The sequence below is a fragment of the Cupressus sempervirens genome, chromosome 3 (genome assembly GCF_028749045.1).
Source record: "Cupressus sempervirens isolate cs-2001-9-10 chromosome 3, ASM2874904v1, whole genome shotgun sequence".
Classification (NCBI taxonomy): domain Eukaryota; kingdom Viridiplantae; phylum Streptophyta; class Pinopsida; order Cupressales; family Cupressaceae; genus Cupressus; species Cupressus sempervirens.
This window is the reverse complement of record NC_143120.1, coordinates 901,842,370-901,914,458: the sequence shown is the minus strand read 5'-3', so window position 1 is coordinate 901,914,458 and position 72,089 is coordinate 901,842,370.

Here is a 72,089-nt window from a genome sequence, read left to right as displayed (position 1 = left end):
TCATATTGATAACATCTAGCAACACCAAAGTCCATTCACCCATATATCCATGTTCTTGATTAATGCAACCATCATAGTTTTCATCAATGCAATTAGGACAAAAACATGAGTATTCTCTTATGTAAAATGACCACACATTACTATCTATACTCATAACTAAATGCAACAAGCACATCTTCTCTATCCTCTTGCATGCATACATTGATCTTTTATCAACACCTGAATGTAAGGTCCATACATACATATAGAAAATGAGTTTTAAACATATATTTATGTACCATAATTTAGTTTTTACATAATGTATTAAATTTATATAATTTATTCAATTAAATAATATTTGAAAATTAATTTATACCTAATACCTACCAAACACTCTAAATGGTATGACTCGCTCTAGTTGTGATGATGTGTTATCTATATTTGTTGGCACCGTAAAATGTGTTTTGCACCACTCAACCACATCATGAGCATTATTAATGTGATATCATATATAGTCCATTTGATACTTTCTTAAAGAACATTTGATACAGGCTCTTGTACCATCATGCTCACTCTTTCCATTTGATACTTTCGATGATATTTAAACAATGCATAAAATGGTCTAGCTGATTTGAATTGTGTTGCACATCCATCTAACCACACAAAATGTTTTTCCATTTTTATGCCTTTATTTTTCAAATAATAAAAAATTGTCTTAAAAAAATGTTCCACAAAATGTGTGTCATGTTCTTTGTCATCACTAATGTCAAAGTGATACTCTTTTTTTATGATTCGTGCTTGTTATGTACTTTCCACACCATCCAAATCAATTTGTGCATGTCAATAAGACACTTGAACCATAATAGCAACCTACACTATATATTAGTATTCCACTTGAAGTTGTTTTTGAGAAATAAATTAGTAATTCTCTGCAAAGTCAACAAAAGATAAAATTGTCCTGAGTGAGAAAGTTTCTCTTTGTGTTCGAAACTTTTTTTCTTGCCACATAGCAAAAAAAGCATGATGTATATATGTTTGAATCAATTTACAAAAAATTGACATAAATTCTCCAGTATGTCATCCTTTACATATTCTAACCTTGTTGATTCATTTCCAACTTTTGTTTTTTATTTTATGTACTATTATCTCTTACATTTTACTATCCTCATCATATCAGTATCATCATCTCTCAAAGGAAATTAAGATAGGTTACCACATTTTTCACAAGTTCCTCTTATGCAATCTATTTCACATATTCCATGATCATTTGGATTGTCACATAAGATTGATGTTACGAATTAACTTAATCATTTATGAAAAAGATTTTGAGCACCACCACTTTCTTCTATCATCTTTCCGAACCCCTGATAGTACAAATCAAATTCAACATGATATCGACAACAACATGTTTTGAAAGATCTATTTATCTTCACAAAATAGGGTTTCAATCTTTCAAACATTGTTTGTCCAATCTTCACATTGAGATTTAAATTCAAAAATGAGAGATACAATTCATGTTGTGTCAAATCCAACCAATGTTTTGTGTGTTGAAGATATTCCTTAGGCCCAATCCTCTGCTTGATGATATCTCTTCTATTTGGTAAAGGATGAGTATTACCAATCCAAAATTGAATGACTAAGTTCTTAATTGTGTCCACAATCCTATCAGATTGAAGAACTCTACACATTAGCACCCAGTTTCCTTCTAATGTACTATCATCCAAATTGTTTCTCCTTTTCAAATAATGTAATATTTTATTTCAACTATACCTAGTATGAGATTAAAATGAAGAGAGTTGTCTTTTTTTCCATAATTTCTTATTTAAAACAATGTTAGTATCACTCTTCGTGCAACGGATTTATCTATAGATCTAATTTTTTTCCCAATGGAGTGTAACCCTTCCTTTAAAACACTTTCAACAATATCTTTTTGTACTTTTGAAGTCTTCCTCTTTTTTACATTTTTATTTATACCCAATAGTTTCAATTACTCTTTTAATGCATATTTAAGAAGTGAAATTGATAATAGTTGAGTTTTCTCCACTATATCAAGATTCTCAAACTATGCACTATTTCTTTAGACTTTTTATTCAATTTCCTCTTCATAGTATGTGTAGGTTAACTAGCATATTCTCTCAATTTTTCCACATCCATTTCAATTAAATGATCTATGTTTCTATGATTAATTTTTTTCTTCAAACTTTGAGCTATATTAACATTCTCATTTTTTGTTTAATCTCGAGCTGCAAGAAAAATTAAAATAAAGACTTAAGATACAACATTTCTTTAGTGTCCACATATGTGTATATAGAAAATAACAAATGAACTATTAAATAAAATTTTATCTAACCTTTAGATGGTCCTTCTTCAATATCCATTGCTTCATCCTCAATTTCCTCATGTCCAACATTTTCATCATCTACTACAGCATGTGCATGATAGAACAAATAAAATCAAGCAAGTCTATACTTGGGGATTTGTCTCCAATATTAAAAATCAAAGGTGTAAAGGTTTCCTCTACACCTAGGTAGAAATCTAGAATTTCTAGAGAATATAAGTTTGTGAGAGATTTGTGCATACATACATGTTTGAATTTGGGATGAAACTTCTCCAATCTTAGTAGGTTTTCCTATTTCACTACATCCTAAATAAATTCATAATTTAAAACACCATAATTAAAATGTAACCAAATTCTAAATATATATTTATAATTTAAAAGCCATATTGCAATAAACCCTAATTCTAAATATTCATAATTTAAAAACAATAATCTAATAAACCCTAATTGTAAAAAATATAGTTTAAAAACCTTAATATAATAAACCCTAATTGTAAATATTCATAATTTAAAAACCATAATGTAGTAAACCCTAAAATTGTAAATATTCATGATTTAAAAACCGTAATCTAATAAACCCTAATAGAACTAAATATTCTTAATTTAGTAAAACCTAATGCTAAATATTCATAATTCAATAAACCCTTAGTATTAAGTAAATGGTGACCCTAAGTTTATATTTACCATATTCCTAATTTGATAAACCCTAGTTCTAATTGGATAAACCCTAATCCTAACTATATGCATAAAAGGAGTCTATAATACGATTGCACACTATATGAACTAAATATTCATTGCAAAAAAATATCGCACATGTACATACGTTGCCTGCTATAATATCCTACTAAAGTTTTTTGACAATTTTCTTCGTATTGTTCATCAATCTTTGTGAATATTTACTTGCCCTTTTACCTTTATTGCCCATGTTGCAAATTATTTTTCCAAAACTCACAAACCAAAGTTGCAAAATATTTCCCCCCTCCTAATTGAAGTGCAAATTATTTGAGTGGATTTGACTATCAAAATTGCAAAAAATAATAATTTATATGATAATTTTTATTTATTTTTAAATGCCCTTTGGGCTAACTCTAGTTTTGATACAAATAAGAGTCGGCCACCTTAACCCGCATGGTTAAGGTTTCTAGTTTTGATCGAAACTAAAAACTTTAATTTCTACTATAACTGATAATTTTTATTTTGATAGAAACTTAGTTTCTATCAAAACTAAGAAGATTATGGTTTTTTTAAAGTGGGAGAAATATTACTATGATTTCATGGCTTCTAGACTCTGTTACCATGTCCAAATGGAGCACTAAAGTAATGTCGTTTTGCATGACAAAAGTACTTTGAATGAACTTTCTAATGACTATGAATTTGCTACATTTCAAATTTTTTGGATATACATTTCTGTACGTGAATTGAATAGAGGTTTGTAATAAAAAATAAACCTACATATTGGACGCTCATGGAAGAATAGTAACTAAGAGATAAAAAATTTGAAAAATAACTAGGGTCTTCATATTCAAATCATCTTGCAATCAAAAGAAAATTGAAATCAAGTAAATATATAATAAATTACATGTGTCAAAAACCATGTATGGCCAAATTCATGTTAGGTCAACTTTAAGCTCTATTAAAATATGAAATAATAATGATAAAGATATTAGATCACCTCCATGGTTTTGGTATGTATGTTAACAAACTAAATTCTAAAGAATCGCATTGATATCTATTGTAGAAAAAAAGTTGTGTAAAAAACAATGTCACATTTTAAAAATTAGGTTTTTAATAACATATCAATTTTCGTGTGAGAAAAAATAATTCAATCAAATGAATTAAAAATATATTTGGATTCTACACAGAAAATCTTAAGAGACTCTAATTTACTTCATCTTCAAATTCCTAACCGTTGAATGGCAATTTGCATCCGAAAGTGAAAGTTTTCTTGAAAATTCATAATTCAGTGTCAGTTTAGGCAAAAAAGTATAACCCATTATTATGGGTTCACCCTACCATTCCTACCAAGGTTTTCCCTTGGCTAGGGTTTCCCTAGTTAAAAAAATATGGTGTTATGAGTTCTTCTTGTGTATGGTTGTATTTACTATTCAACATTATTGGTTTACTTTCATATGCATGTTATTAAGTAATTACCAATAGTGAATTGTGGGAAAAAGTTTATAAAATGCTGACTCACCCCCTCCCCCTCTCAATATTATCTATTATTAACATTTGGTATCAAAGCTTAGTTATTCAAAAGAGGCTTAAAAGTTTGAGTAAGATCCCTATGGATATTGAATAGTTATAGAAGAATCTTGAAGAAGCGCTTGAGCAATTGATCTTTTGACTGAAGAAAGAGACAACTTGAAAGAAAGGTATGAAGATGCAAAAGATTACATTGCGAACCTAAAAGATAACATTGATCATCTAAAATATAGAACAAAACCTAGAAAGAAAAAAAATTATAGTAATGAGGTAGCTCCTTAAAGAATGGAAATGAGACTTTGAAACATGAGTTGATGATTGTTGAACTAAAACTTAGTCTTAAAAAGGATGATAGCAAGAATTGATTAGATCTAAAATCTGTGAATGCATTTCTAAGATCCCATCTCACTAAAGTGACATCTAAACTAGATTCTATCAAAATAGAGCATGCATGACTCAACAAGTACAATATTATTGTGAAATGAGAACTAACCCTAGCTAAGAAATAGTGAACAAGAAGCTATATTCCAATAGTGAGAAAAATTATGAACAACTACTCTATTAGAGATCTTTTTATGATAAGATGCATCTAGGATATTTCATTAGAAAAAAATAGAAAAGAAATTTGAAGCTAGAAAAGGATCATATCAAGTTGTTGAAACCCCATAACCTAAGAAAAATTATCAGAATAAAATTGAACCAATCAAATCTAATGAAGTACCTCAAGAAGTTGAGCAACAAGGTCAATCTCAGAAATATGATGAGGCCAAAGAAATAGAGAAAGTTGTACAACCTAAATAGGTAAGATATGAATTCTAAGGCAGATTCTTTAAATGTAATGAAGTTAGTCATACGAAGAGAGATTGTAGAGGTAAGTTTTTTAAACCTATTACTAATTTCTATTGTTATAATTGTCATAGTTTTGGACATAAATTGGTTCATTGTAGGAAACCTAAGTTTTATAGTAATAATAGAAATAGTAGAATGTTTAGGGATACTAATACTGCAGGTAATTAAAGAAGGAGACCCTCAAGATGATATAATAAAGGAGAAAGAGCTAATGGAACAAGAAGAAACATTGTGTGTTACAAGTGTAATAACTTCAGACATATTGCAAGAAACTGCAGAGTACCAATCAATCAAAATGGACCAAATTAGAGAAGAAGTACACCTATATGTTGGTTATGCAATAACTCTAGTCACATTGAAAAAAAAAAAGCAAAATGCATATGAGGAATATCAATAGGAACCCAAACTTCAAAAGAAATAATAATAGAAATGACAAAATGAATGACAGTAGCAATAGGATTCAGAAAACATGCACTGAAAGAATATATTGAAGAATTCAAGGAGGTATTTGTGAAGGATAAAGATCAATCAAGTCCACATGTGGTATTAGAAGAATAGTATTTTGATGCACCTAATGAAAGACTATAGTCATCCATTTTGTGTGATTCATCTTATTTGAATTAAGCACTTTTCTATTGAAGATAGAATGCCAGAATGAAGTTAGACATTGTGAATCTTACACAAGTAAAAGAACATCATAAGGATGTTATGGTTAAGGGAGTAAGTCAATTGGAGATCATATGAAGATGTATGAATAAAAAAAAGTTTATTAATATTTAGGAATAACTTTTTGCAAAATGAGTAGTTGTGCAATCAAACTAAAGTTTAATTTGAAAATATTTAAAGGATGTGAACAAGATTATATGTACTATTTGATCATCTAAAGAATTAAGAACCAATTGAGATTAATTTGGTAGTGAGTCGAAGGAAAATTGAATTATTTTCAAGTGCAAAGTAAAGAAAGCCCTAGTTATGCGCAAGTTGTGTATTCTTCACGCTTATAGTTAAATGTTTCAAATTTTTTAAATAAATGTAATGAGTAACCCTACTTTGAGTGATGTTAATGAGAAGCTACAATACAAATTCAATAAAAAATCATTTTTATCCTTGGAAGATGATACTTTGGGAGAGTTTTCGCAAGTTCCATTGAACATATTGCAAGTGGAGGATGCAAGGGTATACATTCATAGAAATTTGATAATATTAGTAACAATGATATTCTCAAGAATTTGGATGTGGTATGTAACAATGATTTATGCTTGAAGAAAGGATTTCATCACTTAGAATAGTTGAACATTATTAGACACATGTTTTATACGAAGTTTGATAACTATGAGTGGACTAGAATCATCTTGAGTAGAATCCATGAGGGAATATTTTTGGTAGGTGACATTCTTGTTATGATTGGTGATGACATGATCCACAAACTTATTGAGTTAAGAAATGAAGAGAGAAATATAGTGGATGAAAAGAAGGTAAAGATGATGGTTGAATCAGTTTTAAAGACTAAGTCAGATGGGATAAATAACTGAATTGATCCGATAAAGGAGGATGATGTAAAAATCATTAGCAAAATTATAGGATACAAGATGAATTATAGTTCAATAATAAATTTTGTATCTACTAGATTTATCCATGTAGTATATTTGATGATAGTAAAGAAGGAGAAAATCAATATGTTTAAAATTGTGAAGCAACAATTGCTTGACAATATTGAGCCCTTTCTGAGAAACAAAAGAAGAGCCATTCTTTTAAAGTGAGGAAACTATAAAGAAGTGAATAAAGGGACAACAAAATCCATTGTTAGATACATGACTTTTGTACCTAGCAATATAGAAATGATTGTGAAGTTAGGGGGAGCAATCCCTATTACTAGTTAATAGAGTATACCTAAACCAACAACAATAGAATTCAAAGACACCAAGATGCTAGATTCATCTGCACAAATCTAAATTGGTACTAAAACCATGCAAATGGAAAATACTCAAATAATTGTTGATGTCAACGAAGATCTTGTCAAGGTCTATGGAACACACATTGTTGGAAATATAACTAGATACTTTAGCATTGATGAGGAAGAAAATTACGAGGAAGAGAGGAGAGAGAAAGAGAAGGATGAGAATAAAAGAAAAGAGATTAAGAATAAGAGGAAAGAGGAAGAAAGAAAAAGAGAGAATGAAGAAAAGGAAAATAATAGAATAGAAGATGAAAATAAGAACAAAGAAGAAGAAGAAGAAGAAGAAGAAGAGGATAAAAGAGAAGAAGAAGAGGAGGAAAGAAGAGTAAACTAAGTAGAAAATGAAACATGGTTGGAAAATTGCGATTCAAGAATCTTCATTCAAACCACATCTCAATCATGCAACTACAAAGGTGGATAAGGTAATATTTCAACATGAATTAGATATATTTCTAGCTACTCCTATGAAAGATAAATCACCCTTGATCCCTTTACTATCAGCAGCATTTGATGATGATGTTGACCATTAAGGTCTCATGTCTTCCTTAAGCAAGTTATTAGAAAGGAAAAAGATAATTAAAACTCTGGCAAAAACTTAGGAGAAGACTTCAAGAGAATGCAAAAAAAATCACTATAAAGGTGATAGAACCAGATTTGCAACAAAATGAAATGAAAATGGGGAAAATTTTTAATGTAGATTCTACCACCCTACCAGACATTGCATCAATTTAGACACAAACAAAACATGATGCATATAACTAGTTGATATAGTCTACACAAATGTACACAATAATCTGTAGACATTAGATGTTTGCATGAAGGAATTGAGGAGCTATGTGGAAGAAAGAAAGTTTGTATATGGAAAATGAGTTATGTCCTATAACTCTTTGATGGATATTAATGATGATTTATTAGTTTAGATGAATGAGCTCCAATAACTAACAAACAAATTGAAGCAGCATGATGTAAACATTGAGGATGTTTGGGCTAGGATATCCAAAGTTCATGATAGTATCAGGATCATTGAAATAAAAATGGAAAGGGTAACTAAAAGGTTCTCTATATCTAGAGAACATCTCTCATTGAAGACTAGTATGCTACAGAAGAAATTGGAAGGATGTCTTTTTGCAAGACAAGTCTTCTGAGAAATTTTCTTATATTGACCTAAATGTAGTTGAGGTAGTTTTTCATGCACTATGTGCACTTTTGTGCACCACTAAGGTTATGAGAGAGAATTGGAAGAAAAATATTTAGAGGCTAAAGACTAATTTTGTAAATTGAATATAAATAATCTTAGGTTAGGAAAGAGAAGGTAAATTTTTTCTTCGCTTGTCAAATGGGGAGATAAGTACAGGAAAATTGTATAGAGTATAATATAAGAGGGAGCAACAATAACATACTAAGGGGGAGTGGTATTATATTGTATTAGGAGTTGTAATGATAGATGAATATAAATTTAATAGTAATATATAGTATTAGAATTTATAAGGCTAGATTGTTATCAATGTAATGATGTACAAATTTTGAATTTTGAAGTTTTGTAATATATTAAAGGCCAAATTTTGAAGAAAACTTTTGTATAACATTTTGGGACTTAACCAATTTCCCCATATATTTCCATCAATACCAAAGGGTGAGGTTATTGGTAATATGGATAAGTAGGACATATTATTGTTTTCATTTATGGTAACTTATATATTAGAATGAGAAGGAATAATGAGCAGATATAGGCCTCACAATTAGATGTAGAAGATTGTCAAAGTATCAGATAGGTTCACTTTGTTGGGATGAAAGATTACATGCTTCATTTTTAGTCCCATTTCAAATTTTGAGTCAATACAAGCCCTATGAATGCCCTTTTGATGAGATTGTACCTGACTGTCAGAATGTCCCCTAAGGTGTTTAATGTTTCTGACACCCTCCATTTAGCCCGTTCACATGTTCCATGATGATAAATCAGCATTTTGAGTCATTTGGTGAAGTCCTGTTTTGATCCAGTTCCAAATTTGCATTTTCACTTTAGTGTCAAATAGTGACATGAGGCTATGTTTGCATTTGAATATCTTTAACACAGAATTGTGTCATGCACTATCACTTTGAGATTGTCTAGTGTCCATACCTGAGAATCTATGTTTCAGATTTTGAGTTGTTTTGAGTCCATTTGAATAGGTTTTGAACCCCTCAAATTTGGTCAGTTACCATTGTTGTAAATTTGCATATTGTTCATATTTTCGGGTAGCACTGTTTGACATACTATAACTTTTGACCAGTTGACCCAAGTGAGAAGATTCTTTTTGTGTTGTATTGTAAATCTTAGAGAGTTGTTATGTTTCAAGTTTCAGCTTATGTTGAATCCATTTGATTATTTTTCAAACATGATTCCAAACACAATTTCTAAAAGTTTTACTGGTGTTAGCAAGTGCATATTGTTTGGTACCCTTGTTCATGATGTCATAACTTGAGATCCATGATTGCCTAGCTCAGATGGATTGCACCACTGTGTTGTCCTTTGAAAATTCGAAAAGTGTACCAATCTTTAGGTCTTGATGAATCCATTTGCATACTTTCCCTGGTCAATTCCATTTGCAAAAAATGTTTTCTGTCAGTGTTTCCTGTCTACCAAATTTAAGTAGCCTACTTTGACTGATCGTCAAATGCGTCCTGTTATTCGTCATGAGCCCAAATCATAGATTCATAATGTCCTCATGATAGAGTACCAATGCCTCGAGTTTCATCTTACCAAGTGTTAGTTCGCTTAGTTTTCAAAGCCAAATCCAAACCTAGTTTGTTATTTTCTAACATGTTTGTTTACAGGTAATTCTGAGAAGGCGACTTTAATAGTGAATATCTTTTGACCCTGATGTCATCATGCAACAAGATCTGACAAGCCTATTGAACATGTCAGAGAGAACATAGATCCTATGTTTCGGAGCTTGGTCAAGTGTTTATGTCAATTTTTAAAGTCGGGCAACAAGCCTCCTGACACAGTTTTCATAGTGGTGCGAAAATGTTTTAAAATGCTTTTTAATGATCAATCAGCAGTCAAAATTTAAGTTTAGTTAGTTCAAGAGGGTTGATGGACCAATTCACCATATCGGTTGTTCGAAAATGAAATTTTTTTTAGCCGGACCTACTTTGGGCTCTGCAGATTCTATCAGATGAGTTTGAGTGTTATGGTATTCTAGGGATGCCTTGGGGTTTTAAAATTGTTTTGATTGGCAAGGGAATGATATGGTTTTCAAGTATGAACAGATAAATATCATCATGATGAAGCCAAACTTTGTCCACATTTTCAATCCAAACAACGTAGGAGGTTGAGCTTGTCGAGGTATCCAAGTGCCCACATTATCTTCATCTCCAGCTCAACAGTATAATCAAATGGGCTTATAATCAAAAACCTTTTCATAAGGCAACTGACACATTAGCTCCTCTAAATTCCTCAAGCTTCCTATCCACATGTGCATGTCATCAATTGTAATGGCAAAAAAGATAAGCAGTAATCTACGTTTTGAAACAGGAAATCACCCACAATGGGAAAGGATGCTTTATGATTTGGTGATTCATGCATGCATCAGGCAACCTCAGAATGGCTTGAGAGGAGGAGGCGTCAATGTTTCCTACAGGGGAAGGTGATTTGCAAAGTTTGGAGCAAGGATCACCCACATGAGGAAAGGTTGAATATCCACAGGAAGAAGCTAAGCAGCTGAGTAGGTCTCACGCAGAACAAACACAACACTTTAGTCAAAGACAATGAAAATGTGAATAGGAGATGTAACAAGAAGCCGCAACCAACAAAGACATAGAGAAGCACAGAAAGAAAGCGACATCTTGCATTTTCTAACAAGGAGCATTCCACATGCTAAAAAAAAAGAAGGTCGCTGCTGTTGAGAGAAACCCATGCAAGTAGATTTTAAGCCACTGGTCAAAGCATGTTTAAAAACAATAGTGAAATGGAGCAGCCGACTGAGGGTGTTCATGCCAATAGAAAAAAGAACATGAAGAATTAGTTCACATGTAGGAAGAGGATAGCGGATTCAAAGTGGAGATGGCTTGCAAGGAAGAATCAGACATTGCAATGGCAGCAAGAGCAACTAAGGGGCTTTTAGAATTTAAAATCCCACATTGCTCGTGTTAAGAGTTCAACAGTATTTAAATACCCCGAGGCAGAAAAAGTTTGTTTTCTTTAAGACAACGCTTTATGAAAGCCATGGATTGTGTGGAGGGGCCCAGCTAGTTGATTGGCATGCAAAATCAAAGTGTTTTGACTCACCATGTGATGACCAAGTCGGGTGAATGGAAAATAATCTCTAGAAGAGATGCTTCCCATAAGAGCATAAGGTGGGATGAAAAGCTCTACGTTGTTACATTGAAGGAGATTCTTCCTAAGGTGGGATAAAATTCATAGGAGCTTAAGGATAAAGTTTGTTCATTACGATGCTATGCAAGAAGCTAATCTCCAAAAGAGATGCTTCCCCTAAGAGTATAAGGTGGGATGAAAAGCTCTACGTTGTTACGTTGAAGGAGATTCTTCCTAAGGTGGGATGAAATTCATAGGAGTGTAAGGATAAAGTTTGTTCATTATGATGCTATGCAAGAAGCTTTGAGCGTATGATCGGAGGTTCAACTTTCAAGTGTCCCGACGTTATGAAATTCGTTCACGTGAGAGCGTAAATCAAATTTTGAGGTACTTCTCAGATACGCTCAAGTCGTGAGAGCATAAAGGAGATTCACCCTGCATGAGCATGAAGGTAAAATGAGAAGGTCCCAACGCTAGGAAAAATGATGAAAACGTATGCACGTAAAGAAAATTCTTAGGGTGCACAGTGATACGGGGAAGCTGATGATATGAATTTTAAAAGGATTTATTTAATATTTTAATATATTAGTTATAAATTTCAAGATGGGTCTGAGCAAATAGGAATCTGCCACATGGCATCACAGGAATGAAGGGATAAATGGAGATGAATATAAAATGAAATTCAGAAGTTTTCAATGCATGATTTGTTCAAGTGATGAATTTGAATAAATTTAAAAAGTTTATATAGTGCAAACTATATAATTTTAAAAAATTTCTTTTAAATGTTATGTTCTCAGTCCAGGGGCTTGTTTTTCAAATTTCTCTAACAGGGGCGTCTTTTATCAGAAATGGGTAGTGCAGTATACCACCGAAATCAAGAAGAGCTGAATTTTTTGATTCTGGAGTCAGATTTTGCATAGGTAGCAATGTGTTTGAGCTATATCGGGTTTTCTCCCAGGTTCCCAGATTGTAAATGTATTCAGGTAATCAAAGATCAGAACTAATTTCTAACATAGTAATGACCTGAATATGGTTAAAGGGTAGAAAAATATAGTCTGGGTTGAAATTTGAACACATTCATTCAGTAAAATTTGAATTTTACCAAGCATTTAAGTGAAAATCAGATATTTTGGTGACTCAAAGGATTTCATCATTCAGTAGGAGATATTTTGCAAGTTTGTTACAAATTAATGATGAAATCAAATCAAATCAGATGGGAGAAGGAAGGAAGAAGTTTTTAGTTTCCAGAAGATTGAATTTCAAGTGGATGCTTGTCAAGTAAAGATCAAATCCAGGAATTCTTTCTCTTCTATATCTTTCTATTTTTCATTCTTTGTAGAGGTTCTAGTTCTTTGGAGAAAATTGGCACATTACTGTGATACCAAGGTTTTGGATCCCGTTCTTGATGCATTCCCATGACTGTGACCACATTCTTTAGCAATATTCTCTTGTATGAAAAGTAGTAGGAAGGTTAATATAGCAAGTTCTGATAAGTTAGGTTTCTTTGTGTTTTCATTTCACGCATATGGTTGTATTGTTTCAAAGAAATTAATACAAAGAACAACAGGATTTCATCAGTTTCATCTTGAATCTTGTCTCCTTTCTTAGTAAGCTTCAATGTTTTACGATCTTTGAACAGAGAGCCTAGTTCGTAGTTGTAGTCCCTTAAGGGCTATACGATGTTTTCTTATTGCTTACAACTCAAAGGGTTATGCAAATGCTTCAGTAAATCAACAGGGTTGCAAGTTTATTAAGGGGGATATCAGGTAAGAATGAGGTTTAGATTGAGCATAAATGTTTATTTACAATGTAAATAGATAGATCATATATCTGAATATATACATAAGTATCAGATATCCATATGCATGCATTTGATTCATGGAATTGCCTAATGGTTAAGGCACTGATCAATTTACAAGGTCATTACTTTCTTACTGCTACATATCTGAGGGTTTGTTGGAATCAACATTATAAATCAAATGCTTTTCCCCTTTCATGTTGAAGAGTTATCATAGAATGCCCTCACTCAGCTTGTGAGGTTCATAGATCTACATCCAACTATCATAGGTCTATGTCATTTCATGAGTTACTAGGAGATAATAAGGGGTTTTCATCTGCTTAATAGATTCAGGGATATGTTTTGCACTGGTATGGTATCATTTGAATCTGAGGTCCACCTGCCTAGGTTTGGCAGAGCCTGGAGTAGAAGAAGGGTCATGCCTTATAGTTGGCCCTGTGTTAGAAATGATATGTTGATAATGGGAGTTAGCTGCCCCTAGATGTGTCATATTCTCATGGGGATAATTGAAAACCCTCCAGCGTTTTCAAACACCAACACACTTGCAACACGAGATCAATTTTGTTGAGTATAGATGAAAGAGTAATATTTGGCATGAAAGAAGTCAAAGAAAAGTAGTACAAAATGTCATGATGATGTGGCTAAGTGTGTAAGTATGTTTGGACTGTACAAAAGGTGTTATGTAGTAAACAATAGTAAAAGAAGTAAAAAAGAAGAAGATAGCATTACAACAAAAGGTGAATTACAGGTTAAGAAATTATTTTGGTTATGAAAAATCAATTACATAATTAGGGATGATATCCTATATTTTAACCCTATTTTAGAAAAAAAAATTATATTATCCCAAGCGTGTGAATTCTTGAAGGTCAACAAGGCAAGTTTTGTAAAAGGAAAAAAGGTATAAGTAAAAGATTGATCAAGATATGTGAAGTGGTGTGTAAATATGTGTAATATTAGAATCTGTTGAATATGATAATAGGAATTATGTGAAGGTTATGCGAGAAGTATATAATGCAAATTCAAACATATGATTAGATATCTATGAAGTACAATAGACAACAATAAAGAGGTTTTGTATCTATCTCTTTTGTATATAAGAACTGTGTTGCATTATTGAATGTTTGATTAGTAGGCTCACCTTGGATACATTTTGTAATTTCAACTCCTAACAGGGTTGAAGAAACTCGTAATAGGGTTGAGTCTTTTAATAGAATCTAGTCCTTTACCAAGGAGCAAGACACTAAATGTACTTCACAAGATTCTTTTGTTTAGTGTGTGAGGCCCCTCCTCGCATATACTTAGTAAATATGATTTTCTCTATTAAACTTGTGGTAGGAGATCTGATTGGATAAGAAGTAATGTGTTATGTTGTGAATGTCCTATTTAAATTTAGAGAGTAGTTGACACACGCATGTTTTAACACGCAGTGATTCGAGAACTACTACATTATCTCGATTGTTTTAAACATTAAAATTTTACCAACAATGATACAAGGTGTTTTCATTTGATGATGATGATATTGATTATTGTGAGACCTTGCCCCGGACCATCGTAGCATAGTGATACATTATTATTTTGATACTCATGACTCAATATGTCGAGACACTATTAGATACACTGAAAATATTATGTTATTTCATGTTGTGTGATGTTTACTTTCAGATATTTGATTTTTTTATTTAATGTTTTATGGACATGTATTTTGATGAAGTAGGTGAATGCAAAATTAACACTTTAATTATGCAATTTAAATGAATTGAGAATATGAGTAGAATGAGATGAACAATTGATTCTTTGAAAGATGAATCTTTTAATTTATGAGATTTCCTTGATACATTATATACATATGTGCATGTGATTTTCTTGAGCTACTGATGTGTGCAAGATATTTTAGCTGAGAAACCTAACAGAGGAACAAAATTGAACCCTATGTCCCATTTGTGGAAACCTCATCATTTTTATTTTATTTGTATCGTGAGATATATGAAGGTATCATTTTGTAATCAGTATATGTTAATATTTTATAACAGTGTTTTTATAGTGTCGCTTGACACTCGTGAATTGTTTATGCATTCTAGAATGCTAGTTAAGGTTAACCGAGTAACCTAAAGACATGTTGGACTAAGTTAGTGACCTTTTTGCTAATCATTTTATGATTGAGATTAATTACTCCTAATTCGGATTAGTGTTTAATTTTCATTTTGAAGGTTGTTAGATATTCCTAAAATTTTCCTAGCTTTTGATAGGTCCCTAATTTATCCTAAAGGCCTATAAACATGAAATCTAAGTACCCAAGGGGTATGGGTATGGTTTGGGGACATTTTCCACCCCCTTAGCACCTTTTTTTGACTTTTATGGTCATTCAAAAAGTCCAGTGCGAAAAATTGAATGATTTCATCGTGGGTTGGATAACTTTAACTCCACCTTGAGGTTAGCCTTAAGTTTAGTTGAGTTAGAAACCTCTAGATTTTTAGGCAAGTGGGGGAACTTATTGCCCTTTTCAGGTGGTTGGGTTTGGATCTTATTTAGAGGCTTTTTTTTTAGTAGTTTTGGTTGTTACCCAATCTCTAGTTTTAGAGTGAATTTTTGGAAGATTGAAGGAAAGGAAGGAAAAGCTCTTCTCAACTTGTTCATTTTACCGCAACCTTTTGTGAAGGTAGAAGTTCTTCATCTCCTTTGTTCATGTTGTTCATGTTGTTCATGTTGCTCATGTTGTTTCATGCTTGGTTCATGCTTATGTTCTTGTGTTGTTCATTGGTATGCTTGTATATATGTTGGGTATACTTGGGAAGAATTGAAAACATGTTTTCTTGAATGCTTTTTCTCAATGTTTTTCTTGAATTTTGAAGTTTTCTTGTATGGGTGTTTTGGCATTACTCACCCTTGGATAGGGCAGAAGTGGCCAATTTTGGGAAAGGTATTCAGTTGGACTCCAATAGTGTAGAGTCTCTTCTCAGGACGAGAAGAGGGAGAGAGGGTAGGGTATTATGGGCCCCTACCTATCAACACAAACCATGTATGAGTTTTGGCATGTAAGAATGGAAGAATGAAATTTCTTGAGTTATAGCCACGATTGGGCACCTATTTTGGTGTTGTGTTTGAAATCTCCTGTTGGAAAAATCTATTTTCTCCCTAGTTTTGTTTCAATGTCAATCGGTTGTGAAAACCTAGTATGGAAATGAATGTCATATTTTTGTCTCCTTGTTATGTTTGTTTGTCACCTGGTCAGTTTTTGTTCCCTCCATGACCTTAGCGATGTATTACAAAAAATGAAATGGGTTGCTTGTTAAGGGCCATGAAATAAATTTAATTTGATTGTTGAAATTTCAGGATTGAAATCCTATGTAAATTGTTTTTAAAACCTTTGTTGTAATGGCAACGACGCCGGATTTTATTCCTGGTTCTTTCCCAGCGGAGCCTTTGAATCAGGTAGTCAATTAAAAAAAGGGGGGGATTGAGTAATATCCTTGCTTATGATATTTCTAGTTCGTTTTAGTTTTTGCATATGTACTTATAAATTAGTTGTGATGATGTTTACCTTTCTTCAGAAATCTTATGTTTTTTTGAAATTCTACTCATCTGATTAAGGTTAAGTAAAAAAAATTTAAAAAAATAATGATGATATTAAGTTTTGCAATTTGAATTTAAAATATGTTAAGAAAATATGCATTTGATTTGTGCTTAAATTTCGTAATTATACTTGTGTATAAGGAAGTCAAGAAATTCTATTCGGATATGTATGTATTATATTTAATCTTATTATCACTTTAAAAAAAATTGTTGATGTGGTTTTGCCCTATATTTTGGGCATGAAATTTTGGTATCAGAGCCTGGTTTCGTAACACTTGGGTAACAATGGGTCCATATTAAGTGTGGACATTTAAAAATTTACTATACAAAGTAGGGATTTCCCCTTGCAGAAATTTAATAAACAAATGTATTCCTTCTAAATTGCAACACTAATAATTAAACTAAGCTAAGCAAAATTCAAGTTAAATAATGGCATTTTTATTTTACATGTTGGTAATTATTAGGAAGCATAACAATCCTATTCGAATATTTAAACAAACCATTAAACTCGATGTTATAATCAACTTTGGAAGAAAAAAAATGCCCCCTTTGATTAACTAAATAGATTGAATAACTCAATACTTAGAAAAATAAGGGACTAAAATATATATATATATATTCCCCCATGTTATGATAATATATTTTGCATTCAAAATTCTACACTTGAAAAATATAATGGACTTGAAAAAAAAAAAAAATTGCCTCTTAGAAAAAATATGCTCTTGGAGTTTGTATTGAAAAGAAGAAAAAGAAGTTAATTTCCCTTCTCAACATAGAATCTTAAAGATTCTTTCAATATCTTGTTGGAACATAATAAATATTATAAATTAAAATTAAAAGAAAAGAAAATACCTAAAGTAAAAATCTAAATATCCTAAGCTAACCACTAAACTTTATAACATAACTACCCTACCCTTCTAACCCCTTGGCGCAGACATAGATGACCCTTGGTACATTTATTTAATGGCAATTGATTGGTGAAGGCAGGGAGAATCACCATTGTTGAAGGATGGGCCACCCTTTTAGGCACTGACAAGGCCTTTTGAACTGAAATAAAATACTTCATGCGCCCCATGTCAGTCTGACATGATAGAAGCAATGACAAATGAAATTTTGGGGCAAGTTGAAAGGAGTAGGTTTATGTTTAAAGTTTATTCTCACCATACCTTTTCCCTTCCTTGCTTTTCTTCTCGGCATACCTTTTTTGGGCAGATCTTCTTGCAACGTGTGGTAGCTTTGGCCAATGTGTCTTGACCCTTGGGAAGTGCCTTGCTCAATTTCCTTGATTTTTTGTCAAAAATGTAAGCCAAAATAAGTGCCGACTACTTTATATGCATTTTTTTGGTATAGTACGACTTTGATGGAGGGCAATCTAGGCCTTGAATCTACCTTATAACGATATTACTATGTTCAATTAAAGTAGCAATAATTTTTAAATTTTGTAGAGCCCAATCAAATCTGGAGTGAATTTCAACCGATTTCCTTGGAAATTGATGAACATATTTATGAGGAACAGGTTTGATTTTATTTTTTACTACTTTTCTTTTCTTTTTGCATCCTTGACTCCTCTTAACCTAGTCATACTCCCTTGCTACTTTTTTTCTTCCAGCCTTGGCAAGCATGCAAGGAAAAGAAAAAGGGTCAAGGCAAATAAAGCTTTAAAACTCCCATCCCCTTCCTACAATGAAATCAACCTTTTTGGTTAGTATGTGATGTGGGGAGGAGACTGTCATAGGACAACATGCGGGGGGTTGGAAGAATTTAGTTAGCAAATGAATTAAATGTGGGTAGGTTTATAATGAAGTTTGAAAATAAATAAAAAATTCCTTTTCTCTTTCCTTGGCTAGGCATACATTTCCTTGGAAGATTCCTAGCTACGATTTCAAAGCCTTGGGCAGATTGGTGCCCACATGGGAAGTCTTGGGGTGAGGGAGTGGGGATAAGTTTTGAAGGAGCTAATCAACATATATTGAAGTTACCTTACTTCCAAAGTTTATAATCTCCTTCTAAAGCATCCACGTCCCTTCCAAGCATAGTCTCACGCCTTGTCTTGGGCCACGTGGGTGGCAGTTTTATGCGGCTAGCACATTGAAGCGCTAAGTTAAGAGAAGATAGGAGGGGGCGGTCTGGAATCTTGGACCACGTGCCCACATGGGGACCTTGCTTAAAATTAGCAATGTTGTCATCAAGAGTAATAATATGAATAGTGATTTTGACTATTTAGTGTGAGAATTAAATCGTAGTGTCCCATCAAATTCAAACATGCTTCTTTTCTATTATCACAAATTTAATACTTGAAGTGCAATCATAGCTATACGAAATTGAATGGAAACCTCCCATTAAATCCAATAAATACAACGGGTCCCTAAACATTTATGAGCAAGCATTTCTAATCGTGGCACAAAAATGGCGAAAGTAAACATGTCAGTTTCTACAATTTTAGCTTTGATTTTAGCGAGAGTCCATACATTTGCTGAAAATTGTGGGCGGCTTAGGATATGGTAGGAAAGTCTTTTAAATATCTCCCTCCAACATGTCACCTCCAACCTCCTTGAAGACAATCATCCATCGGCTAGCGTGCAAGTCGAGATTAGCATATTATGTGCTTGGGCAGTGAGCCAAAAGACCCTAAGGAAGTGCCCAATTTGGGCGGCCAAGTGGGCTTGTTGTAGGGAATTAATAGATGGGATAAGGGTGGTGGGAAGGTTAGTGATTTAGGGGGAAAGTTAGATGTTAGGTTAGCTTGTGGTTAGTAAGTTATGAAGTGAAGATATTTAATTAGTGAGTTGTTAGAAATATAGAGTTAGATTAGCTATAGTTAGTGTTTGAATTAGACGTTAGAATATATTTTTTAGATGTTAGAAGTTAGTAAAGGTAAGGTGAGTTTAATTTTTGTATTAAGTTATTTGTTTAGTATGTATTATTAAGGGTAACTAAAAAGTATGTGTTAGGATTTTTTTTTTATTATAATAAAATTTTTGTTTAAATGTAAATTGATAAGTAATAGGATAAGTTAGTTGTTAGAAAATGTTGGTACTTATTCTTTTAGGAATGTAGTAAAGTTTTAAATTATTAATATGTTAAATTAGGATTTAATTTGTTGAAAGTTAGGATATATTTTTCATTTAATATTAGCATTAGTATTAAATTATAAATTTAGTTTATTGTAATGTTATTTTGATTAATTATTTAAATTATATTAAATATTTAGGTATCTTTGTTTTCAGTTTAGAACTGTAGTTAAGGTGTTATTACCATGTTTTTAGTTATTCATTTTATTACATTAAATTATAAAGGGTAACTTTATCTAAAAAATTGATTGTTATTTTACAAATTATGTTAATGGATAATAATTATTATTAATTTTAAAATAATAATTAGTATATATTGTGGTATAAGATGTAAAAGTCATTTTAGGGATTAGAGTTTTTATGATGGTGTTGGTTATTGTTAGATAACATTCTTAGAAGTTAAATGAAAGGAAGGATTGGAAATGAATCAGTTAGAAATTTTATGATTACTAATCTTTTGTGGGGATTTAAATTTATGTGGCAATTATAATATTAGGATGTTCACATTCGATTTTTTTTACCTAGCAGGTGGTTAGTGCTTCGGGAAGTATTGTAACTCAAAGTCCCCACATGTTAAGATTCTTCAAAAGGAAACTAATGTAACAACAAGAGGATTGAAGGGGGCTTAGATTAGTATCCTCGCAATTGCATTTTTGGAGTAAGTTAAGATCAAGCCAAATCCTTTAGTACAATAAAATCCCAGTCGTAAAGCGATGTCGATAAAGTGAGTTACATCATTAGTGCGTGGATCAATCAGATTTTGAGTGACATGGACATGAGACCACCATCTTATTTCAATTCTAGATCCCTGAAATGTATTTTAAAAAAAAAGAACCTAAGATTGTTCATTTTCCTTAGTGACCCTGGTACGGCCGCATTATGTCAAAAATTTAAATTTTTTGAGTAACTAGATTTATTTCCTTATTTGTTGATTTTAGATATTGGTATTTTAATGTTCTTCCCTTTTTTGTCAAACAAGGTGATCTGGGGGTGTTTAGCCGACTTTATTTTTGATGATTCTATTTTGCCTCTTGGTTATGTCTCTACTCTTGATTAAAATTTTACTATTGTGGCCACTCTTTATTTCTTTGATTTTGAACTTTTGAATTGGATGTTTCATCCTTGATGTTGAATTTAAATTGTGAGGCACTTTCTTTTAAATTTTGTTGGCAAGTGACATATGATGGACCTACCAAAAGGGACTCCCGACAATTAAGGGGATGTTTAAACTTTAGGGTTTGGGGTTATTAGTGAGAGTATTCATGGCTCACCCTCTCCCACGACTTTGAGAATATGACTAGTGTTATCTGTTGACTATTATGAGTAACGAAATTGCACCCCAACATGAATTTGGTTAAGATTGTGAGTTAAACAAATGGACTTCTAGATGAAAAGGTGTAGGTGTAGCGATGGACCATTTGGTATCCTATCAAGTATCAGTATGTCAAGGAAAACTTTAATGAAAAGTGATTAACCCTTTACAAAGACCCAAGTTTCATTATAAGAAACTTTATTTGAGGGAGTCTCATGCAGTTGTTACCCGATGAGTGGGTATGTAGAAATTGAATCATCTTATGATATTATTATTTCTAGAGACTCTATAGGTATATTGATATTATATTAGAATGTTGCTTATATGACCAATATGTTTTAAGGAATAATTGATCTTGGAAAATGTAACCACGTCAAAGTTTTGGATTGAACTTCTCTTTTAACAATGGTAATTAGACTAATAGGTTATTATCCCTATGTATGTATGTGAATTATTAATCATTCTTTTAATAAGAGTAAATATTGGAATAATTCTAGACAAGGACTAGCATAGCATGAACATTTTAGTTGTGTGACTTCCGGGAGAAAGTCAAAGGCTAGTGGGGGAGGATGTGAGGTCCCTCCTCGCATTTACTTATTAAATATGATTTTCTTTGTTACACTTCTGGCAGGAGATCTGATCAGATAAGAAGTAATGTGTTATGTTGTGAATGTCCTATTTAAATTTAGAGAGTAGTTGACACACCCATGTTTTAACACACAATGATTTGAGAACTACTACATTATCTTGATTGTTTTAAACATTAAGATTTTACCACCAATGATATGAGGTGTTTTCATCTGATGATGATGATGTTGATTATTGTGAGACCTTGCCCCAACCCATTGTAGAATAGTGATAATTTATTATTTTGATACTCATGACTTGATATGTTGAGACACTATCAAATACACTGAACAATTTTTATAGTGTCGCTTGACACTTGCGAATTGTTTATGCATTCTAGAATGATAATTAAGGTTAACCGAGTAACCTAAAGACTTGTTGGACTAAGTTAGTGACCTTTTTGCTAATCAGTTTATAATCAAGATTAATTACCCCTAATCTAGATTAGTGTTTAATCTACATTTTGAATTTTGTTAGATATTCCTAAAATTTTCCTACCTTTTGATAGGTCCCTAATTTATCCTAAAGGCCTATAAACATGAAATCTAAGTACCCAAGGGGTATGGGTATGGGTTGGGGACATTTTCCACCCCCTTAGCCCCTTTTGTTAACTTTTATGGTCACTCAAAAAGTCCATTTTTGCTTTAGTGCGAAAATTGAATGATTTCATCATGGGTTGGAAAATGTTAACTCCACCTTGAGGTTAGCCATAAGTTTAGTTGAGTTAGAAACCTCTAGATTTTTAGGCAAGTGGGGGAAGTTATTGCCCTTTTTAGGTGGTTGAGTTTGGATCTTATTTAGAGGCTTTTTTTTGAGTAGTTTTGGTTGTTACCCAATCTCTAGTTTTAGAGTGAAGTTTTGGAAGATTGAAGGCAAGGAAGGAAAAGCTCTTCTCAACTTGTTCATTTTACCATAACCCTTTGTGAAGGTAGAAGTTCTTCATCTCCTTTGTTCATGTTGTTCATGTTTCTCATGTTGTTTCATGCTTGGTTCATGCTTATGTTATTGTGTTGTTCATCGGTATGCTTGCATGTATGTTGGGTATACTTGGGAAGGATTGAAAACATCTTTTCTTGAATTTCTTGAATTTTGAAGTTTTCTTGTATGGGTGTTTTGGCATTACTCACCCTTGGATAGGACAGAAGTGGCCAATTTTGAGAACGGTATTCAGTTGGACTCCAATAGAGTAGAGTCTCTTCTCAGGACAAGAAGAGGGAGAGAGAGAGTAGGGTGTTATGGGCCCCTACCTATCACCACAAACCATGTATGAGTTTTGGTATGTAAGAATGGAAGAACAAAAGTTCTTGAGTTATAGCCCCATTTGGGCACCTATTTTAGTGTTGTGTCTGACATCTCCTATTGGAAAAATCCTCCTTCTCCCTAGTTTTGTTTCAATGTCAATTGGTTGTGAAAACCTAGTATGGAAATGAATGTCAAATTTTTGTCTCCTTGTTATGTTTGTTTATCACCTGGTCAGTTTTCGTTCCCTCCATGACCTTAGCAATGTATTACAGAAAATGAAATAGGTCCCTTGTTAAGGGCCATGAAATAAATTTAATTTGATTGTTGAAATTTCAAGATTGAATTCTTGTGTAAATTGTTTTTAAAACCTTTGTTGTAATGGTAACGACGAGGGGTTTTCTTCTTGGTTCTTTCCCGGTAGAGCCTTTGAATCAGGTAGTCAATAAAAAATAAATGGAGATTGAGTAATACCCTTGTTTATGATATTTCTAGTTCATTTTAGTTTTTGCATATGTACTTATAAATTAGTTGTGATGATGTTTACCTTTCTTCGGAAATCTTATGTTCTTTTGAAATTCTACTCATTTGATTAAGGTTAAGTAAATTTTTTTTTTTTTAAAATAATGATGTTATTAATTTTTGCAATTTGAGTTTAAAATATGTTAAGAAAATTTGCATTTGATTTGTATTAAATTTCGTAATTATACTTGTGTATGATGAAGTCAAGAAATTCTATTCGGATACGTATGTATTATATTTAATCTTATTATCACTTTAAAAAAAAAATGTTGATATGTTTTTGCCCTGTATTTTGGGCATGACATAGTGGATCATTTTGTGGGTACCATCCTAACTAAGGTTTTCCCTTGGCTAAGGCTTCCCTAGTTAAGAAATATGGTGTTATGAGTTCTTGTGTATGGTAATATTTACTATTTAGCATTATTGGTCTACTTTCATATCCATATTATAATGTATTTAACAATATTCTATTGTGGGAAAAAGTTAGTAGAATGTGGATTCAACACCCCCCTCTCAGTAATATCCATTTCTAACAATTAGATTGTACTTTAAGATCTATAGTGTCAACTTCTCAACTATAATTTTTATTTTCATATTTTTATGTAGAGTAGGTTGAAATTAACCTTAATCTTGACCAAATTCATCATCGATCATTAGAAATCCTTGACCTTTGAAATTGTTCTTGTGTTGAGGGATCCATATTTTGTAGATTTATAGGTCTAAGAGAATGCAATGTAGGTCTCATGCAAATTATGTTTCTACTTTAGTTTGAGAGTCCTTTATTAATTTTTTAAAAAAAAATCTTTGTAAGTATTAATCCCCATTTTTCATTTAATAATTCTTTCTTTCACAAAAATAGATTATATAATTATTTACACAAGCATTCATTTCACCATAACATTATGAATGCTTTTCTTAGGGAGAGGAGGAACAAGAATGAAGTTACTCTTTACACATAAGGTTATTGCTCATTAGTCCCTTCCCATAATATTAATTGGGTTTCCCTTATGGAAGAATCTTTGTATTAGTCCTTCCTTTGTAATGGTTGATCCATGTTTTATGATTACCTTTTTGTAAACCTCTCACTTTCATGCTTCATACTACCTTAATATTAGCGATCCATCTTCTTTGCATCATTATGTATTTTCATTTTCTTGATTCAATTTTCTAAAAGAAATACATATTGAAGATTTAGTCTTATTTCTTTCGATGTGGAGATTCATCCTTATTGACGAAAAGCTCTAATTTGAATTGTTCAGTTGGGAAGAATGGAAATAGTGTTCTGATAGAGTTATAGGGTAAAGATGTGCTTCATCTAGAGTTTCTTCCCAATGTTGTTTTTTATTCCTTACAACGTCCTATTCCCTCAAATAGCATGTGGTGTTTCCAAGAGTCCAACATCTGAAATCATTTATGATGGTCTTTTAGGATTTGTAGATGGTTCTATTTATTCACAGATCTCACCTCTTAAAGTGGTTGGAACAGGGCTTGGATATTTAGGGTCAACAATTGCTAATTTTGTCCCCTTCAAGTGGGATGAAAAGGACTCACTGATTTTTTTTTGAGCTTTCTTGATAGGGAAGCCTTCTAACCTGATGGAACCTATCAAGGTTGGGTATCAAAATTGCAAGTTTTCTATCTTTACTCCTGACCCCCTCATTGATTCTTTGGTTTTAGCCCTGAAGTTGACTCTCATAGTTAACTTTTTGGGTTCCCACCTCAACATTAAAGGTATGAGATCTTATGTAAAAAAAAATGTTTCTTAAGGGCTACAATGATATTTCTACTCTTCCCAAGCAGTTCCTATTAGTGTAGTTTTTAAAATTTCCTAGTGGGTTATTTATTTTTTCCTATATTTCTAGTATTTTCCTACACTTTTAATAATCTTGCTTAGGTTAATAAAGCATGTCTTATTTAAAAAGTGGTTGTGAGGTGTCACTGTTACCTCTGGTTTTACCGCCAAGGATTTAAATTTGAATGCGTGGCTTGTGCAACGGTTAGTCTTGAATTAGTATTTAATGCTACGACCCGCAAGTTTCTGGCCGTCAGATCTAAGCGGTACCAATGGTTGGCGCCATCGCGCTATAAAGGAAATGCACGATAATTATGATAGCGCGATGACGCCCTGTTGACACGTTGCAGGGGTGGTTCTGGCATTCGGCAGGTCAGAAAAGTTCTTTGATGCCCTTGGCGCTATGACGCTATCACATATCGGCCAGAAAATCTCCATAGCGACATAGCGCCCGGTGGAAATAGTCATGGCAGCGAATTTTGATGACCGGCGATATCAGGTGTTGTGGCGACGAATCAGGAGAAACCACGTGTGCCAGGTCAAAGTTCCTGTCGGCACGGCTAACACAGTCGGGGCTTACGTTCACCACCATCGGATCAGCTCGGATCAACGGTAAGTGCCATTGCGCTATGGAGGAGTTACGCGAGGGTTATGATAGTGACACCGCACCCTGGTGACGTGTGTTAGGTGGGGTCGTGTCTCAAAGCGATGCCAGGTGTATCGACATGGAGGGAGGAAGCATGAGGTACGACGAGTCCTCACGATTGTCGGATTTGGTCGCATCAGTGGATGGTGCCATCTCATTATGGCGAAGATGTGCAGATTTTATCATAGAGACATGGTGACCATCTGCCACGTGGATCGACAGGACCAGGTCTCACCAAGAATCGCCAGGTGTCGTCCAAGGTGTGGTGCAGTTACGAATATGGCAATGAGTGGGATGGGTTCGGTCGCAAGTTGTAGAGTACGGCAGGTCAGAGGTTTCGTGGCAGTGGGCAGACAAGTTCACGGCCTGAAGGTTTCAAAAAATAGTGAGGCACCATGGCACCAATGGAAAACCAATGCATTTTCCGATGGTAATATAGTGCCCAAATGGAAAGTTCACCGTGGCGAGGAAGGATCAGGCAGATGGGTCTCATCGGTACTCTGCAATACAATTTGTCAGCCCGGCGTCAAGATAGCGAATCAAATGGGGACACATGTAAATCTCAAGGCACGTTGTTAGTGGGTGCTATGGCGCTATGGGAATTTGGTCTCGATTTCTACATAGCGACATGGTGCCTAGCTGACACGTGGTCGCTCTACAGATTAGGTCTTGGGTTGCCAGCTGATGTTTCGTCAAACCAAATAGGGAAGTGCCATGTGTGTATGATTCAGTGCACAGCGTACAACAGGCCCAGTAGTCTCAGAAGGAATGGCGAGTCTTCACAATCGTCGGATTCGTAGGGATCTATGACTGGCGTTGTCTCGCTATCGAGAACTGCCCAGGAGTTAACATCGGCGACATAGCACCTATGCGCCACGTGTCTTGGTGGGGCCACATTCCATGCTGTCAGTGCAGTTAAATTTAAGTGACCAACAGACCAACAAGGAGATGCCACGTATCAACGGGCCCGGCGCATCACGAGAAAAAGGAGGGTCGCAGGAGGGAGAGTTTTGTAACTGTCAGATTGGAAAGGATCAACGGCAAGCGCCATCTCGCCATGGCGAAGCTGCGAGTTTTTTAGCATAGCGACTTGGCACCCTTTTGCCACGTGTCAGTGGGGTCAAGTCTCGCCAGGATGTGTCGCTGAGGTGGTGCCAAACAGGATGGGCCCAGTCACGGATTGGAGGGTCCATGGCGAATCAGGAATTGCCACATATGCAAGGTCAAGGCACGGACATGTCGTGGGACCAGTTTCTTGACGCAACCAGCACGTTGTAGAGGTGGGTTCTACACCATCAGATCTACAGGGATTAGCAGTAGGCACTATCTCGCCATGGAGAAATTGCGTGAATTTTATGATAGTGAGTTAGTGCCCGTACGCCATGTGTCCTGGTGGAACCATGTTTCATACAGCTGGCGCAGTAAGGACTAAGTGATCGTCGGACCAATGGGGAAGTGCCACATGTGCCGCGGGCCCAGTGATTCACAAGGGAAGAGGTTGCAAAATGACGAGTCTCCATGATCGTTGGATCGAGGTCGATTAATGGTAGGTGCCATCGCACTATGGCAGAGATGTGCGAGGGTTATGTTGGTGACACAACGCCTTGGCGGCACGTGTCCTGTCGGTGCAGTCTAGGATGGCGATTAGTGGTTAGTGTAACCGTCACCATCATGATAGTATTTAGGGTGACGCGGTTAGTCCAATGAAGGGTGGTCGACCGTGGGAGGACCTCCAGGTGGTGAAATAAAGAAATGTAATTGGCCCGCGCAGCCTAGTTGATGCATAGGGAGCCCGGTTGACCTTTTGACCTCAACGGATTCATGAACCAGGAGGCAAGGAATTTTTTCGTGCGATCTGATCTCCATGATCAATCTCGACCTACCAGAGTAAATGTAAAACACAGAATGACACTCCACCCTCCCGTTGATCCATCTACCAGGTCAGAGCGCAGTTATGACACCGTTTTCAGTCTTCTCAGGACATTATTGGCGAAAGAGATCAAATTTTTTGGAGATTTTTTCCATGATTGTCTTTCATGGTACTCAATGGCAGGTAGTTGTAGGGTCATTTCAGCCAGAAAAAGATCTCAGTTACGCCTGAACTATAAAGGCAGATTTTGTACATTTTGTAAGGGTTGACTCTTCCTAATTTTCTCGGCTACTGCTTGCAGACTTGCAGTGAAAAATTCCTTTGTCTCTGAGCTAGATAAACATCCTATATCATCTCTTTCAACCATCAACGTGTATGTGTATCATTTTGCCTCTCGTTGATGCATTGTTGAGATCAGTGGTCTGTATATTGTATCTATCTTTGGCCTATTGAATAATATACAAGTGAAATCTTCTATTCCTGGTGTTATTCAGTTGGTCTCCTGATCTACATGTGGCTGTTGGTTGATATAAGTATGAATGAACGTATGACCTTGAATATTACCCTAGTTCTGTAGTGCATATATGGGCAAGAAAATAAGTCTTAACACTCTGTGTTGGTGCATCACCACCTTAGATTAGACTAGGTATATTTGCTTTAATGCTCTCTTTCTCCCTTTCTCTTCTGAGAATAGATAAGTGCGCCCTGACAGTAAGAGGAAGTCGGCCTTCTCCAGAGACTCAACCTCGCAGTTCAAGTCCCACAGCTTGGAGGTTGTTTCCATGTTTCACTAGGTTGTCCTCGCGCATAGGCCTTGGACAAGGGTGCAAACCTAAGTGACAACAGTTTTTGGCATGCCCGGTGGGACCCATATCAGAAGATTTTAGGTCTACTGGTGTCAAGAAGAAAGAATTCTAGAGATAAATGCTAAAGAAGTAGTGCTGGCTTCAGTTTCCAAGCCTTCAAGAGACTGATTCTTCAAGTACTTGGCAACTCTGAACATCAAAAAGTCTGGTTCCAGACCAAGTTTGCAGTGATTCATGCCCAGGACTGAAATAAGGGCGTCTTCTAGAGGTAAATTTCAATATCAAGAGCTTTCTCTTTCAAATCCTAGGAGAAGAAGGACTAGAACTTCATTATCACCAGTTAGGGGTAGAATAACAGTTGATATACCTGTAAGATCTGTCTCTACTCCCCCTATTATTCAAACTCAGCCTAGATTGCCATCAACACTCATCAATAGAACACTTGTTTATATGGCACAGCCAAGAGTTCATGCATTTGCCACCTTTAATGGTGGAAGTTCTCTGTTGTTAGCCCAAAGACATGATATACCAGTATCTGCACTAAAAAGTATACCTGATTTTACTGGTGAAACTTCTATTTCCCCTCTAGAGCATATCCAAGAGGTAGCGAATGTCTACAATATTCATGGTATTACAGAAGATGATGTTTCCGTCAGTCTTCTAGCCTCATCTTTAAAAGGAAAAGCATTATAGTGGTATAGAGGCTTAGCTCATGGTTCCATAACTGATTGGGATGGACTAGGAGTAGGATTATACAAACATTTTGAGGATAAGAGTGACCATTTGTCACTACTAGAGTAGCTGACTACAATAAAAAGAGCCCCCCATGAATGTATGACTGATTTTAATTAAAGATTCCAAAAGACATGGGATAGAATACCTACTATAGTGAAACCTACCCCTGGTAATGCCTTCTTGCATTACCTTAGAGCTTTCAACAGTGACATTGCCACCACAATCCAAACTATGGGAGGAGATACATTACCGAATGCTTATGAGACAGCTATAAAAGCTGAGAATATCCTAATACAAGGTGGGAACTTGGCTCCAAGGCCTCCTATACCTTTCTTTCCTGATGTTCCCAACCACCAACCAGCAATAGCCCCTCTTCCTACAATTTCTACGTCACAAGCCCTTACTCCAGTTCCCCAAGCTTCCACATCCTCAAACGGAATAGAGGAACTCAAGGAAATGCTCCAAGGTCTAGTGCTAAATACAGAGAAAAGAGAGAGGACTCTGGATAAAAAATTGCAAGAACAGGGGAAGGAGTTGAAGGACCAAGGGAAGAGATTAGAGGATAGTTTTTCTCTAATACAAAAAATGAGTAAAAAGGTGGTGGCCTTAGAAAGGCAGCAAGCCCAAAGTGGCAAGCCCCCCCAATTACAACATCAGGCTCTAAGTGGTGGTAGGCCTCCTAATCATTGGAATAGCTCTTTTGATCAGAATAGGAAAAATAGTCATGTTGTTGCTTCAAGTTCAAATCAATGTAGAGTTTTAGTTCCTCAAAATAACTTAGCCCAAGATCAAGACTTCTGTCCTTCATGTAACTATTCTTATACCTACTGCCTATGTCAGAAAGCAGAATCTTATTTGGCCCTAACTGTCCAGGAGTCCACAGTAAAGCAATCACACAAGGAAGATCATCCCAAGGAGGCCTCATATGTTCAGAGGTAGGGTGATTGCTCTTTTATGAATCACTAGATGGAGGAGCATTGTAATGTAAACCAGGATTTCGTTTCTCGTAACACAAGAAGCAAGAGGAGAGCTATGGAACATACTGCCCCCCTTTCTCCTAAGCAGGCCTCAACTTCGAGTGTTATACCTCATACACAAAAAGCAAATGAGCAAACAAACACTTCACAACAGAAAAGGCAAGGTCCAAGAAAGGAGGATGCAAGTGATCCCTATGTTGCTTCATCTCGGCCTCTCATGGGTACAGCTCCCAAAGTTTCCGCCAAAATTCCTAATGCACCCTTGAGTGTGGTAGAGCAAATGAAGAAAACCAATGTAAGCATTTCCATGTGGGATGCAGTTGCCACCATACCAATGTAGAAAAGGATGCTGCAGCAAGAATTGGAAAAGATTGAGCCCAAAGATCAGTCATCTACAATGGAGGGTGACACTAGTTTAGCACAACCATCAGGTGACGTGGAGACAAATAAAAAGGTTAGAACTCCTCCATTCTATGTTTCTCTGATTATAGGGGGCAAGTTAGTCCATAATTGAATGATATATTCAAGGGCTAGCAGCTCAGTAATGCCTAGGTGTGTTGCTGATGCTTTAGGAATGAAATATGAGCCCATTATTAGGGATGTGTTACAACTAGATGGGAGTACTGTCAAAACCTTAGGCATCCTTAGGAATGTGGAAATGGCCCTACATGCATGCCCTGGTTGTACTGTGATTCAAGACATATCTGTTGCTGAAGTCAAGCCCTATTTTGCCATCTGTCTTTCAAGAGACTTCATTGCCCAAATAGGTGGATTCATATCTGCTGATTGGTCTTATATGTCATTTAAGACTAGATATGGAGCCAATGCTTCAATTAGAGTAGAACCTCAAGCCCTTCGTCACACTAAACCCTACACTCCCAACTTCATTAATATGAATTGCCCTATTTTGGAGATGGATGAGAATGACATGGTAAAAGAGCCTGCCACCTCCATAGTAGAGATTCCTGATTTCTTCTTAGATGAGTGGGAAAATAAATGTCAGTTTGAACCTATGCCAGAAACTCTTGAGACAGGCCTTAGTACATATTGCATAATAGAGAAGGAGGCTCAAGTTCCTTATCTTGTTGGAGCTAATGATGACATAAGTGGAATATGGAGTATGTACTTTGATGGCTCAAGGAATAGAAATGGATCAAGGGCCGGTGTTATGTTGATCTCTCCTGCACAAATAAGATACTACTTCTCTTTTAGGCTCCAATTCAGTTGTACCAATAATGTGGCCAAGTATTAATCCTTGATCCAAGGTCTCCTACTTGCCCAAAAGAGGGGAATTCAAGCCTTGAAAGTATATGGAGATAGTGAGTTGGTAGTGAACCAAGTGAGAAATCAGAATATCACCAAAAATGGCCTGCTCAAGTCTTACAAACATAGAGTCTGGGATTTGTTGGAGGGTTTCCAAGCATTTAATATCCAAAGCATTCCTAGGAAAGAAAACAAATATGCTGATAGACTTGCAGTAGTGGGTGCATCTTATGATGTGCCAGGGAATCTCGAGGAAGAGAGGAAGCAACAAATAAGGGTGGTAGTAAGGCCTACTGTTCCTGATAATAATACTCATTGGCAGGTGGTTGAGTCCGATGAGCAGATTGTGAGTTTCTTGCAGAATGAAGCAGAATTTTCAGAAAGAAATCAGTCAAGACTACAAGATCAGTATGGTGATCAGATCATTCACCTCAGTTCCAAGAAGTTGCCCAAGGGTCTCATTACCTTGGAGAGTGTCTTTAATCTTGATGATCAGACAAGAGGCAAAGGAATAAATCTAGCTGCAGAAAAGGATGATCATGCTCCAGTTACTATTGCTGATGGAAAATCTCTTAACATGGGGAAGGTATGTTCTGAGGCTAAGCAAGAAAATTTCATTCATCTATGTCAAGAATTTAATGATGTGTTTTCTTGGTCATATGATGACTTAAAGGGGTTTGACCCTAGTTTGTTTCAGCATACCATAGATTTAGTTGATAGGGTCAAACCAGTAAGGCAAAAATAGAGGCCAGTGAATCCCAAGATTGAACCCTTAATGAGGAAGGAACTATCCAAGTTGATTGAAGCTAACATAATTTTTCCTATCAAACACTCATCATGGGTGGCTAACCTTGTCCCTGTAAGGAAGAAGAATGGAGAAATCAGATTGTGTGTGGACTTTAGGGATCTTAATCAGGCTTCCCTTAAGGATCACCATCCTCTCCCTTCTATGGAGCAAATTCTGTCCAAGGTCAGTGGGTCAAGGAGGTTCTCTTTTCTTGATGGATTTTCTAGTTATAACCAAGTGTTGGTTAAAGAATCTGACAGATATAAGACAACATTTACTACTAAATGGGGCACCTATGCTTATTGCAAGATGCCATTCGGACTAACAAATGCAGGTGCCACGTTCCAAAAGGCAATGGAGGTAGCTTTCAAAAGATTAATCAACAGGTTTGTCTTAGTATACCTTGATGATATAACTGTATATTCCAAGAATGTAAAAGATCATCTTGATCATTTCAGACAGGTATTTCTAAGATGTAGAGAGTTTGGGGTTTCCCTCAACCTAGCCAAGTGTGTCTTTGCTACAAGCCAAGGAAAATTACTAGGACACATTGTATCTAAGGATGGGTTGACCATTGATCAAGAAAGAACAAAAGCCATACTTGCCCTTCCCCTCCCTAAACACAAGAAAGGGCTGCAAAGTTTCCTTGGTAGGATAAATTTTGTAAGGAGGTTTATTCCTAATCTTGCCATCATGGTGAAACCCCTCATAGCCATGCTTAAGAAAGATATGGTCTTCTCATGGACCAAGGAGGGGAAGGAGAGTTTTGAAGAAATTAAGGTAGCCATAGCCTCAGCCCCCACTCTCATGAACCCAAATTTTGAGAAAGATTTCATCCTCTACACTTTAGGTGGTGAGTCAAGTGTTTCTGCTATCTTGACTCAGACAAATGACAAGAATGAGGAGCAGCCCATAGCCTTCTTTAGTGAAGGGCTCAAGGAATATGAAGATAAGTATAGCTTTGTTGAGAAGCAAGTCCTTGCAGTCATTAGAGCCTTGAAGAAATTTAGACACCTCTTATCCCACAATAGGATCCATTTGTTGGTGCCCCATGCGAGTGTAAAATATTTCTTGTTAAGCAAGGACATTAGTGAAAAGAGAGCTGGATGGATCACTAGGGTAATGGAATATGATGTTGATATTCAGATTACCAAGTTGGTAAGAGGGAGAGGATTATGCAAGGAAATGTTATCAGGTCAGGATTCAGATGAAGGGACTGCTATGGTAATTGCAGAGCAGTAGGAGGAAAGAAATGTTAATGCCCCAAGGAGCTGGATGGAGGACATGAGGAAATTTTTATCTGGGAATGGATACCCTCAGGGATTGGACAGAGCTAAAAGAAGACTATATAGACTGCAATCCATTCCCTATGTTGTGATTGATGATATCCTATTCAAGAGGGATTTTAATGGGACCCTGTTGAGATGTATTGAAGAAGATCAGGTTGAGAGGATGATTTAAGAAAATCATGATGGCCCTGATGGTGGCCACTTCTCTGCAAGAACAACCGCCATGAAGATCATGAGGGCTGGATATTACTGGCCATCTCTATTCCATGATTGTTATAAGTATGTGAGAAAATGTGAGAAATGTGCCTTTTTCTCAGGTAAACAAAGACTTGCAGCTCTTCCTCTTCACCCCATTCAGGTGGATCAGCCCTTCACCCAGTGGGGGTTGGATTTCATAGGCCCCATTAATCCTCCATCTAGTGCAGGTCATAAATGGATCTTGGTTGCTACTGATTATTTCACTAGGTGGACAGAGGCAGTTGCCTTGAAGGATGCTACAGAGCCATCAGTTGTTGAATTCCTTGATGGAATTGTATCTAGGTTTGGAGCTCCTTCTACTATCATCTCAAATAATTCCAAATCTTTTGTTGGAACCCAAATTTGTGCATGGGCAATGAGTCACAATATCTATCGGAGCACATCATCAAATTACTACCCGCAGGGTAATGGTTTGGTTGAATCCTCCAATAAGAATCTGATCAGAATCATAAGGAGAATGATAGAAGACAATTAGAGGGTCTGGCATAAAAAATTAAGGACTGCTCTGTGGGCTGATAGGATAACACCCAAGAGATCTATTGGGAATTCACCTTTTGTGCTGGTATATGGTAGGGAGGCCAGACTTCCAATCTCGTTGGAATTCCCATCCTTGGAGTTGTCTCATCAGCTGGAATTGGTTGAAAATAGTCCCATGTCAGTGAGAATGGCAGAGTTGATTGAACTAGAAGAAAAGAGAAACAAAGCTATGCAAACCCTAGAGATACACCAGCAGCAGATGAAGAAGAGTTTTAATAAGAAGGCAAGGGCCAGAATATTCATAGAAGCAGATTTAGTTCTCAAGTGGGACTCAGACAGAGCAAAACCAGGAAGGCACTCCAAATTTGATCCACTTTGGAGTGGCCCTTATCTGATCTCCAGTTGCAAATAGGCCAATGCGTTCCAGCTAAGCAGGCCAAATGGTGAAATTCTGCCCATTCTAGTCAATGGGATCCATTTGAAGCCCTATTTTTGAAAGTTGCGAATCCATGTACATAGCTAGTTTAGTTGCTTCCTGTTGTTCCTGTTTTACAATAAGTGCGCGTACACATGGCTCACTTCTTGAGTCACCAGTTGTCGAAGTTTTGACAAGTCTCAGGTTGCTGAGGAGGTCCTGCTTTTTTTTTTCAAGTCGCAAGATAGAGCCAGAGTTCAACAATTCTTTAATGTTTTGATTTCCTCATTAAGGGTTAGGGTTTCTTGCAGCTCACGGTTCCGTAACTTCTGGGCCCTCTTTTCTGACTCTATGGCCCAATGGATTATTCTCAGGCACTGGTCATGCATTGAGCAGGCTCATGCCCCCTGCGAATCGCCAGAAGTGTTACCTCTAGTTTTACCACCAAGGATTTAAATTTGAATGCGTGGCTCATGCAATAGTTGGTCTTGAATTAGTATTTAATGCTACGACCCGCAAGTTTTTGGCCGTCAGATCTAAGCGGTACCGATGGTTGGTGCCATCGCGCTATAAAGGAAATGCACGATAATTATGATAGCACGATGACGCCCTATCGACACGTTGCAGGGGTGGGTCTGACATTCAGCAGGTCAGAAAAGTTCTTTGATGCCCTTGGTGCTATGACGCTATCACATATCGGCCGAAAAATCTCCATAGCGACATAGCACCCGGCAGAAATAGTCACAGCGATGAATTTTGACGACCAGCAGAATCAGGTGTTGCAGCGATGAATCAGGAGAAACCAGGTGTGCCAGGTCAGAGTTCCTGTCAGCACGGCTAACACAGTCGGGGCTTACGTTCACCATCATCAGATTAGTTCAGATCAACGGTAAGCACCATCGCACTATGGAGGAGTTGCGCAAGGGTTATGACAGTGACACCGTGCCCTGGTGATGAGTGTCAGGTGGGGCCGTGTCTCAAAGCGATGCCAGGTGTATCGACATGGAGGGCAAAAGCATGAGGTACGACGAGTCCTCACGATCATCAGATTTGGTCGCATCAGCGGATGGTGCCATCTCGCTATGGTGAAGATGTGCAGATTTTTTCATAGCGACATGGAAACCATCCGCCACGTGGATTGACAGGACCAGGTCTCACCAAGGATCGCCAGGTGTCGTCCAAGGTGTGGTGCAGTTACGAATATGGTAATGAGTGGGATGGGTTTGGTCATAGGTTGCAGAGTACGATAGGTCAGAGGTTTCGTGGCGGCGAGCAGACAGGTTCACGGCCCAGAGGTTTCAAAAAATGGCGAGGCACCATGGCGCCAACGAAAAACTAATGCATTTTCCGATGGCGACATAGCACCCAAACGTAAAGTTCAACATGGCGAGGAAGGATCAGGCAGATGGGTCCCATCGGTACTCTGCAACGTAATTTGTTAACCCAGTGTCAAGATAAAAAATCAAATGGGGAGACATGTAAATCTCAAGGCACACTGTCAGTGGGCGCTATGGTGCTATGGGAATTTGGTCTCGATTTTTGCATAGCAACATGGCTCTTAGCTGACACGTGGTCGCTCTATAGATTAGGTCTTGGGTTGCCAGCTGATGTTTCATCGAACCAAATAGGGAAGTGCCATGTGTGTATGAGTCAGTGCACAGTGTACAGCAGGCCCAGTAGTCTCAGAAGGAATGGCGAGTCTTCACGATTGTCGGATCCGCAGGGATCTACGACTGGTGCTGTCTCGCTATCGAGAACTGCCCAGGAGTTAACATCAGTGACATAGCGCATGTGCACCACATGTCCTGGCGGGGCCACATTCCATGCTGCCGGTGCAGTTAGATTTAAGTGACTAACAGACCAACGAGGAGATGCCACATATCAACAGGCCCAGTGAATCACAAGAAAAAGGAGGGTCGCAGGAGGGATATTTTTTTGACTGTCAGATTGGAAAGGATCGACGGCAGGCGCCATCTCGCCATGGCAAAGCTGTGAGTTTTTTAGCATAGCGACTTGGCGCCCTTTTTCCACGTGTCGGTGGGGTCAAGTCTCACTAGGATGCGTCGCTGAGGTGGTGCCAAATAGGATGGGCCCAGTCACGGATTGGAGGGTCCGCGAGGAATCAGGAATTGCTACATATGCAAGGTTAGGGCACGAACATGTCGTAGGACCAGTTTCTTGACGCAACTAGCATGTTGCAGAGGTGGGTTCTACACCGTCAGATCTACAGGGATTAGCAGTAGGCGCTATCTCGCCATGGAGAAACTGCGTGAATTTTATGATAGCAAGTTAGCGCCCGTGCGCCACGTGTCCTGGTGGAACCATGTTTCATACAGTTGGCACAGTAAGGACTAAGCGATCGTCAAACCAATGGGGAAGTGCCACATGTGTCGCGGGCCCAGTGATTTACAAGGGAAGAGGTTGCAGAATGATGAGTCTCCGTGATCGTTGCATCGAGGCTGATCGACGATAGGCGCCATCGCGCTATGGCAGAGATGTGCGAGGGTTATGTTGGTGACACAACGCCTTGTCGGTACGCATCCTGTCGGCGCAGTCTAGGATGGTGGTTGGCAGTTAGTGTAACCGTCACCATCATGATAGTATTTAGGGTGGCACGGTTAGTCCAATGAAGGGTGGTCGACCGCGGGAGGACCTCTAGGTGGCGAAATAAAGAAATGCGATTGGCCCACGCGGCCTAGTTGACGCATAGGGAGCCTGGTTGACCTTTTGACCTTGATGGATTCATGAACCAAGAGGCAAGGAATTTTGTCATGTGATCTAATCTCCATGATCAATCTCGACCTACTAGAGTAAATGTAAAACACAGAATGAAACTCCACCCACCCATTGATCCATCTACTAGGTCAGAGTGTAGTTATGATGCCATTTTCAGTCTTCTTAGGACATTATTGGCGAAAGAGATCAAATTTTTTGGATATTTTTTCCATGATTGTCTTTCATGGTACTCAATGGCAGGTAGTTGCAGGGTCATTTCAGCCAAAAAAAGATCTCAGTTACCCCTGAACTATAAAGGCAGATTTTGTACATTTTGTAAGGGTTGACTCTTCCTGATTTTCTCGGTTGCTGCTTGCAGACTTGCAGTGAAAAATCCCTTTGTCTCTGAGCTAGATAAACATCCTGTATCATCTCTTTCAGCCATCAACATGTATGTGTATCATTTTGCCTCTCGTTGATGCATTGTTGAGATCAGTGATCTACATACTATATCTATCTTTGGCCTATTGAATAATATACAAGTGAAATCTTTTGTTCCTGGTGTTGGTCTCCTGATCTGCATGTGGCTGTTGGTTGATATAAGTCTGAATGAACGTATAACCTTGAATGTTACCCTAGTTCCTTAGTGCATAGATGGGCAGGAAAATAAGTCTGAACACTCTATGTTGGTGCATCACCACCTTAGATTAGAGTAGGTAGATTTGCTTTAATGCTCTCTTTCTCCCTTTTCCTTTTGAGAATAGATAGGTGCACCCTGACAGTAAGAGGAAGTCGGCCTTCTCCGGAGACTCAACCTCGCAGTTCAAGTCCCACAGCTTGGAGGTTGTTTCCATGTTTCACTAGGTTGTCCTCACGCATAGGCCTTGGACAAGGGTGCAAACCTAAGTGACAACAGTCACCTTCCTTCATATGACCATCCATTATCTATCTTAGGAAGATACTTTGCTATCTTTAGTCTGATAGATGGTTTCTCCTCATTGGTTAGTGTTGCCACCTCCTCCCTCTTCGTAGTCTATATAAGCATGCTACCTAGCTTGTATTCGGGGTCAATTTCTTTTGCATCCACTTAATGCTATTTTGCTTCCAGTATTTTCAATACTCTCTTGGAGACTAACTGTATGTTGCTATTCTAATTTTATATCATTTGCATTCATAGTTTAGATATATATTCCTTGCACTAGTTTTCTGGGTTATCAATCTTTTTAGATTCTAATAGTTCCTTTATTTTTAGTTCACCAATAAAGAGGATTGAAAAAGTGTTCTTTGAGGAAAGTTGTTGAGCTATCATTTTCCACGATGCTAAATGATAGGAATCATTTCAAACTCCTCTCTTGAAACACTAATCAAGGATCAATTCCAAAGTTCTGGGTGATCTTGCAACCTACTAAAATCTACTTAATTGAAGATAAATATGTATGTCTATGAAGAGGCCTTTGCTGGTTTTGAACAATTTTGAATAATTTGTTTGATCTATTTTTGTTTGAAAAGTAACCACAAAAGAGATATTATTTTTGTGTTTTATGGTTTGTGATGAATACAGTTTATCAATGAAACTATATGAATTCTTATTTTAACCAAGTTTTAGAAAATAAAATAAAAAACATAAGGTTAGGAGAGGTTAAAGAAAATAACCTAAAAGGGAAATTCCTAATGGACATAAACCACAGTAACAACATGTCTATGAATTAAATCATCAAAAAGATTGGGTAAGAAATCAATGAAATTAGGAGCAGTGCTTCCTCAATTCCACTAATGCAATCATTGATACAAACTCAATAATAAGTGAAATATGTTTGACATTTATCAAATTTCAAGGCCATGGAAAGTACACTCATGTGAGACAAGATGTTAAGCAAAAAAGATAGGTGATATTTTCTCCAATTCATTATGTTAGTGGAATTCATTAACATGAGGCAAATGCCATAACTAGAAGGTCGCACAATCATAACAATAAAATAAAATGATTGGCTCCATTATTATTCATGAACACTCATTCACAAAAATAACACACTTCAAAAAGAATAACTACACTCAAAATAAGACCATTGGTGGCATATATTATTGCATCAAAATAATGATCTAGAGTACATATTACATCCATGTATTTAGAAGAAATAATCTCCTCCCTTTTTGTAAGTAGAGAGAGTTCATAAAATGCAACTCATGCTAATGCTAACATCATAATGTTTTTGACACTTGAGTGCAAACACACTTAATCATATTCCACATTAGATGTCAAGTACATCATGCATTCTGAGTGAAGATCAGTTACTGAGTGAAGAATAAGTGTCGAGCAATACAAGTGCCGAGTAAGTTCAAGTGCCAAGTAACATAAAGTGTCGAGTAAGTTCAAGTGCCAAGTAAGTTCAAGTGCCGAGTAAGTACAAGTGCCAAGTAACATAAAGTGCTAAGCTGATATAGGTGCCGAGTAACACAGAGGTGCCGAGCACTAGTAACTCAATAATGCCGAGTTGCTGAATTATTTAGGAAATCGAAGATTCACCAGATCTAAGCTGACAAGGTTGTTATCTAGAAATCTATGAATTAAAAAAATAAGATAAGAATGATGAGTTGGTGGCATAGAACACCATGTAGAACGTTTTTAAGATACAATTGACGAAGTTTCAAGAAGAAAACAAGATATGGGGTAGATACATTGTATTCTACCTACCTAATCAATTTTGAAACCCTAAAATTGAAGAGGGAGAATTGAGCAGTAAAGGAAAATTGGACTTCTATATAAGAAGACAAAACTCATTGTAAAATGTAAGAGAGATAAGAGGTATGAGAAGATATACAAGGGTTCACAAGGAAGTCTATTTTCAGAAGTGAGGATTATCAGATCACAAAAGGATCCAGATCAGAGAAAGCAGAACAAGTGCCTACAATCAACAATCAAGGATTGTAATCAGTCAGGTTTATTGTACCTAATACTTTTTAGCAATTGTATTAGAATAAAAAATCCTATGGTGATAGGTTAGCTTAACAGCTATTTCAAAAAATCCTTTAACTAGGTGATAAAATCCTTTAATAGGGTAACACTTCATGTTAAGTGTTTAAAAGCCTCTAACTAAGTCACTATTGACACAGTGTAAATCCTTTAATAGGGCAGGTCTTTAACAGGGCAAACCATCAGAAGTGGTTGAACAATATTGCTATAGTAATTTTTGTGGGTATCATCCCCACCCCAGTTTTACCTTCTTATTCCAAGAGGGTTTTTGGGTTACCAAATTCTAGTGTTAAGTTTTATTGATGCATGTGTCTGGTTTCATGATTATTTGATATACTTACATGCATGCAATTTATTTTCAATTAAAAGTTTTATTGGCTAAAGTATGATACTTATGATTCACCCCCTCTCTCATAAGTACTCTTTCCATATTTGAATATTCCAACAGCTAAAACCTAATCAATCAAATCTAATTATACACAAATTGACTCTCTAAATGGTTCTAAGTAGGTCTACACCCATGTTTACATCAATTAATGGATGCATGAGCCTTTACATAAGAAAAAAGAATAAAATAGTGAGAAGATAAGAAGAAGGAAATTGTGAGATGATCTAGAAATCTCTAGGAGCTCTAGAAATTGAAGCTCATCCTTCTCTAGGCATTTTTGGAGTTGGACTATTGTTAAAATATGTTTCTGGTGCATGGAGTGCTCTAAATTAGGAACTAATAGTTAACCATCGGTTCACCTCTATGAAAAGTACACCTACACACCTTGATGACTAGTTCCAAAAAATTCAAAATTCTTTAAATTATCAAAACTAAATTTCCAACATCTAGGTTTTCTTCTCCTTTACATCAAAATTATGACTAGATGTTTTCTCTTAAACTTCTCTATTATTTTTGCCACTTAGGTAGCCTCTAGAAAACCCAAAACTCCATATTTATCCTTTACTAAGTGTCAGCAATTACTAACCTTAATCCATGCTTCTATAAGATTTTCAAGCTTTGTGTCCAACTCCAATAATACCTCTTCAGTCTTGATTTCTTTTCTTATGTCTTCACCTAATGAAGTATCCTCGAATGTTCCTTGGAATTGTTGGACCATTGATTGTCTGGCAATAAGCTTGGTCTTAACTTCATCTTCAAAAATCTCAAGGTAAGCAGCATCGTAGCACCTTTTCTACTTCCAAAAATTGTTTTATCCTAATCCTTAAGCCTCTGGATTTTTGCATGTAATCCTTCCATAATCTTATTCCCTTTTCATATCTTCTTAATCAAGTCATCAATCTTATCTAGATCCTCAGCTATATATACTATGGTCAGTGTATGATACCTTTGACCCTTTATTGATTTCATTGCCTATAGGTCTTTAGCCCATGTATATACTTCATCCATTAACCCAAAATCTTGGTTCACTATGAAAATCAACTTGGCTACACTAGACTAGATGTTATGCAACAGGTTCAAATTACCCTTTATTATTTGTACACGTTTCTCCTCAAAATTGTCATGTCACTGCTAAATTCCTTCCAAAAATTTATCTAACTATGTTATCCCTACTCCTCTTCTCTCAAATGTTGTTGCAAGAGTAATCTCTATATTTTCCAAGTCACTAGGACCTAATACTTCCTTTAAGTAGACTCTTAGTATCTCATATTTGTTTCATAGTGCTATCTACTTGGACTCATCTTCGTCCACATGCCTAAACACCTCTTCCATACTCATAGTGATCATCACTTTGGTTGTGTCTATTGTGGGTCTTCCCAAAATGACCACCATGAGTTTGTAGTCTTTAGTACTCAGTTGTCCAGTGTCAGTGTGTGGAGGAAGAATGGGTAAATGTGCAAGAAATTTCTAATCTTGGTTCTTCATTATGAAGGCCAATGTTTATGCATTGCCCATAGGTGGCTCAGGCTTCTTGATTTATTTTACTAGTTCCTTCATTCTATCCTCATTTGTTAGGTCTAGCTTCTTTTTCTAACAAAACATAACCTCCCTCTTTAGTCATGTTAGTGTGGTGCTCATGGGAGATATGTACTTGGCTATAGAGATTGCCCCTACTATACACTCCTTTCCCTTATCAGTCCTCTCTAGAGTCTTCTCCTCTCAAAAAATATCTTCAATGGGATTCAATATCTCTTGTTGGGATAAGGTCCTAGCTTCTGTATTTTGAGGAATTTACTGAGGCTCTTCATGTATTTTCCCTTCCTCAAATACATCATCAGCATGCAGCTACTAGAATTTCCCTTCCTTGATCACTTATTCTTCTTCTTTAGTAGTGGCATGAAGTGGAGTCATTGACCCTTTATCCAAAACTACCAAATCCTAAGATGGTGGTTGTGGAATACCTAAAGGTCCTTTGGTTAGAGGCAGAAATTGATTCCAATCCTCTCTTAAGGGTTCACTCATGGGAGTATCTCTTATTTTCTCTCCCACCATCTCAATGCCTACTGGCATGAAGTCAAAATTAGAGAGGTCAAAAACATCAATTTCTTGACTCTCCATATCATTTATTCATCTGTCTTGTTCAATCTATGAAGTTGATACCTAGATAGGCTACCTTATAGGAGATGGAGGTGTCACTATGGAGCTTTTTCTCCTCTCTTCCTTCATTTCTATAGCCAAGCAGGTTCTTTGGCTAAAGGGGAAAATTGTATTTTCTCCCCTTGTTATTCATCATCTCCTTCTAGGATGATCTTAGGCACTTGTGGCAATAGAGTGTTTTTATTCTTTAATCTCCTTCTTCATATTCATGCCACAGTTGATTAAGCTCTTTCCCTTTTTGGAGCTACGGGGGAGGCTTCTTCCTCTTTAATTTCTACTAGTGGTGCCCTCCTCTCCTCTACCTTCTCTTTTGGCTACTATTTTGGTTGTTCCTATTGTTGTAGCTCTTGGGATGTCTCTTGTACTTCAAGCTCACTTTGTGGCACAACTCGTACCTATTTAGGTTGTGCCTGTTCAGGTTGTTCTTGTACTTGAGTTATTTTCTTCTTTGCACTAGAAGGTACTCTCTTCCTATTCATTCCCCTATCAACTCCAAAGTAATCAACCTCCTGCTCATGTTAATGAACCATTTATGGCCTTATTGGGAATTGAGTGGGGAAGGTCAGTACATTGATTTTTTCCCTTTGAATGGCCTTTTTGTGGCTTGTAGGGGGGTAGTATGAGGAACTAGATCCATTCTAAATGGTTTCTTGATCCATTCCTTTCTCAACTGGACTATGTGGCTAGCCCAATGATTTATATATGCATTCTCATCCATCCCAATCTTAAAATTCATTATAGGCTAGTCATGGATTTTATCCCTATTGTATAATGGATCCATGACATTTTTTTTATCCTTTTCCATAGCCTTAAGATGGATCTTTATATTTAGCACATGTTCTGCTAAATATAGAGTTATCCTAAAATAATCACTTATACAAACATTGTAGTCATCTATAACATTCATCCAATGGTCCTCCAACACATCTTCATGTACAAAATCTTTCCCTACCAAGTGATTTATGATTGCAATATTGTCAAAGTATGGGTGAGGGGAGTTGTATTCTTGAAAGGGATATTGGTTTCACCATCAATCAAACGTGATAATATCTTGCTTTTGTTTCACCTCAAAAGCCCTAATTATGATGTACTGGACCCATGTCTTCTTATGGTGTCATCTCACTCCATCATATGCAAAAGTGAGTTAGTGAGGAATCTCCAATAGGATGAGCCTATCATATGGGTATCTTGGGAGCTTCTTTGGGCATAATACAATACCAAATCCCCTAAGATAGGTGAATGTTTTGAATTGAATGTAGTAGGCACCAATTTCTAAGATCATGGTTATTGGCTCTATTGACATTCTTTTGGTGTAATCACCTTTGATGAACTTGGTGATTACAAAGATGAAACTATCATTCACCACCCTGTATTCAATACTTTTTAGTGGGAGTTTCTTCCTCACTAATTATGGATATACCACATAGGGCCAAGCATTTTCATCCTATATGCTTCCCTTTCTGTAGAGGCCTAGGTAGTTTATGGTTCTTGCCACTAGTAGTACACCATGTATGATGCCATGTAGAAGTGCGGATTAGCTTTGACGACTACTAGCTACTCATCCATGTTGTTACTTAGGATGGTAACCTAATATATTGACATCTTTTTCATTGTGATACCAGCCTTAATAGAGTGGACCATCTAGATATAAAGGTGACCCATTGTTGGGAATCCCATAAATCTACTTAATAGCATGATTGTATAACCCTTTTTCATGTAAAATTTTCCAACATGGTGATTCACTAGTATTCTATCAATGAGGAAGGTGGATTGACTATTTCCTATGTTTCTTTCAGATTATGCTTGTACCATTGTTCTTTTCTATCATATGTTAGTCATAGATATTGGTCCACCTAGGCAAGGTGAAATACATTCTCAATGTTCTTAGGTCACATATCGAAGACTATCTCTCCTATCAAACTCTTAATGAAATTCTCTATGGTCACATAATGTTCCACTAGGGTTATGATTAGTTCTAAAGATTGAACTGATGGTGGATGCGATGTTGCGTTGACAAGGCCTGACTGGATGAGTGCTGATATCATTGCAGATTGTGAGGAACACATTCCATTTTATATGTCTAGGTTATGTATCTTTGATCTTGATGTGTCCATCTTGAAACCTTGATTTCCTTGCTACCACTTGATATTTAAATGCAACTAGTTTTGAAGCCATCTTTTCTACCATTGAAGAGGATGATGACACTATTTTACATGCATAAGTGAGGAAAATGTTAGTTGAAAGATTAAAATTTGACATAAAAAAGACTCTAATTAACTCCAAAATAGGTCAAAAATAGTCAAAATATAACAAAATAGTTCAATCCCCTTCAAATGCCCTAAAATGCACTTCAACACACCTAGCACACCCTTATTACTTTGATAGTGCACTATTTTAAGCCTTAAAATGGCTTTCATGAACAATTGTGCATGTCTGCACCTAAGTGAGCTATGGAAATGCGCACCTTTAATGGGGGGGGGGGGAGGGGGGGTTGCGTAGCCAAATGTTTCTCCAAAAGGATGGATGTATATAAATGGGCACCTTGGAGAGGTGCACATGTGTGCACATTCATAATTGCTTAGGAGTTTAGAGTTTTTGTTTATTTTTAAGCATTCTGACTTTAAGTGTTGGAAGGTATGCACATGCACACGGTCTTTAGGAGTCTTAGGTTAATTCTTTAGGTTTTTTGTTATATGGAGGTGTGTAGATGCACACCTTATGGAGGTGCACATGTTTGCACCTTCATGAAGGCTGCTAACTTTTGTTTCTTGTTAATGTGTGTAGGGGAGATGTTTGGTAGAGAAGCACAATTTGAAACTATGTGGAGGTGTAATCTTGGAGTAAATAAGGAGTAAAGTGAATAGAAACTAGGGGGTATGAGGTCTTATCTAGACCTCAAGCTGAGTGCACACCTCCATGGATGCACACCTTCATAGGTATGCACCCTCCAGAGTTGCACACATGTGCATATGCACACCTCTCGAAGTAAGTGCAGTGTACACTTGCACACTAAGCACACATGTAGAAGTGTGCATGTGTGCTAGTGCACACTTAAATCACATGTAAGCCCAAAAAATTAACTTTTTCTCCTGTGTCTATCCCCCAAACTTATCCAATCAGATATTGGGATTTGACCTAGACTCCTAGCGGAATCCAAAAATGACAAAGAGTCTAGACTAGGATTCTGGTAGAAAAAACAATTACTAGGGGTCCCCATTTCTAGGTGAAATGGGGTGTGTGTTGTGAGACCACCATAAGAACCTTGGATGTTCAAAAAAATGGTTGTTTCTTTCCAAAATTGGGTGACAAAATATAACTTTGATCATAATTTAGTTTCTTTTGTCTATTGATCAGAAAACAATTTCTAGATCTAGGTTTATTGTTCGTAGAATCTAAGTAAATATTTTTAGGTTTGTGAACCTAACCTATGTTATCACTATTCACTCTAAATAGGGAATGGTGAGGTTGAGTTGGAATCTCCCCTTTTCCTTTTTTGTTTGTAATAAGACCGACCATTGGGATAAGAAGTCTACTAGGAAAATTAAAATGGTGAAGGACCCCGCATCTCATGGATCTTCTAACCATACCCTCAAGAATGGGTAGATCCATATGAATGTTTCACATATTATGGGGGCTAATAGAAAGCTTGATCCTATTTTTATGGTATTTGTAAATGATAGTGATCTAAATGTTGATATGATATGCTCTTCCTCTCCTATGCAATTGGGTTCTTAGGTAAAACTGATTATTTTGGATCTAAAGGTGCTTGATAGGTTTTTGTTTCTTTGGTCATCCATTTTAATATTTTGGGAATTCTCTAGGGGCCTCTTCCTAGGGAGTCCTCCTTTGGATACTTGGTTATGGAAGATTCATTTGAGTCATTTGAGATTCTCCTTTTTCCTATTGCCCTAGCTTTTGGTGTTCCAAATACTCTTCCTCTAGGAGTTTTGAAAGATGGTGAGATTGTGATTGAGGATGTTTAGAATCCCATTGTGGTGTAAGTCAATGCAATTACTGATACTTGGATTTAACTAGATTGTGATAAGGTGGGTTTTTTTATTCAAAGGATCTTGGAAAAAAGTATTCATGTGTTGCATCCATAATTAAAGGGCTCTTGTCTAAAGGTTGCAATGAAGTTTGTAGAAAATAAGGCTTTGATTTGCAATCCTCTAGTTCCCCTTTAGTCATAAATAATGTATTATTTCCCTACAAAAATATTTCCTTCTGGAGATTTGGAGTGTGAACACTCTAAGAGGTTCAATCTTTCTTTTTTGAGTTCCTCAAAAGACTTGTAAGGGAAATTTGTGAGCCATAAGAAGAAGAGTAAATAGAAATCATCAACCATTGTTAACAAAGTTACCTAAACCATTCTTAAACCTAATGTTGGTAGTAAGAAGCTTTTGCCTAGTAAGAAGTCCAAAAAGGAGGCAAGGGTGTTCTCCAACAAATGAGACATTGTGGATGAAGAAAAAATAATACACGAGACCTTCTCACCATGTTCTAAATGAAGACTAGGTCTTAGAACATAAAGGGTCTAAACTCACATCACAAACAAGATGTAATTAGGAATGTTATTTGAGAACATAAATAGAATGTAACCATGATTCAAGAAACTAAAATATCTAATGATAAAGTCAATATAATTTCTTTATTCAAAAAAGGGAAATTGACTTATTCTAACTCACATGGAGCCTTAGGTGGATTTTTTATTTGTTTTTAATGACTTCCTCATTCAAGGTGAAGACCTCTTTTTTGAAAATAAACATTGTCTGTGTTAAGTTTTCTCACAATAGAGACAAACAATCCTGGGTCTTATCAAATATACATTCTCTTAATGCTAAAAAGGGTAGGTTGGTTTTTAGGTTAGGCTTGGAGACTTTAGGAAGTCCTTCCTTAATGATCCTTGTCATGTTATCAAGGAGTTCAATTCTCCCCTTTATGTTAGTAATAATATTGGAGGTACTACTATATAGGCCCACCTTGATGGTTGAATGGACCTTATGGATTTAATTTGTAGTAGGCTCCATTAGATATGGACCTTCAATGGGGGTCCTTTACTTGGTTTAACCCATATAAGGGGTAAGAAATTTATTCAAGTTAGATTGGAGAAAGCATTGGTTTCTATAAATTTCCTTAAAAATTTTAATTTGTATATCTCTTCTTGTTAGTCTAAATCTTTAGTCGCCATTATATACAATTCCTCTTTATGAGTTAGAGTTTTCAAGCCCTTTTTCATCCTTTCCTTTTGACTCACGTTATGAAGTGTGTCCTTCATGATTTATATGGATCCCTTTAGAGGTCCCTATGTCATTCTAGGTGTGGGTATGTGCACATAGATGCGAGACCAAAAAGTTTGCAAATTTTTTTTTTTTGCCATCCAAGATATAGTGTGCAAACACTATATCATGTATGCACCATAGTGTGTACACACTATGTTTTTTCATAGTGTGAACATACTATAGTACATATGCACTATGTCTTTTCATAGTCCATATGAACTATTTGAAAATAGAATAACAATGCAACTTTTTTATATTCAAATAGAACATACACACTATAGCATGTGCACACAATATGGCATACACACTATTGTATTCACTAAATATTTCTAATCCTAAGGGTTGGATTTTCCTTAAATATCCAACCCAAAGGTTTCGACATCTAAAACATATTCAAGACATTACTTTCAACAAGTATACACAAAAATACATAGATCTAGTCATGTGACATCATCAATTTTAGTTGTAGTTATATAATAAGAGAATCAGATTACATAAGATTATAAATCTCCTTGTTAGTTATCTAACCATATATTCTTTTGAATATGGATTATGTTACTACTTTCATCACTAATTTTTTTTCAATACATGTCCATTTTTTGTCAAAAACCAACTTTTAGTATTTTGGGGATAGATTTTCACTCTTTCATCATTTCTTGAAACAAGTTACTTTTCTCCAACCTAGAATCCATTCTACACACTTTTAGAAAAATAAGGTTTTATTATCGATTTGTCTTCAATGATTTTTAAGGGTACCTCAAAAAAAATTTACATTTTTTTTTACATGAATCCACTTTAAAAATTCATAATAAATCAAATATAGAGTAAATAATCAATATAAAAATCCCAGATAAACTACAGAGTGTTAGCTAACTCGTCACCAAAGAAATTAGAAAACTCAAAAATATCAAGATTTTTGGGGAACACACTTGACACTATTCTATAAATTTAGTTTTAAACATAAGACCACTTTGTGTTCTCCACCTTTTTAAGGGCCTTAAAATCCACCATTTAAGGTAAAAGTTAGTATCCTAGAAACTAGATTTATAGGGCTACAACTTTTGTTTTTGTCACATCTTTAAACATTCAGTCCAACTATCCTCAATTTCTTGCCAAAGTTCAATTTTTTCTTCTAATTTTAGAAAAAAGGTGGCAACTTATACCCCCTATTTTTTCTCCAATCTTTGTGCACTCACCTATGTATATGACTAAATTGATTGTAAGATAGCTATGATCAAGTCATTTGAACTAGTTCAAACCACTTTGTACCAAAGTTCAAAAAAGTTGAAACTGGTTCCATTGTAGGTTTTTGGACTAACAATTGTTTGACATGCGGGACCTACTAGATGAGTTATGGGTTAAACCACTTTGTTCCAAGGTTTGAATAGGCTCAAATGAGTTCAAATGAAAAATGACACTGAGAAGTAAAATCAATGATTAACGAGATAGGGACCTTTAAAACATGGGAAGTGACATCCTAATAATAATTGAAATGCCATCTTAGAATCAGTAGCACTAAGTATGGATGATGAATTAGTAGTGCTAGTGAAAAGACCAAACGTTCAAATGAAAGTGAAATATAAATTGTAAAAGGCATATTAATGATGATTGGGAAAAAAATTCAAACAATCATATAATGAAAGGACATCATTATTTATTGAAGCATGTATTCTATGCTAGGGTTATCTTGACATTAAAGGTCAAATATTTAGTACTACTTTTTAGGTATGAAAATATTTATAAAACCCCAGTAGGAGCTCATTCTTATTGTAGTTTGTAAACTTGAAGGTAAAGAAGTGTAGAAAGAAAAGAAAGTATTTCTAGTTTTTAGCTCCTTGGAGGTGAGGGTTGAAAGCTTTTCTTTTTGTTATTTTTATGTCATTTTTCTTTAGGAAGAAAGAACTTGGGAAATATTTTTCCTTGTTGTAAGTAAGAATTATTTTATGCATTTCTTTGAGAACACTTCTAGTCTAGATTGTTGGCAACATATAATTTTTGATACAAATCTAATGGGTGTTGAAGTGGGAAAATTGCAAGAAATGTTTTTGGAACAAGCAAAGAGTAAAGGATCTCTTGAAACCTAAACAAGTGGGTTGAAGTTGCTACCCTTCCTCATGCCTTACCAAGCCTTGAGTTACTCCAATATTGTATCAATGCTTATGATGTCAAGACCAAGAACATAGTAAAGAACAATGGTGAAACCCTACTTGCAATTTTTGGGAAGACTATCATGTAAGTCTTAAAATTACTTGATTCATCTTTTGGTATTTTCAGTCCTACTTAGTTCTTCATTCAATTTTGATAGAATATTCAAAAGAATCATAAAGCAGATAGTTGGAAAGTGGACTAAAACCTTCTACAAAGGAGGTTCAAGGCTCCCAAAGGTGCTAAATAAAGGTCATTCAAAGCCTCACATACATGACCTAGTAGTTTTGTTGCATAGAGTTAAAGGTTCACTTTATGTCCTTGTTTTCAAGATTGGATGTTCCAGTACATAGATATTATTTTTGTCATGCCCAAAATTCAAAAAGAAAAACCCACCACTAATTTTTTTTTTCAAGATATGTTAATGTTTATAATTTAGTCGAATGACTTGATGTTTAAGTTGAAAGGCGTTTATACTCATATGAGGTTATGGTTATACTTGAATGGAACTTTTTTATAACTGAATGTGTATAAGTTGCATTCTAAGATTACAGGTTGTGATGAAGATTTGGACATTGCCCGACTGTTCTGAATTTCCAATTATAGAGTAAATAAATTTTTTCAACTTCATTGGTTTAAGTAGTTCCTTTGAAGATACATCTTGGATACAGGGTAGGGTTATGATGTTCTTATCCTATCACATATCTTGTGTTAGATTGCTTCAAAAATGTGTTAAGATTATCATTATATAAGTGTCTAATAACTTGATAGTCTTAATATTAAGGTTTGAACTGATAAAATACTTAGTGGTGTACATTGATTAGACAATGATTATTAAATGTTATGTACTAACTACACATTAAATTTTTATCCTATAAAATCTACTAACTAACCTTCATTACAACATTACTAATCATAGTTAAATTCTATAGTAGTACAGTACTTTAAACATTAAATTTTTTTAACATAATATTTCCTAAAACAAAACACTTAAATTAATCTGCCTTATTATATACATACATACATACATACATACATACATACATACATATATATTCTTTTAAAGAAAAATTTACATTACTAACTAATTCTATTTCCCATCTTACCTTAAACCTTATGATTGATATTAATATTATTATTATTATTATTATTAATAATACTTTAAATTTACCCATGTCCAATATTCTTAATATACATCTTTTATTTGAATCATATAATATTATTATTATAATTACTATATTTTCTAATACTATATATATGATATCTTACTTATAACACATGCCTAAATTAATAAAATTTATATTTATATATATATATGTTTTCTAAAAAGGACTCAACAACTAACACCCCTTTCTAACCTATTCAATGTAGGTTCTTATTTATTCTGACCCTTAATACCCTTTACCATAATAAATAATTAATAAAAAAACATTTAATACTACTACACAACACCCTTTTTCCAAACATATACCTATACCTACCTCCCCCTACCCACTTCCCAAGACCCCCCCCTGCACCACCTTGCTTCTCTCTTCCCACATTGGAAGGAGGAGGGAGGGAGGTGTCCTTTCCTAAGGTGCCCAAAAACATTTAATGCACCTCCCCCTCACTTAAAGTGGCTACCAACGATAAACGGAGAAGGGGTTGACTATAGCCAAAAACTTTTTTTAAATATATTTTTTTTTTGACATGACTACATGACAAGTCGCCTATCTTCTAGGACAAGATGGAATGTTCTTTTATATATTAATAATATATTATTATTATAGTATTGTCTTTGTACATAGGAGTTGTTATGTCATGATGGAATGAAATCAAGCACTAATGGAATGATGTCTCTAGGACTGACAATTATCTAATTCATGTCATTCATTTGTCAATATTATACTAGTATATTCAAGATTTATATTATTTTATCTGGGCTAGATATTTTAATGGACTGTAATAAGAGAAGGTTATTTTTCCCTTTCCCATACATTTTCGAGAATGTGAAATGTGCATGTATAGGTCTATATTTGAGTTAACCTATTTCACCTAATTTCATTCTAACTCAATTTTGATGTTGGAGGATGAGTTGAAGAAATTTAGATACTAGTTAGTTCATTCCAAGGTATATATGTAGATAGTGAATCTATTGATAGTCATGTAGCAAAATCTTATTGCATCGCTTATATTTGGTTTAAGATCAACATGAATTAATAGAACAATTCTTCCTATCAATGTAATTTCCATGGTATTTTTTTATTGAACATATTGAAAATCTATTTGCATGGAAACCTCAAAGCACATCATTTATACTAAATCCATTATCAAAACTTAATCCATTCTTGAAAACTGAATACATAGTTGAAAATCAATACATTTATAATAGCTTCTAAATGCATTTTCTATATCTATTCATCATTCAAGATTGATCATGAATGCATCAATTTTTCCTATGAGAGTTGAAAATAATAGGATAACCAAATGAGATAAACTCCTTCACAATCTACAATGATGCTTAATCCATTCCTTCTACTCATTCAAATACAAGATAATGAAGCTACAATCACAATACAATATGGTTCACATTCTGAATTCTCTCATTGCTTCCATACAACAATTTTCACAAGAATGAACATAGGGTGGTGGATTCTCCATTAGAACTAGACATGGAAAACTTGCTACAACACATAAGTAATTCACAAATCCTTTCTTACAATATGGTACACAACACAATAGTGATCTTTCCACCACTAAAATAAACATGAGTACAAGAAAGGGGATTCCTTCCTTCATCACATCAAAAAATTACATATCTTATTCTTCTTCAATGCAAGGAAAGCTCTAAGAGCTCCATGAATCCAAGAGCACAGCCTCAAATAAAAATGACAAGGAACTATGGAGGCTCACCTCCCAACATAGGCCTCAAGGAGGCCACCCACAGAGCTTGGGGAACAAGGTAAAAATGGTTGCACACTTCAAGCTCACATACCATGCATAACCATAATAACACATCCAAACAAAACACAATGCACTCCATCCCAAGGCTTCCATGTAGATTCAACAATAGAATCAAGATATAGGGTGAAGGTGGGCTCTCTCCATTAGGAGAATGTAAAATACATGAATCACATATAATCACATTTTCTCTTAAGTAACATACCCTTCCAAGGCTTACAATGTCCTCCATTCTTCATACACCTTCTTATACCTCCCAAGAATGCAAGGAATCATGAGTTCATACTCCATTGAACACATCAAAATCATCTTCACACATGGGTGAGCCCAATTAACCCCTTCATCCAAGCATCTCTTCCCTCCCAAGGGTGAGTGATGCTTCACACCCATTTAACATAAAACATCAACATGAAAAAAATAAGATTCAAGAAGGAATACTCATAGAACTTCTCACATTCAACACACATACAACAAGATTCTTCTCAAACCACATCTACACCATAACAAATCTAAAATGCAATGAAGAACACCATATCAATCCTATAATACAATGCAAATAATGCCATAATAGATCTTGAAGAAATGAAGAGACAACATGTATCATGGATACCAACCTTACTCCAAGAAAATGGAAATGGAAGTCATAGTAGAGCTCCTTATCCTCTTCCTCCAAACTCTAAATGTCTCTAAAGTTAGAGAGTGGGCAAGTGAGTTTCTAATTTGCCTATTCCTCTATATAAGATTCCCATTTTTAGATTCAATAAAAAAATGCATTCTTTTTGGGGTCCTAGTTTTTCTAGGCACCCTAGGGGTCACTATTAGCTTCCTAACTTAAAGTATTATCATGGGTAGGGTATATTTTAATCAAAAATTCACCTTAGAGCTACTTTTTGGCCCTCACAATGCTACATAAAGTCCAATTTCAAATTTCTAATGGGGTAACTCTTGTTTCCCTTACTAAATCGAGGCAATTAAGTCTAGTTCTTACTTAAGGAATTTAACTCAGGATAAGGTGGCTACATGATCCATCTTTAGAGAACATGTCATTTTCACATAACAAGTACAAGTGTCAAGTGACACACAAAAAATTCACTGTACATCACACATGACATGTTTGACTCTACTCATGAAATACATACTCCACACATGCATATGACATTCACAAAATAAACACATCACAATTAGGTTTACAAATCTTCTAAAGATTCACCTTGGCATTGTCCTATTAACATGTGTTTATAGCTTGCTTCCCCATTATGTTTCCATGGTTCCTTTCCTACACACTAAACTTGAGCACCAGTAGTCCAATGGAAAGTCACATATAAAATACATATGAAAGAAAAAGTACATGATAACTTCATTATTCTACCATTCAGATACAACACATTCCATAATTAACTTCCTATTCTCCATCATTTACATATAAAGCATTTAAATATTAACCCTAAAAAACAAACTGCATATTACTAAATTTTCTAACAAGATCAAATTAAGCATTTAAATCACATCATAATTCTATTTCTTATCATAATAGTGAAATATTGAATACATATCCATTAATTCATTGAATAAGCCAATTAAGTCTTGTTACATATCATAATGGAAGATCACAAGGTAAATATCATCAGATAAGTAGCACAATTTACTATCCATCAAGTATCATAATATATGTTGAGATATCCACTCCTAAGTAACAAAATGGAAATACAATATCTATGGTATGATGGGTCAGGGTGAGGCCTCACGTCCTTCCCCCCTAGGCATGAACATCCTTCTAGAGTTCATAAAAAAGATAGGGGTATTGTACTCTCATCTATGTTGCATCCTCCCATGACATTATGACCTCTTCATAATAGTCTCGCTAGACTCTAACCTAGTCCAACTCTCTCCCTCAAAGTGAGAGGGTCCACTGGGCCAATATGCAAATGGGCTCTAAGGCTATCTATCCATCTAACTCCACCTACAAATAATCCCAATCTATGAGGTGAGACTCATCATATATACACTTCTACAATACAAAAACATGAAATACATCATGGATACATGATAGGATAAGTGGTCGGGCTAAAAAATAGATGACTAGTCCTATCCTCTCCAAAATCTCAAAGGGTCCAACAAAGTGAGGTGCTAACTTAGAGCCCTTTCCATAATAGATAGGACTCTTATGAGGTCACACCCTTAGGAATACTCTATCACCCACCATATTATCTCTATCTATCCTCTTGGAATTTGCATACTTCTTTTGCCTATCCTATGCCTCTCTAATTTGTTGTCTAATCTGTGTCACCTATTGTTCCATATCCTTGACCAAGTGTGGACCAATGGGTACTCTTTCCTTGATCCTATCCCAACTCAAGGGTGTCTTGTAGGGCCTATACAAGGCCTAGTAGGGTGGCATACCAATGGAAGAATGCTGCCCATTATTTTAGGAAAACTCTACAGGATTCAAGTATTCTTCCCACTTAACCTAGTTATCCATCACATACATTTGAAACATATCCTCTAAAATCTGATTAACCCTCTCTATCTATCTATTTGTCTAAGGATGATAAGCAGTGCTAAAGTTGAGCCTAGTGCCCAATGTTGCCTATAATTCCCTCCAAAAGGATGATGTAAGCAAGGAATTTCTATCTAAGATGATCTTATGAGGAATGCCATGAAGTCAGACAATGTCTCACAAGAACAACTATACCACTATAGGGGCAGTGAAGTTAGTCTGAACTGGTAAAAAATGGGCAAGTTTGGTCAAGGTGTCAAGCATCACCATGATGACATCATGGCAATGAGAAGACATCAAAAGACCAACAATGAAATCCATGGAAATAATGTCCCACTTCCACTCTGATATCTCATGGGGCTACAAGAGTCCACCTGGATGTCCATGTTCTGCCTTAACCCTCTGACACTCAAGACATCTAGCTACAATATTAGTGATCTGCATCCTCATACTTGACCAATGATAGAGTTGTCTTAAGTTGGTATGGAGTTTCTTAACTTTCGGTTGTGTTGCATAAGGTGCTCGATGAGCCTCTAGAATAATGAACTCGTGCAAGTCACCTATAGAGGGTACATAGATGTGCCCTTTATGTCATAATAATCCCTTAGAATCCAATGAATGGTTAGAAAATTTACCCTAAAGAGGTGTCTAAGAGTGGACTATCTAGCAAAATTATACATAGAATTCATCCTCTAGTAGGTGGTGTAAGATACACTCCCTCAAATCTGTGCATGTAATCATGGAAGCAAGCTTATGACACTATCTACTCAAGGCATCTCCCACTACATTTTCCTTACCCTTAATGTAATGCACATCAAAATTGTACTCACATAGGAACTCATCCATCTCCTTTTTCTAGCATTGAGATTTGGCTGTGTGAAAATATACTGTAACCTTTGGTGATCTAAATGAACTTCAAATTGTCGACCTAGAAAGAAATGATGGCATCATGCCAATACATGAACCACTACCATGAGCTTGAGATCATGAATAGGGTAATTGAGTTCATGAGTCTTTAGTTTCCTAGACTCTTAAGCCATGGCTCAACCCTCTTGCATAAGAACAACTCCAATTCCCTCCAAGGAAGCATCTGTGCATACTACAAAGTCCAATGAGGGGTTGGGTACTACTAAAATGGGTGAAGTAGTGAGTGCCCTCTTGAGCTTCTGAAAGGCCTCCTCACACTTTTCTATCCACTCAAACTTCTTTCCCTTTCTTAGAAGAGAGGTGATAGGGTAAGCTACCATAGAGAAACCTGCCATAAACTACCTATAGTATCCTACTAATCACATAAAACTTTTGACCTCTATGATTCTAGTACGTGTTGGCCAATCCATGATGGCTCAGATCTTGGATGGGTCCACTAAGATCCCATTCCCTGATATCACATGACCTAAATAATGCACTTCCCATTTGAACAAAGAAAACTTTGACAAGCTATCATAAAGCTAATTCTTCCTTAACCGCTGCAATACTTTCCACAGGTGCTCTTTGTATTCCTTCTCATCATGAGAATAGACCCGTATATCATCTTGAAACACTACTAAAAACTTGTCTAGGAATGTGAAAAATAACACATTCATGAGGCTCATAAATATAGCTGGGGCATTCGTGAGACCAAAAGGTACCATTGTGAACTCATAGTGACCATATCTTGTATGGAATGCAGTCTTGTGGATGCCACTTTCTATGATGCACAACTGATGGTACCCTAACTTCAAATCTATTTTGGAGAATACTTGAGCACCATGTAACTGATCAAATAGGTCATCAATCCTAGGTAATAGGTATCAGTTCCTAATAGTTATCTTATTTAGCTACTGATAATCAATGCACAATCTGAGTGATCCATCATTCTTTTTAACAAAGATCACTGGTGCTCCAAAAGGTGACACACTAGGTTAGATATGTCCCTTCTCCAAAAGTTCCTCTAGCTGAGTCTGAAGCTCATTGAGCTCATGTGTGGTCATCCTGTAAGGTGCTCTAGATATAGGTTCAACTCCTAGTATGAGATCAATATCGAAATCAATTGCCCTTGGTGGTGGCATACCAAGAAGCTCTAATGGAAACACATCTGCAAACTCCTATAATATCAGATATTCATTGAGAGAAGGTTCCTCCCCTACATTCTCCTCTCTATCACTGATGGTGATATAAAATAACTAACATCCTATTTGCATCCACCACTTAAAGCTATATGGAAGAAATCATACAAAGGGATACTAGCCTCTAAACCCCTAAAATCACCCTAGGTGTACCAAGATCATCTACACACTCAATCATCTTCTGTCTACAATCCATCTTGGTGCTATGGGCACTAATCCAATCCATGCCATGGACTAATCATAGGATCCTAAGAGAGTAATATGCAAGTCTAATGTGGTGAACATGTCTCCAATCTAAATCAAACAATAATGGATCAAGGAGTCAACTGACACCCTAGCCCTCGAAGCCAATTCAACCTCCCAGTCAACATCTTGACTAACTACCACTAGCTTACAACACTCCACTACAAGTGGCGATATAAAAGAGTCTGCACCTTTTGAGTCAAATAGTATAGTAATCTCATATCCTCTAATCATTCTTGTAACCTCAATCATTGTGGCCTCGTGCTCAGTCTGGCAGTTATCAACCACTACAAACACCTTGTGGGACCTGCCCATATCACCTACTATAGGCTCTGATGTGGCTCCTTACTGGCTACCTACTATGGGACCTTGTGGACACTCTCTCACAATAAAACCCATACTGCCACAAGCATAACATGGCAAATGGGTTTGAATCTATACTCCCTATGGTCTAGACTGCTGCTGACCCCCAGTCCTACTAAACCCACTAAAGCCTCCCCTAGAGGACTATTGACTCCTGGCTAGCTATGTATATTAGTTCTATGGCCTCTGATCACATTTAGGGCCCTGTGACTGCCACTATTTGGGCTTAGAGCCCTAGTGACACTGTGATGGCCTATGTCTAGTGTCCTAGTACTATCCTCTCTAATGTGTCTATGGGGCCTTTGATGAACCTATTGAGTGGCTTTAATTACCCTTCCAAAAGAGTTTTTGTTGTGCTGGTTGCTAGGAGGGGTTTCAGTTATGGGACCTATCTCGAGATTCATGTCTAGTATGAATATCTTCAACAACCAATGTCAGCAACTACCTCTTTGAAAGTGGTGGAAAATTTAAAAAGGTCGAATCCCTGGAGAGATAAGTTAAGGCCCTTAATGTACCAATGGATGTGTAGCTTCTCATCTCTTATGTACTCCACATAAGCAAATATCTCTAAGAACTTGCTCTCAGACTAGGCCACCATGAGACCCCTCTACTGAAGATCATGGAACTCCTCAACCTGCCTCTATCTAAAGTGTTCTAAAAAATATCTATCTCTTAAATGATCCACAAAGGACTCCCATGTGAGTGTCTCTATGTCTACTCTCCCTATTGTCTCCTCCTACTATGACCAAGAGGAGGCATCCTCTTGTAATAGGTGTATGGAAAATTGTGCCTTCAGATTGCTCCCATGGGTATGTAATCCAAAGCACCTCTATAAACTCTATAACCATGCCTCCACATGTGTGTCATCTGTGGTACCAGTGAATATGGGTAGCTTGAGTCATAGTAGGTCACTAATCTCATCCCCAATATCTTGGGGTGCTCTCATTGGTGCTCACTATAATGTAGGGGGTGGCTCGATCTAGTGTACTAATGCTTCTCCTTGATCTTTTACAAGTTTGGGCGGGGAACTCCTCCTTTCCCTAATATTGGCCCCATGCCCCTCTACATCCTGATGTCCTAGCTATTGAATGATAGGTGGTAATCTCTATTGTACTACCCCAACAACATTATGGATAGCATTCAAAACTTGATCAAGGTTTGGAGGTTTCCCTAGTGTGGGTCCTCCCACATTCCGCCCTGACTCTTCTTGGCCTACTTGGTTTGCTCTAGGACCTTTGGCCTTCCATTGACCATTGTGAGTGACTACAGGCATCCTACACAATGTTACAGTTCATAGGTTAGACGTAATGGGTTAGGCTCCTAATATTGAAACCAAAAGCTCTTATACCAGAATGTCATGCCCAAAATTCAACAAGGAAAACACACCACTATTTTTTTTTTTTTTTTTTGAAGATACGTTAATATTTATAATTTATTTGAATGACTTGATGTTTAGGTTGAAAGGGGTTTATACTCATATTAGGTTATGGTTATACTTGAATGGTACATTTTTATAACTAAATGTGTATAAGTTACATTCTAATATTACAACTTGTGACAAAGATTCAGACATTGCCCGACTATTTTGAATTTCCAATTATAGAGTAAAGAAATTTACTCAACTTCATTGTTTTAAGTAGTTCCTTACAAGTTACATCTTGGATACAGGGCAGGGTTATGATGCTCTTATCCTATCACATATCTTGTGTTAGATTGCTTCCAAAATGTGTTAATATTATCATTATATAAGTGTTTGATAACTTGATAGTCTGAATATTGAGGTTTGAACCCATAAAATATTCAGTGGCATACATTGATGAGACAATGATTATTACATGTTATATACTAACTACACATTAAATTCGTATCCTATTGAATCTACTAACTACCATTCATTACAACATTACCAATCATAGTTAAATTCTATAGTACTACACTATCTTAAATACTATTTTTTTTTAAACATAATATTTCCTAAAACAAAACACATAAATTAATGTTCCCTATTTAATAGAATTATATTTGTGTGTGTGTGTGTCTCTATAAATTTAAAGTATTAATAATAGTAATAATAATAATATCAACAATAAGGTTTAAGCTGAGATGGAACATAGAATTAGTTAGTAATGTAAATTTTTCTTTAAAAGATATACATACATACATACATATATATATATATATATATATATATATATATATATATATATATATATATATATATATATATATATATATATATATATATATGTATGTATGTATATCTTTTAAAGAAAAATTTACATTACTAACTAATTCTATGTTCCATCTCAGCTTAAACCTTATTGTTGATATTATTATTATTACTATTATTAATACTTTAAATTTACCCATGTCCACTATTCTTAATATACATCTTTTATTTTAATCATTTAATATTATTATTGTAATTACTATATTTGCTAATACTATATATATGCTATCTTACTTATAATGCATGCTTGAATTAATACTATATATATATATATATATATATATATATATATATCTGTGTGTGTGTGTGTGTGTGTTTTCTAAAAAAAGTCAACAACTAACACCCCTTTCTAACCTACTCAATGTAGGTTCCTATTTATTCTGACCCTTAACACCCTTTACCATAATAATTAATTAATTAAAAAAAAAGTTAAAACTATTACCCAACACCCTTTTTCCAAACCTATACCTATATTGACCCCCCTACCCTTTTTCCCTAAGGTGCCCATAAACATTTAATGCACCTCCTTCTTACTTAAATTGGCTGCCAAGGATAAAGGGAGCAGGGGTTGACTATTGCCCAAAACTTGTTTTTTTTTTCTAAAATATTTGACATGACTACATGCCAAGTTGCCTATCTGCTAGGACAAGATGGGATTTTTTAAATATTAATAGTATATTATTATTATAGTATTTTCTTTGTATATAAGAGTTGTTATGTCATGATGGAGCAAAATCAAGCACTAATGGAATGATGTCTCTAGAACTGACAATTATTTAATGTGTGTCATTGATTTGTCAATATTATACAAGTATATTCAAGATTTATATTATTTTATTTGGGCTAAATATTTTAATGGATTCTAATAGGAGAGGGCTATTTTTCCCTTTCCCATATATTTTCTAGAATGTGAAATGTGCATGTATAGGTCTATATTTGAGTTAAACTATTTCACCCAAATTCATTCTAACTCAATTTTGATGTTGGAGGCTAAGTTGATGAAATTTTGATACTAGTTAGTTCATTCCAAGGTATATATCTAGATAGTGAATCTATATAGCGTCATGTAGAAAAATCGTATTGCATGGTTTATATTTGGTTTAAGATCAACATGAATTAATAGAACAATTATTCCTATCAATGTAATTTTCATGGTAATTTTTTTTATTGAACATATTGAAACTCTATTTGCATGGAAACCTCAAAGAACATCATTTATACTAAATCCATTATTGAAACTTAATCTATTATTGAAAATTGAATACATAGTTGAAAACTAATACATTTAGAATAGCTCTAGCTTCTAAATACATTTTCTATATCTATTCATCATTCAAGATTGAGCATGAATGAATCCATTTTTCCTATGAGAGTTGAGAATAATAGGATAACCAAATTAGATAAACTCCTTCACAATCTACAATGATGCTTAATCCATTCCTTCTACTCATTCAAATACAAGATAATGAAGCTACAGTCACAATACAATATGGTTCTCATTCTTAATTCTCTCATGGCTTCTATACAACAATTTTCAAAAGAATGAACATAGGGTGGTGGATTATCCATTATAACTACACATGGAAAACTTGCTACAACACACAAGTAATTCACAAATCCTTTCTTACAATATGGTACACAACACAATAGTGATCTTTCCACTACTAAAATAAACATGAATACAAGAAAAGGGATTATTTCCTTGGTCACATCACAAAATGATATATCTTCTTCTTCTTCAATGCAAGGAATGTTCTAATAGCTCCCTGAATCTAAGAGCACAACCTGAAATAAAAATGACAAGGAACCATGGAGGCTCACCTCCCAACCTAGCCCTCAAGTAGGCCACCCACTGAGCTTGGATAAACAAGGAACAAATGGTTTCATAGTTTAAGCTCACACAACATGCATATCCATAATAACACATCTCAACATAGCACAATGCTTTCACATAGATTCAACAAAAGAATCAAGATATAAGATGAAGGTGAGCTCTCTCCATTAGGTGAATGTAAAATCCATGAATCACATATAATCACATTTTCTCTTAAGTAACATGGCATTCAAAGTTGTCCAATGTCCTCCCTTCTTCCTACACCTCCTTATACCTCCCAAGAATGCAAGAAATTATGAGTCCATGCTCCATTGAACACATCAAAATCATCTACACACATGGGAGAGTTTCTCAACTACTTGGGTGAACCCAACTAACCCCTTCACCCAAGCATCTCTTCCCTCACAAGGGTGAGTTATGCTTCGCACACATTTGACATAAAAAATCAAAATGGAAAAAATAAGATTCAAGAAGGAATACTCATAAAACTTCTCACAATAAACACACATACAACAAGATTCTTCTCAAACCACATCTACAGAAAAACAAATCTACAATGCAATGAAGAACACCATATCAATACTACAATGCAATGATGACAATACCATAACAAATCTTTAAGAAATGAAGAGACACCATGGATCATGGATACGAACCTTACTCCAAGAAAATGGCAATGGAAGTTGTAGTAGAGCTCTTTATCTTCTTCCTCCAAGCCCTAAATGTCTCTAGAGTTAGAAAGTGGGCAAGTGAGTTTCTAATTTGGCCATTCCTCTATATAAGACTCCCATTTTCGGATTCAATAAAAAATGCATTCTTTTTGGGGTATCCTCAGTCTTGTAGGCACCCTCAAGGTCACTATTGGCCTCCTAATTTAAAGTATTATCATGGGTAGGGTTTATTTTCCTCACAAATTCAACTTAGATCTTTTTTTTGGCCCTCACAATGCTAGGTAAAGTCTAATTCCAAATTTTTTATGGGGTAACTCTTGTTTCCCTTACTAAATCAAGGCAATTAAATCTAATTCTTAGTTAAGGAAATTAACTCAAGATAAGGTGGCTACATGATCCATATTTAGAGAACATGTTATTTTCACATAACAAGTACAAGTGTCAAGTGAGATACACATAATTTACTATACATCACACAAGATATTTTTGAATCTACACATGAAATACATACTACACATAGACATCTCACGTTTAAAAAATAAAAACATCACAATGAGGTTTACAAATATTCTAAAGATTCACCTTGGTAGTGTCATATTAACATGTGTTTATACTTTGTTTCCCCATTATGTTTCCATGGTTCCTTTCTTGCACACTAAACTCGAGTATCAGTAGTCCAATCAAAAGTCACATATAAAATACATATTGAAAGTAAAAGTACATGATAACTTCATTACTCCACCATTCACATACAACACATTCCATAATTAACTTCCTATTGTCCATCATTTACATATAAACTATTTAATCATTAACCCTAAAAAAAAAACTACATATTACTAACTTTCCTAACAAGATCAAATTAACCATTTGAATCACATCATAATTCCATTTCTTATCATAATAGTGAAATACTGAATACATATCCATTAATTCATTGACTAAGCTAATTAAGTCCTATTACATATCATAATGGAAGATCACAAGGTAAATATCATTCGATAAGTAGCAAAATTTATTATCCATCAAGTATCAGAATATATGTCAAGATATCTAGTCTTGAGTAACAAAATAGAAATACAATATCTATGCTATGATGGATCAAGGTGAGGCCTCACAATTTTGATTGGTATAGAGTTCCTTGATTGGGCTGAATTGATAGCTAGCTCTTTAAGGAATCAACTCAAACATTCACAAGCTAACAGACAAGAATTCTAAATTTCCTCCTATTTAACCTATTATCTTGCATGCATGTGTAATCTCAACATAATTCCTCATGATCCATAGGTTAAAGACATCATAGTGTATCAATCTTTCCCTTTTCTAAGAAAACATAGAGTGTTGGAGGATTTCTAAAAAATACATGATGTCTTCTTAAAAAGGTTGTACCTCAACCTCACTAGAAACTCAATGCAAAGGATGTCTCCTAAAGCTCAAAATTAGTCCAAAACTATGGAAGATTCTACATATAATTCCCTAGGTTCACTTACATAAGAGTAGGGGGTTTGAGGAAGAATAACTTAAGTTGTTGACATATGCCCTACACTATTTTGTTCTTGATGAAAATTGTAGACAAATATTTTTCATGGTCAAGGACAATCTCATTAAAAAGAACGGGAATCTATATTCTCCAATAAACCAGGTTCCCTGGTTTATAACACTATGATTAAGGCCTTAATGATTTTTAGTGACTTTTTAAATTTCAACTTAGGGTTATATCATGAAAGAAGGAATTTTGATAACAAGAACATTACAAAACTAATGCTTGGCCTAGGTGATCAACTATAGTCATTGCCTTCACATTGAAGACCTATGGGAAGATTTTAGTAATGAACAAGAAATCATGAAGTGGGATCACTCAAGGCTAAAAATTCCTCAAATCAAGGTAGTGCAATTAAAACTCAATGTAGAAGGACTTGTTGAAGATAGTTAGGATATTATTGAACCAATTTATAAAGAAACAAGTGAAGGAGTCCTCGCTAAAATTGATTGGAATTTTAATTAAGAAGATGATATAAATATTTGGTCTAGGTTCATAATAGAGTACACTAACAAGTGGTTGCTAGGGAAAAGGAAAAAATTAACCAGTTCAATAAAGATGGGAAGAGCTAGAAAGGGTGTTTCTTTATCCCAATCCTCACCTTCTGATGCCCACCTTTTTTTAGATGATAAAGGTCGCATTTCCTTAGTCAAGAAGAAAAAGGCAGTGACCTCACTTGAACCCACCACTAAGGAAACACTAGCCCATCCCATGGCTCCTAGAATGTGATCCAAAACTAAGTCCATGGCATAGGTTCAAATAGAGGTTCAAGAGCCCAATTTCATGGATTTGGAACTAGATAAAGAAGACAACCCTGCATTACTTGAAAATCAAGAAATGCATATAGAAGTGATTGATGGTATGAATGTGGTTCACCAAGGTTTGATGACATGTACTAAATGGGATGAAGGGATGCCAACTAGAATTACTATTCCCCCTTGGCTATCTATCTTAGTAAACAAAAAGAATAGCCCAAGACCTGTCTCTCTACCAATCAAAGGAAAAGTTACTAAGTATGCCACTCACACTCCTATAACCAAAAAGGTAAAGAATAATCCCCACTTGACTTAAAATCCTACAACTAGGAAGGTGACTATAGAGATAGCCACTTATAAGTATATATAAGGTGTGCATGATACAAAGGCTGAATATTTTGTGGTTATGCAAATGGAACTGGGAGTTTTGAGTTTAAGTTCTCACCCAATCATATGCAAGATGAGTCTGAAAAGGATAGCTCGAAAAAGAGAGAGTTGAAATGGTTGGTTGTCACTATGGATGAGTATATTGCTTCTCTCTCCCCTTTGACCTAGGATCCCAAATCATTTCATCCTAAATCCTCTAAAAAAAAAGAAACTATGAAAGAAAATCAAAACTATATAACTCTTCTTAGAAGTGATGAACACCTGGATAATAGGTGTCATAAAAGAAAGAAATAGGTTTATCCAAAAGTTCACTACTAACTATGTGGAAGGTGGGTTACTAGTTAAAGAGAACTAGATCCTCATACCAGCATGGGAAGTTGATGAAGCTAAATGTTAGGGGATAGTGGGTCAAGTGCAAGAGGTTGAAAAATATAGAGTGATCTTAAGTTCCTTGCTTAAAATCTTATGCAAACCATAGAGCCTTGCATTCTCTATATAATGAAAAGAAATATGAATTGGAAGAATTCCTTTTTTCAACCCACTATAGAAGTGGTACAAAATTGAGATTGAAATAAAGGAAATTCATAAAGAATTTTGGAAAGACATGCAAGCAATTAACTCCACTAGAAAACTATAGTTTGAGGAGGCCAACATAGATGTAGAGGGTTTGGTGAAAATTTTCTAAGAAACCATGGCTGAGATTAAAGACAATGACTATCCCACACCCTCAGGTTTCACTATGATGGCTAACATGGAGTCTATGTTGTACTCGAATTGGGATCACTTACCCAAACAAAGCAGGACAATCAAAGAACTCAAATGGCAAAATGATGCGTGTGGAAGAAAGTTGCTAAGTTTGAGAAACCCACATTCTTATGCAACTTAGGAGTTTGTGAGTGTTTTTAGAAGCTAGAAGCTAGTTAAGTAGGCTATGGAAGGAGAGGATCAGCCTGATGAAACAAATTAATTGCATGGTATCACCTACACATTTTAACTCATTTTTAAACAAAAAATGGTCAAATTTTTGACAAATTGTTGTCTCTATTTTTGTTGTTGAAAATTTGACCAATTTTTTCTTTGATCAAAATTTTGACCAAATTTTCGATGATCTCTATATGTTATAGTGATAAGCCTCATTTTTCGCTCACCAAAAAAACTCATCACCATGACTTATAGTGATATCTCCTTTTTGATAGAAGAGTTTTCTATATTCTATAGTGATTAGCCTCCTTTATCGATCACCAAAAACACTCATCTCCATGACTTATAGTGATATGTCCTCCTTTTTGATAGAAGATTTTTCTATAGTCTATAGTGATATCTTGTCCTTTTTTATCACCAAAAACACTCATCACTGTGACTTATCACGATATCTCCTCCTTTTTGATAGAAGAGTTCGCTATATTCTATAGTGATATCTCCTCCTTTTTTATCACTAAAAATACTCATTGCCCTAACTTATAGTGATATCTCTTCCTTTTTGATATAAGAGTTTTCTATATTCTATAGTAATATCTCCTCCTTTTCAATCACCAAAATACTCATCACCATGAATTAAAGCAATATCTCCTCCTTTTCAATAAAAGAGTTCAATATATTCTATAGTGATATCTCCTCCTTTTTTATCACCAAAAACACTTATCACCATGGCTTATAGAGATATCTTGTCCTTTTCGGTAGAAGATCTCACTATATTATATAGTGAAATATCCTCCTTTTTTATCACCAAAAACACGCATAATCGTGACTTTGCAGGGTTAAATGATGAGTTAAAGCTTTAAGTTGCAAGGTTGTGATCAAGCTAATAATTGAATTATGATGGTTATCACAATATTGAAGGTGGAAAATTAGTTAAGATATTTTAAGTTGTGAAGGAGTGACAAAGACCTAGGATAGCTAAAGTTCAAGCCATCATAGCTTTGCAAGAGATTAAGTTTGACTTTAGGTCAAAGAAGTGAAGTGGTGGAAGCTTATAATTGCAGCTTCATGTGGTTAAGATATAAGATAAATTTTGGAGTTCCAAAACCACAAAGAGAATCTAAAAATTAAAATAAATAGTTATTGCATCATGGAAAGGTGTAAAATATTATATATCTAGTAGTTCTGAAGGGGCAACAAGGTCAGGGTTTGAGTCATTGCAATATCACAAAAGATGAATATGTTAAGTCCTTAACAATAAAGAAGTTGAGAAAAGGTTAGTCTAAAAGGTTTCACTAATTCACAAGTGAAAGAGATAGTAAAGAATACAAAAAACAATGTTGTAATGAGCAATTTTGCAACTATGTAAGTCCTAGGTAGTGGTAGTTCCTGAGGTAGCAATGTTACAAAAAATGGTTAATGGTGTTGTCATCACTACTTCGCTATGGTCAATAAAGTGTAAAAATAAATAGTTGCAATGAAGTGATTAAAGCTTGAAGGAAGAGATTATAGTCTCATAGGTCAATATGGTCATCAAAGAAATAAATTTGTGAAGTGGTGATTGATATGAGTCATGACATTGCAAGATTGGCCTAACAGTTAGAAAAATGGGTAACAAAGTTGCAAAACATTGAAGATAGCCCATTTTGCATGGTTGCAACTAGAAGTAAATAAGAATGATAAACCATTGTGAAGTAGAGATAGAAGGAAATTTCTAGTTCAAAACCTTCATTTTTAAAGCATAAAATAATTTTAAAGGGAAATTGTTCTAGTAGTTTCTTTGCATAGTGATAAAAGCGATTGCTATATGTCATAGCAATATGCTTTCCCCATTGCTCATCTCTATGTCAAGATTAGGCCTTCTATGTATAGAAATAGAAGAGTTTGCTATATTCTATAGCGGTATCTCCTCTTTTTTGATCACCAAAAATACTCATTGCCATGATTATAGCAATACAACATCTCTATCACTCATTGTTGAAATGATTATATTTGTTTTTTGTTTGCCGATGATCACTATATCTTATAGAAATAAGTCTCCTTTATCTCTCATTTCTATATTGTTTTTGCATTTTCTTTGCATAACAATAAAAGGGATTGCTATACATAATAGCAATATACTTTCCTCATTGCTCATCGCTATGTCAAGATTAGGCCTTCTATGTATAGTGATAGAAGAGTTCACTATATGCTATAGTGATGTCTCCTCCTTTTTTATCACTAAAAACTCTAATTTCCATGACTTATTGTGATAAAACATCTCTATTTCTCATTGCCATATAAATATATTTGTTTTCTATTTGTCGATGATCATTATATGTTATAATGATAAGCCTTCTATATCGCTCATCACTATATTGCTTTTATAGTTTCTTTACATAGTGATAATAGGGATCACTATATGTCATAGTGATATAATTTTCTCATTGCTATGTCAATATTAGGCCTTTTATGTATAGTGATAGCAGAGTTCACTATATTCTATAGCAATATCTCCTCCTTTTCTATCACTGAAAACACTCATCGCCATGACTTATAGTGATACAACATTTTTATCTCTCATCATTGTAATGATTATATTTATTTTCCATTTTTTGAGGATCACTATATGTTATAGTGATAAGCATCCTTATCACTCATTGCTATATTGTTTTTGCAATTTCTTCACATAGCGATAAAAGGGATCACTATATATCATAGTGATATACGTCTCTTACTAGTCATCACTATGTCAAGATTAGACCTTCTCTATATAGAAATAGAAGAGTTCACTATATTCTATAGTGATATCTCCTTTTCAATCACCAATAAAACTCATCACCGTGACTTATAGTAATAAAACATCTCTATCGCTCATCATTGTAAGGATTATATTTGTTTTCTATTTGCAGATTATCTCTATATGTTATAGCAATAAACTTCCTTTATCACTCATCACTATATTATTTTTGTAGTTTCTTCACATAGCAATAAAAGGGATCATTATATGTCATAGCAATATACTTTCCTCATCACTCATCACTATATAAAGATTAGGCCTTCTCTATATAGTGATATAGTACGTAGAATCTCTTTTGACCATGTTGTAATAATTATTGTGTATCCTAACTCATGAGGCCTAATTGTTGTAACTATAGTTGTATATGAAACATCAAACAAAGAAATAACATTTCTATCGATTGAGGTTTCTAATGCACTTGTGCAAAATAAATCTTATTAATGGTTAAACAAAATGTTGAATGACATTTTCTAATACTTATTCTATGGTTTGAGTGACCCCGTGCATTGAATAAATATACAAAGAAGTCAATGCAAGGTTTGGATGAAATTTTTATGCATATAAAAGTATTAGACTACATAATGAAAATATGCATGAAACTATTATGCATTTTTGATATTATGACTCATTAACAATATTGAAATATGGATGAAATTGTAATGTAGTTTTGATAATACTCATAATGACCAAAAACACTCATCAAGATACTAACCCTAACCTAACTGCCCATTAATAATATCAAAAATTATTAAATCACCTGTAACTAGTCAAAAGAGAATTAGCATCTATGTTATGGAATATTTTTGTAGGTTACATGAAATATCTAATATATAAGGTTTTGTGTAAATTTTTGTGTTTAGATTTGATTGTGTATGTTTTTTTAACATTTGTTTGTGTAAATATGTATTTACTATTTATACTTACTTAAGTTTACTTAGGTTAATGCATTATTTTAATATTTATTTATTTGTAACCTTGGAGTATGTGGACTCTTGTGAGTTGTCATGTTGAAAACACTAGAGTTCACACCTCATTTATGCAGATGGTGTCTACAACATCTCCACACATGGGACACCTTCTCATGCTTATCCTCTCATTGTTGCGTGTACATTCATGTGCAATGGAGAACATGTGCTTAGTTGTCAAGCTTATCTCTTGGCACCTTTTAAAGACATTCTAGATGTAGCTTAGAGGGTTTTATATATAGGAACTCCTAGTGTGTACAATTATTTGAACACATAGTGATGTATTAGAACATGCTATGATATATTGATCATACTCTTTTTGGTCTACAATTGTGCTTGTGGTTGAGTTCTGCAATCTTGGGTGAATTTTTCTCTAAGAAAAATTCTTACATGGTATCATGGCTATACCAAATTTTTACATGGTATGAGATGATGCAGGCACATCTCATTACTAAATCATTTCAAAGGTCCAAGATTCTCCATATATTTTAAATGGTCAATTTTAATAATTTAGGATTATGTCTTAGTGGATAGAATTAGGTGTTTTATTAAATAAATGTTATAGTTTTTAGTTGGATATGTTAGAGAGTTAGAGGAAAGGGTTAATGATGTTAGTGTTGGTTTTAGAAAGGATAAAATTAGTAATAGAAATGCCATGTGGTCAATAATTAAAAGAATCTCATCAGAAAGTTGGTGGCAATTTTAGGAGTGTTCATAATGATGAAAAAATGGCTATGGAATAAAATAAACCGTTTCATATTCCTTCTATTTGGAGCAAAGTCGGTTTTCTTTAAAAAGCCAGCCTGATATGTAAGAAGAATATCCATGATTGCTGCATGGTATTGATGGTAAAGCATCTTTTAGATTCCTATTCTTAGCAGTTACAAGAATATCCATGATTGTTGCATGGTATTGATGGTAAAATATCTTTCTCAGACATTGGTTATTAAAAAGCCAATCTTTTATGTAAAAAAGGATTTGAACTTGGGGAGGAATGTGAAGTTTTATGTCTCTTTTGGTCTCCTGTGTTTTTTTTTCAAGATTATAGTTCTATTGTTATGCTTCATATATTTCTCATGGCAATTAGTTTAGGGAATAACAATTGCAGAAAAATGTACTCTGATATGGGGT